The sequence below is a fragment of the Lasiodiplodia theobromae genome (assembly GCF_012971845.1).
Source record: "Lasiodiplodia theobromae strain AM2As chromosome Unknown scaffold_82, whole genome shotgun sequence".
Lineage (NCBI taxonomy): Eukaryota > Fungi > Ascomycota > Dothideomycetes > Botryosphaeriales > Botryosphaeriaceae > Lasiodiplodia > Lasiodiplodia theobromae.
Window position 1 is genome coordinate 1 of NW_023336566.1, and position 54,820 is coordinate 54,820.

The 54,820-nt window shown below is 51.8% G+C and overlaps 13 protein-coding genes across 13 annotated transcripts; 11 read left to right on the forward strand and 2 right to left on the reverse strand.

The window, feature by feature from the left end:
- Nucleotides 1–6,007: 6,007 nt before the first annotated feature.
- LTHEOB_12895 (Methyltransferase type 12) lies at nucleotides 6,008–7,220 on the forward strand (the record flags this gene model as incomplete). Its single annotated transcript, XM_035509812.1, has 3 exons — nucleotides 6,008–6,061; nucleotides 6,122–6,484; nucleotides 6,627–7,220. The coding sequence occupies 3 exons, from the start codon at nucleotides 6,008–6,010 to the stop codon at nucleotides 7,218–7,220; spliced, it is 1,011 nt and encodes a 336-aa protein (XP_035363354.1).
- Nucleotides 7,221–7,720: 500 nt separating this feature from the next.
- Nucleotides 7,721–9,377, forward strand: LTHEOB_12896 (Map kinase kinase kinase win1; the record flags this gene model as incomplete). Its single annotated transcript, XM_035509813.1, has 3 exons — nucleotides 7,721–7,936; nucleotides 7,991–8,458; nucleotides 8,508–9,377. The coding sequence occupies 3 exons, from the start codon at nucleotides 7,721–7,723 to the stop codon at nucleotides 9,375–9,377; spliced, it is 1,554 nt and encodes a 517-aa protein (XP_035363355.1).
- A 5,625-nt stretch (nucleotides 9,378–15,002) lies between these two features.
- On the forward strand, nucleotides 15,003–15,608 carry LTHEOB_12897 (uncharacterized protein; the record flags this gene model as incomplete). Its single annotated transcript, XM_035509814.1, has 2 exons — nucleotides 15,003–15,424; nucleotides 15,590–15,608. 2 exons carry the CDS (start codon nucleotides 15,003–15,005, stop codon nucleotides 15,606–15,608), a joined length of 441 nt encoding a protein of 146 aa, XP_035363356.1.
- Nucleotides 15,609–19,754: 4,146 nt separating this feature from the next.
- On the forward strand, nucleotides 19,755–20,216 carry LTHEOB_12898 (uncharacterized protein; the record flags this gene model as incomplete). The annotated part of the gene is made up of 2 exons (XM_035509815.1): nucleotides 19,755–19,758; nucleotides 19,846–20,216. The coding sequence occupies 2 exons, from the start codon at nucleotides 19,755–19,757 to the stop codon at nucleotides 20,214–20,216; spliced, it is 375 nt and encodes a 124-aa protein (XP_035363357.1).
- A 2,153-nt stretch (nucleotides 20,217–22,369) lies between these two features.
- On the forward strand, nucleotides 22,370–22,699 carry LTHEOB_12899 (Chromo domain-containing protein; the record flags this gene model as incomplete). The annotated part of the gene is made up of 1 exon (XM_035509816.1): nucleotides 22,370–22,699. One exon carries the CDS (start codon nucleotides 22,370–22,372, stop codon nucleotides 22,697–22,699), a length of 330 nt encoding a protein of 109 aa, XP_035363358.1.
- Nucleotides 22,700–25,533: 2,834 nt separating this feature from the next.
- LTHEOB_12900 (uncharacterized protein) lies at nucleotides 25,534–26,604 on the reverse strand (the record flags this gene model as incomplete). Its single annotated transcript, XM_035509819.1, has 1 exon — nucleotides 25,534–26,604. One exon carries the CDS (start codon nucleotides 26,602–26,604, stop codon nucleotides 25,534–25,536), a length of 1,071 nt encoding a protein of 356 aa, XP_035363359.1.
- Nucleotides 26,605–28,179: 1,575 nt separating this feature from the next.
- Nucleotides 28,180–28,866, forward strand: LTHEOB_12901 (E3 ubiquitin-protein ligase HRD1; the record flags this gene model as incomplete). The annotated part of the gene is made up of 1 exon (XM_035509820.1): nucleotides 28,180–28,866. The coding sequence occupies one exon, from the start codon at nucleotides 28,180–28,182 to the stop codon at nucleotides 28,864–28,866; it is 687 nt and encodes a 228-aa protein (XP_035363360.1).
- Nucleotides 28,867–31,933: 3,067 nt separating this feature from the next.
- Nucleotides 31,934–35,714, forward strand: LTHEOB_12902 (Two-component sensor protein histidine protein kinase (dhkj); the record flags this gene model as incomplete). Its single annotated transcript, XM_035509821.1, has 5 exons — nucleotides 31,934–31,968; nucleotides 32,021–32,157; nucleotides 32,217–34,708; nucleotides 35,030–35,282; nucleotides 35,389–35,714. 5 exons carry the CDS (start codon nucleotides 31,934–31,936, stop codon nucleotides 35,712–35,714), a joined length of 3,243 nt encoding a protein of 1,080 aa, XP_035363361.1.
- A 2,480-nt stretch (nucleotides 35,715–38,194) lies between these two features.
- LTHEOB_12903 (putative glucooligosaccharide oxidase) lies at nucleotides 38,195–39,766 on the forward strand (the record flags this gene model as incomplete). Its single annotated transcript, XM_035509822.1, has 2 exons — nucleotides 38,195–38,531; nucleotides 38,586–39,766. 2 exons carry the CDS (start codon nucleotides 38,195–38,197, stop codon nucleotides 39,764–39,766), a joined length of 1,518 nt encoding a protein of 505 aa, XP_035363362.1.
- Nucleotides 39,767–40,723: 957 nt separating this feature from the next.
- Nucleotides 40,724–44,546, forward strand: LTHEOB_12904 (Cytochrome p450; the record flags this gene model as incomplete). Its single annotated transcript, XM_035509823.1, has 8 exons — nucleotides 40,724–40,819; nucleotides 40,871–41,912; nucleotides 41,966–42,048; nucleotides 42,103–42,281; nucleotides 42,380–42,459; nucleotides 42,752–42,873; nucleotides 43,404–43,612; nucleotides 43,721–44,546. The coding sequence occupies 8 exons, from the start codon at nucleotides 40,724–40,726 to the stop codon at nucleotides 44,544–44,546; spliced, it is 2,637 nt and encodes an 878-aa protein (XP_035363363.1).
- Nucleotides 44,547–46,850: 2,304 nt separating this feature from the next.
- Nucleotides 46,851–48,083, forward strand: LTHEOB_12905 (MFS transporter; the record flags this gene model as incomplete). The annotated part of the gene is made up of 1 exon (XM_035509824.1): nucleotides 46,851–48,083. One exon carries the CDS (start codon nucleotides 46,851–46,853, stop codon nucleotides 48,081–48,083), a length of 1,233 nt encoding a protein of 410 aa, XP_035363364.1.
- Nucleotides 48,084–48,430: 347 nt separating this feature from the next.
- LTHEOB_12906 (Cytochrome p450 monooxygenase) lies at nucleotides 48,431–50,109 on the reverse strand (the record flags this gene model as incomplete). The annotated part of the gene is made up of 2 exons (XM_035509825.1): nucleotides 48,431–49,186; nucleotides 49,243–50,109. The coding sequence occupies 2 exons, from the start codon at nucleotides 50,107–50,109 to the stop codon at nucleotides 48,431–48,433; spliced, it is 1,623 nt and encodes a 540-aa protein (XP_035363365.1).
- An 850-nt stretch (nucleotides 50,110–50,959) lies between these two features.
- LTHEOB_12907 (F-box domain cyclin-containing protein) lies at nucleotides 50,960–52,534 on the forward strand (the record flags this gene model as incomplete). The annotated part of the gene is made up of 3 exons (XM_035509826.1): nucleotides 50,960–51,208; nucleotides 51,452–51,663; nucleotides 51,718–52,534. 3 exons carry the CDS (start codon nucleotides 50,960–50,962, stop codon nucleotides 52,532–52,534), a joined length of 1,278 nt encoding a protein of 425 aa, XP_035363366.1.
- Nucleotides 52,535–54,820: the final 2,286 nt, after the last annotated feature.

Here is a 54,820-nt window from a genome sequence, read left to right on the forward strand (position 1 = left end):
CTCCCTCGGCCAAACAGAACGCTTCAAAATCTGGTCAAAGATATGCGGGTCTTGTCCTGGGATGCGAGATTGTTATGTAGGCATCAATGCGTCTCACTACGCAAGTCTGAGACAGTATAGCGGTCTCTCAACCATTCAGAACCCTGTCCTGCCGAGCTAGCTAGGCCGATTCCTCGCTGCCAGTACAATGATGATTGGAGAGGTCCAGCAGGACGCGGCCAAAGCGAAGTTGTATATTGGCTGCCTCCCAGAATCTTGCATCGTCGTAGAAACAAATGAGATATAGGATAGGGATTGTGGGATCGGCAATGCAAATAACTCCTGGGCGCGCCGGGCGCAGATGTGCATGGGCACGCTCATATAGTCACTTTTCACACTTCTTTGGTTCACACCGCCTGGTTGGTTCAGTAGTCCTGCAATATGGGAGACACAGTGAGCCCCAGCGGGTGGAAGCCCTCGAGACTTAGCCAACCGAACAGTTACGCTGAAAAAAATATCACCGCCCCGCTTAGGCACGTTGCAATGACCCTTGATGCAGGCCATTATGTAATAATTATTTTCAGAGGAGCTTTGAGAAGCGGCAGCCACGCTTCGAAGAAAAACAAAGGTTGAGGCATTTAACAATGGTGAATCGATTTCCATATATGTGACTTTGTTTCCATTCCCTTCCATTCTCTAAATATTACCCTGCCGTAAAAAGTTTGAAGCAATCTGCCCCGGCTTCCTATAGCTGCAAACCCCTGAAAGGTGCAAAAACATGTACAACCGTAAAATCGTACCTTTAAGCTTTCTCACAATACCGACCATACCCAGTAGTTTTGATAAAACCTGGAGGCCGGAAGATGACTGAGTTCAGGAAGAAAAAGAAAGAAATGGAGTGCAAGTAATTATTGGGGAGGAAGCCTTGAGCAGGTGATCCCCCTTTGAAGCAAATAGTAAAGGTCCGTGGCTTCTGGCTAGCTGTAGGCAGCCGTTTGTGGCCGCTAGCTTATGATCCCTACTCTGCTCTAACAGGGTCGATCGTTGTCCGCTGGTAAATGTCTGTAGAATCCACCGTAAGCACCATTCATGCGAAAGGTGTCAGGGAGGGTAGTCGTACGGCCCCGTTCAGGTAGTGTCCCCAACCGAATCTCTTCCCAATTGTGAACAATGTGCCAGCCTCGGTCGCTGCTCAGATTTTCGTTTCTCAATATAGGTGGTCCTCGCAAGCTGTAGGGCTTTGATCTTGATTGACTGTATCAGGTACGCGCATGTTAGCGCCAAACAGAGATTGAAGAGCATACACTTGGACGCACATTCTCGTCTATAGCCATGATCGCGGCATGGTATCATGCTAGAGTGGGAGTATTGATCACGATATTGTTCTCCTCGGGATCAGTGGCATGTAGATCAGTTGAAGTGCCGATTATGTATTTCCCGTGGGGCCTAAGACTTGGACCTCAAAGACTACCATCTCGTTGTCGTCTGCAGAAACAGTCGTAAGCCACAACCTGCAAAGGAAAGGAGTAGAGATCCGTAAACTTACTCCCCAATACCGGAAACCCGACTCCTAGTTGGATGTGTTCTCCATTGAAAACTTGATGCCAGTGATTGTCCTCAATTCTCCTTTTTCCAATGAATGTATTCTTGAAAAACTGAGGGGTCCTGATTAGAATACTCTGCGTCAGCCGTTAGCAGGACAGCAAGGTTGATAGCATGCATGGATAGTTGTACCTCGTTATCCAGAGCCATGCATAGAACATGATCTAGCACAACAGCCTCATGTTCTACGATGAGGTTGTCTTTAGCGGGTGCACGATCGAACAGGCCTTTGCGGCGGCCGATTGGGACCGACTAGTTACATGTACGAAGAACAACCACACGGTCTGGGTTATCCAAGGCTTTGTCGGCCAGTGGTACACCGTGAATCATCAGCCAGCTGGTGAATCTCACCTCTTTCACCCTGATTAGTCCACATAACAGCTAGATATTCGGAAACACTGCTTACTATAAGCCACGGCCATGGTGTCTTTGGTGATGATTTAAGCGGTCTTGGGTCAGATATGGAGGGAAAGTATACCGTGTGTAGTCTGAGTGTTGATGTTTGCTTTGGTGGTTAAGAGAAGTTGCGGTTGTGGAGTACATGGAGTATTTATACATCTATCGTGCTGAAGGTGTATGCGTAGGCTTCACGTGAGATTGTATGCATCGAAATCCAAGCCCTTTGTGTTGTCAGGAATATTCGAACAGGATATTGGATCCTTGAACGTGCTATCCGCCGTGTGATTTTGCAGATGTTCTTTCAAGGGCGTAGAATACGCGTCAATGCTCTACTCCTGTGGTCACCGAGCCGCATGCCCTGTCTTTCAGGCCTTTGTTACACCCCTTTTCAAATTAAATCGCTCTGATTTGTTAAGTAGAACCTTCTTAAGCACTCATTCAGTCGCTGTCTCGATGAAAAACTACATGTTTGGGAATCGTGAGGCACCTTCTCTTTTGTCATATGCTTGAGGGCGAGTACAAAGACCTTTTCATTGGGAGGATGAGGATGGCCATCAAAGAGGATCACAAGTGCACGTGAAAGGACTTTGCATTTCGAGATATCAGATTCACCACTTACGGTGGGACAAGTCCTCAAAGAATAAATACAGCAGTTTGTGGGAAGCTTCGCGGCACCCTGCTGCAGGAGTTGCCTTTGTTGCGGATACAAGTCGCTTCACATCATCATCAGCCGTGCTGCCAATTTCTTTCGGCTTATCAGAAGCTTCGGACCAGTTTACCACAAAGCTGTTACATAAAAGGGAAAAGAATTGGTGAAAGGTCTCAAGACGCAACCATCATGGAAATACGGCCATGGCGTCGTGCGGGTCCACGAGCTATTGACACAGGAACGTGAAATCAGAAGCAGAAAACAACGTCAGGCGCGATGCAGGAAGACGGTTGGATTGTCAATACTAGGCCAATCAAGCGAGCCACAATGGGTGGACAACAAACAACCGTTGAGACATACCAATCTCCATGGCTTTCTTGGGAGTAGTGCGTTAAGTTGGTGAGTATCCGTGGTGAAATGAGCTTCACGAACCAATTGGCTATGCAGTCTGCTAAGACTAGAACACCGCGGCCGGACCTGACTGTTGACCTATGGTCAACGGGGAGGTAATAAATGAAGCAAAGATTCCGCCATTCCATGCAGGTGGTCAAATCCAAATGAAGCACACCATAGCCTTGTCATTCTGATACACAATGCCGGGCTTCTTACTACCGATCAGCATGGAAACAGCAAGCATTAGCGTGCATCTTCCACGCTACGTTGATCTTCCGAAACTGAAAATCCTTTTTACCATTGAGATACTGCGGCGTTTGCCGACCCAAGTTGAATTTCCCTATCAACCATATTGCACATTCCTGCTCAGTGATGACTGACTTGTGATGCGGCTTAGTGGATCGGCCAGTTGAGGTAGTATTAACCCGAAAGCTCGCTTGGCAAGCTGAGAGGCTCGACGTGGACACGGAACGTTGGTGCATAGTAGACGACTTTGTAGAGTATGTCAGTAGTAACGTGGAGAGTCGCTATAGGGAGCACGTAAACTTACCGCCTCCCAGTATGGTAGTTTGTCCCAGGCGAAGCTCCATACCGCTACCAACGGAATACCAAATGTCTGGCGTCATTTTAGCGCGGTCAAGCCAGGCGCCCTCCGAGTCTGAGCTTGCGACCGCCATCATCTCGACAGTCTGTGGGAAAAGCCAAGCGGTCAGTGTCACACAGAGATGGGACGGAAAAAGACTGGATATGCTTACGCCGGCAGTACAGGGACGGACGAGAACGTGGGCTGGCGCCACGAGCGGGTTCAAGATGACAAGGTTGGTTTCAGAAGGGCTTTTGCTACCAGTAGCAAATCCAATGAAAGCGCCATATTCCGGGAGGGTGACTCTACGCGCCCCAATATGTTGCGCGCCTTCGACTTGGCTCAGGCCATCGTTCTCCGTTTCGCAAGTCAACTTTAGCTCTTCCGCCAGGTACGGTTAGCGGATGTATTAGGTTATGGAGTCGGCTTGCTTACTACATGACTTAACGCGAGCCATGGCGCTCTTGAGCGAATGAAGAACGTAAGGTGGTGGGTGGATGTTGGGCGAGTTGCGGTGGTGTTGGTAAGAGCTATTGGCTTGGCGGCGGAGCTTGACAGCGACGAGGGTGTGCAGGTGAAGAGAATAAGTGCATGGCAAAGCGCTTCCGAAAGGATGTCCCATTTCCGGGCGCGTGATCGAGCCGGGGCCCGGAGCCGGAACCGCCGGTCTCTCTTCTGCGGCATATCTGTGTTTAAGGCTGCCTTTTTCAGTGACTGTTTTGGCATGACATCATCACCAAAGCCATCGAGAATAATTTTCTGACGCTTTCTAACCCATACTATTATCATGAGATGCTCTGGGAGGAATCGCGCTGAACTCATATCACTGGCAGCCATTGACCATATTCAAATGAGCCATAACACGCTGTGGTATCACCGGTCTGTTCTCTAATTATGATATAAAGCCGCACTAAATGATTGTAGCGAAGCGCTATGACTAGCGATGAGATGGAAATCCAGTTGGCTTTCCCGTGAGGGAGCTCCAGCGCAACAACAGTCGTGTTCAAGGTTTCGGCTCAGTATTGTCCCTCTCATCAAAGAAAGGCGTTCCAAGCTTTAGGCAGAGATTTCTAAACACAGTGAGAGATTAATAGACGTACACCTCCTGCGGTAACGCGGAGATTGTCCTCACTGGGCCCTGCCCGGCCTAAGGAAAGATCTCCAGCTGTTCAGAATGGGGAAATGTGAGAACAGCTTTACGAGTCGGGATATGTTTCTCGTTTTCATAAAGAAGACCGTCTTTCTGGGTGGCGTCTGAGATTAGCCTGAGGCATACCAACGGTTGGTCAGTGGACGGGGGAAAAGAAAAGGGAGAGAAAGAGAGTACAGGAGACTTGCTATACTGCTGCGACATGACACCGTCAAGAATAATCAGTAGAGACCGGGTATATAGAGAAAGGATAGCTAATGTGGTAGGATGGCTCGACGTTATGCACAGGATATATTCGTAAGTCCAAGAGTTACACCATCAAGATTGCTTCTTTAGCTTAACAAATTAATTATTATATACGACCACCGCTGTAGAGCAGCAGATTGCCTAACTTTGTCATGCTACCATGTGTAAAATGCGATGTGAAAGATCTGTTTGAATGCATGGACTATCTGAAGAGGGCATCATGCAATATAATCGCCAAGAGACTTCCCTGTATGTCGCTGAGAGCGTGTCAGATTGTGAGAGGGAAATATTTGAATTACGGAAAGCGCAAAGCCACTACCGACTGATCTGCTAATTGTGCTGTAGCTGACATCTTTCCCTGCGTCTTTGCTGAATAAAGGGACTGTCACCTGGAGAACAGGAACAGTGCTCTGTTTAAATCGAGAGACACCTGTTGAATATATGCAGTCGGCCGTGATAGATTGCAACAGTTGATGGACAGTTGAACAAGTGCATCAGGACAAGGCCTTCTTTGTTGCAACACTCTCGTAAGCGCTAATAATGGTAGCGCCGGGTCGGACCGCTGCGCAACGGCTGAGGCTGATCGGTTTGTGGCAGTGGGGTTTCCGGCGGTGAGGCGAACACCAAGATTCTGCCCAGCCTTGCTTGCCGGAGCCTTTTCCAAAATAAACCGACATGAATTATGCATGATCGGAGCAGAAACGCCCTCACTCACACAACAATCGGTCGCCAGGCAAGCGCATTGTTCACGAGTCCAATCATCCGACGACATGCTATCGCAGACCCTGATCCAAATGTCAAACAACACCAGCACTCGACGTTTTTGGTCGCTTTAGCGGATCACCGTTCGGCTCCACACCACTGATACGAGCAACAGCCGAGTTGGCGGACGTGCCTACTACAAACGGCCGGTCTCGCGACCTTGGCAGGCCAGGGGAGGAAGTACATCTGCAGCGATGCGCACCCCGCCGCCCTCGGTCCCCGCTCCTCCTTGCATTTCTGCAGCATGGCGAACCCCACCACAACCACCCCCGCCGTCGCCGTCGACGTAGACCCCGAGGTATGAAAGCACAACAGTCCGAAAATCACCCCGCTGACGCATTGCCTCGCCTTTCCTCAGTACAACGATGATTCGGACTCGACGCGCGGTACGATCGACGACCAGCTCTCGTCATTCACAGCCTCGGTTACCTCCAGCGTGACCAACTACCCGGTCCAGCACGGCCGCCGCTATCATGCCTACAAGGACGGCGCATACATCCTACCAAATGACGACCGCGAGCAAGACCGCCTCGACATGACGCACGCCATGGCCACCACCCTCATTGGCGATAAGCTGTTCCTCGCCCCGCTGCCGGACGACTTTGCGGGCCGCGTGTTGGACGCTGGGTGCGGGACTGGGATATGGGCCATCGCTATGGGAGACACATTTCCGGACGCCGACATCCGTGGTGTAGACCTGAGTCCGATACAGCCGTCTTGGGTACGTTGGAAATAGTCCCATCGTACTGCCTCTCAAGCCTCTTCTCCCCCCCACTTTACGGGCCTTTCCAGTCCCATTAGGCTTTCTCTCCATCGCTCTCTCCGACATCTCGATGCTAACACCCAGCGCGCGCCTACCCCAGGTCCCCCCGAACGTCCAATTCCAAGTCGACGACATCGAGCGCGACTGGGCCTACGGCGAGCACTTCGACTTCATCTTCACGCGCTACCTCATGTCCTCCATCAGCGACTGGCCGCGGCTGGTGCGCAACGCCTACGCCAACCTCAAGCCCGGCGGCTGGGCCGAGTTCCAGGACTACGACGCCGTCATCTACTCGGACGACGGCTCCTTCAAACCCGAACACGCCTTCCACACCTGGAGCACCACCTTCAACGCCGCCGCCCAGTCCTGGGGCCGCGACCCCTCGCCTGGCCCCAAGCTCGAGCAATGGGTAAAGGATGCGGGGTTCGTGAATGTGCGGCACGAGGTGTTTAAGCTGCCGATTGGCGGATGGCCGAAGGATAAGAGGAAGAAAGAGGCGGGGTTGTTCAATTTGATTCAGGTCTTGGATGGGTTGGAGGGATTTACGATGAGGTTGTTTACGGACTTTCTCGGGTGGAAGGAGGAAGAGGTGAAGGTTTTTGTGGCGAAGGCGAGGGATAATTTGAAAGATAGGAAGATCCACATGATGTATGATTATCATGTGGTTTGGGGACAGAAGCCCGAGAGCAAATGATGGGTGGTTGCGAAGACACGCGGAATGACGACGGCAAGAATCTTCGATGGCGTTTGGGTATGAGATTCGAATGATGAAAGCTCGGAAGAAGAACGAGAGTTGTCGTGGAGTTGTACAAATCCTATCAGCGTACATAATGTTGCAAACTTCTCACCGGCGGCACTTCGTGCCAGGACGTTTGCGGATCCCAGTACTGCTCCGGACATGATCTGGAGATTCTCGAGTTTTATCGTTCGGATACGAGGCGAAGCTTGACCAGGACAGTTCAACAACGAGCTATCTGGTAGACATGACGTCATGAATGGTTACGATGGTTGAACCCTAGTTCATTTTTACCAATAGTCTACTTTTACCCACGGTTCAATTCTCCCTGCAACCACTGCTGCCTTGGTCACGGGCCACATACCTGAGCATAAAACTCTTTCTTTGTCAGAGGTTCCACCTACCGCGCTCCACCATTCCAACCCTCCGCTTGCCGCGTTTAGACACAACATCCCGCAATGGCTGACTCAAATGTTGCTCCAATTCCCGCCCCAAACCTTCCCGCAACGGGAGACTCGAACCCTCCCGAATTGGATACCTCGAAGATGCGTATCGGCAACCTGCTTGCCCAAGGAAAGTCGGCGAGAGTGTATGGCGTTACAATCCCCGACAAACACAACGAAGATGGGCACACCGAAGACAACGATACCTACAAGCCCTATGTTCTGAAGATGGTAACACTCTCTGCTGGCTCACTTTGACCACTTGGCACTCACTAACCATTCCAGCTTCACAACGAGGAAGCATTCATCCGCGAGAAAGCCGCCTACGAGCGCATGGAAGAGATTCCTGCTCTTCTGGACGGCTTCGTACCGCGCTACTACGGAACCGCACAAACCCAGTATTCCAACATCATGCACTCCATCATCCTCAGCGCGCATGATAGCGCGGATGACAGCGCGCATAATGAGATGAAGCTCGAGAACATCATCTCGAATATCGCATTGGAAACGTTACATTATGTCAAGAAACTGTTGACCCAGGCTATTCAGAAACTCCATGAAGCTGGCATCTACCACGGCAAAGTGACATCGAAGAACATCTTCATCTCGGGCCAACAAGGCCATGAGCTGACGTTGATCAACTTCTGCGATGCTACCCTGAAGAAAGACGTCGAAGATTCAGATGTCGAAGAGATGGAGGACATTGATTTGAGCTGCGTGGGGGAGATATTTGATGAGGTGATATGGGCCAAGGTATGCGATGATGTGAGGAATTTGAGATATTAAAACTAACAGATTAAAGGCTCACGAAAAAGTCACCAACCTACTTCGAGATCTACGCAACGGCCACCAAGTTCAGAACCCGCAGTACTGTCTAGCTGAGCTTCTGGATATGATCGGAAGTCCAGACCTGGAGCTTGTCAGATCCATCATAGAGCTGTACACGGTGCCCGATCCTGTCTTGGCCCTCCCTGTTGGCAAATCCCTTGCCAACCGCTACAAACACCGTCAAGCCATCGAGATACTCAAGCAATCGGCCGATACTTTTGAACAGCTGTCCCCTCCTTCAGACCAACAGACTCTCGAGATGGTGACTGTGTCCGAGATGAAGATGGCTGTCGCTCGTTACACCGCCAGAATTAGCCCTGGTTCCAAGGAGGAAAACCTGAAATCCACCAAGAGCCACTACGATGAAGCCATCCGATTCTATCTCCGCTCCATACCTAATGCCAACCTTGCCGATAAGACCGCCATGACGCTGCGCCGCGAGCTCGCGAAATACTACTCCCGCTTCGACTTCTACAAAGACGCGATGGACCTCTGTATTCAGGCTATGACAGATGCTAATAACGCGGGAAGGGAAGTCTCACTGGACGCCTGGAGGGATTATGGTGAGCTGATCGAGGAAACGAAGAAAACTCTATCGCACTTGATAAATGATATTAAGGAGGACAAGCTGAAGGGAGTCGAGCGTTCGTGGAGGCCTTGGGCAGATCTGCCGACGTTCGAGGAGGCGTACCGCCGTGCGGTAGATGCGAAGGAACTCTGCAATCAACAGTGGGATAGTCACCGCATGACGAAGCTGGCTGCCACGCTTCAGGTAATTCCGTCCACCGGTCAAGGTATGATGTCGGGTCTTCGCAAAGACTCGGTCATCGAAGACTATCTTTGAAGGGTTGGACCTCTTCTTCTCAGTAGACAATAGCTCATTCATTATATAAAATCTCTAGGAGCGTTACCATGGCCAGCCTTCATGGTGGGATCCCGACGAAACCACAGCTCAGCTTCCCTCGTCTGAGCTGCCGCGATAAATACTTGAAGGCCGCTACTTTTCTTGATAATAAAATTATTATTAAATTTATATTAGAAACGACATTTTAGTGGCTGAGGAGATTAAGAACGGCGAATTGTAAAGTTCGTCCTCTTTCTAGGTGGTAGGTCTCTATAGTCTAGCTAAAATCCAACGCTATACTCGTTATATATATACTACTTTAAAGTAAGGCTTTTATATATATAAGCAGATTTCTTTTAGGTTGCTATTATAAAGAGTTAGGGAAAAAAATACTATTCGTTATTAGTTATAGAGGTAAGAGGCTTATTTCTAAGCTCTTCGCAACCTTAAAGTAGATAGAGATAAATAAACGTTAGTCTATTATTCTTAAAGAGAGACTATAAACGAGGTGTACTAATGGAGATATAAGAAAGACCATTACAGTGCGAAACTTAACGAATAAAAGAAGACTATTCTCTGAATCTGCGGAGCGTTAAGCTGTTATTAAGGACTCGTATTAAGAGATATGTGAATAGCTTCTCCGGTCCCTGGGACCTCTTATAGCCGATGGTTAGCGTAATTTTTTTTTCGCTATGTTATAGGTAGTTGAAGTTATCGTCTGGACGTATATGTATAATTATTAATTCGACATTTACGTCCGGACGATAACTTCGATTACCCAGATATGTTATTTTTGTAATGATCTGGGGCATAATTATGCCCGGGGCTTTACTATTCTTCGCGCTAGCCTTCGGCTACGATACCCCCGAGTATATGTTGTATGCTTTTCAATATTCTAACACGCTTAATCTATCCATAATCAGCAATGCGATGTGGATATCTTGACTAAAACTGAAAGCGCTACAGCCGGCGGCCATCTAAAAAATAAGCTATACCAGCTGGAGCAGGTTATCGATTGAGTAAAATCTTAAGAGATCATGCATTGATGTCTAAAGAGAACGGCTGTTTATTAAGACAATGCAGTAAAAGATTTCCATTGTTCATCTCAATTTTTTGGTTCTGAGAGCACCTGACTGGTCACCGACAGTATTCAATCCAGAGCCTCCGGTACGTTGGACGCAAGCCCCATAGATGGAATCGTGTAGGCTCAGAAACGCAATGTGATGTCTAGCGAGCGGGTAAGCGCAAACCATTCGCATCTATCACTGTGCAATGCTTTGTCGTTGGTAGTTAGGCGTCCCAATTGCTGGCGTGAACAGCTGGTCTAATCTGTCCGGTAATATCGAGTTACACTACTCCCGCCTGTGTTACGAGGCAAGCGGCCTAGACTATATTGCCTCGCGAGGCCCTAGCCCGCAGCCAGCCACTGCCAGCGGGATGAACGCGTTGGAATGGTAGTCCATCAGTTCACTCAGCCTGCATGGCCTCTCCAGCCTCTAGCGGCTTCCGGGTTAGCAGGCTCCGTCTTGGCACTCCATGTTTTCTCCCGACCCCAGCCTCCGTACCTCAGCCGACCCTCAGGCTACCAGTGAAGTTGAAAGCTAGTATGTTAGTGGCTGTACTACCACTAGCGGGAGAGACTTGCGACGTTCAACCTTCCTGCACTCGTCCTCAAATGCTCCGAGGTTCTGTAGTCCCCATTGAACCTCTTTGCTGACCTTTTAGGTAGAAGGCCAAGCATCATCACATGCCTGTGCATCTTCATTACAGATCTCGATATACACAGATAATCTCCGCTGACCCAGCGCTGATTTTCTGTTTTATTTCTCGTCTTGATCATGTCATGAGTCGCGGGGAGCGGACTGAAAGGCGACACTATCCCCGCACCCGGCCGGGCTGCATCGACGGGCAAATAGAGCGCGGCTCCGGGCTGCCCATATGCGGGTGCGTGAACGGTTCGGCTGAGACCCTAGCAGGTATGTAGCACCAATCTGCCCCCTATGTTTCAACCCGCTACAGTTGAGCCTTTCACCGGAAGACTCCGACAGACCGGCTGACGGGCGTCGACAAGCGCCCTTCCCCTCTGGCCGTGATAAGACGGACCAAGCGCCGACCCCGGCTCTCCCTCCCCTCCCCTCCCCCTGTGTGACCACGAGCCCTCCTGGTCGCTGATCCCTGGCCACGACCCCGGCCTCTACCCCAAGATGGGCTCGCTGCAGTCGGTACGAAGCAGGGCGGACTGTTGGGCGCAGAACCAACTCCGCAGCGCACCCCCGCCTCACACCCCCTCGTTCGATCGCTAATCCTTGCCATCCCTGACGTGAGAAGCGAGAGCCTGCAGCGGATGCAACCAATAGTCGCTTCCGCGCGCAAGGGGTGAACGATGGCGCCGCCAGCGGCGGGGAGCGCGGCTCGGCTTCGTCGGCTCGCGATGCCGCGCCGGCCTGCAAGTGGGCGGGAACGGTACTTTGGGGTGGATCCGCCTGTTAGCGTTGGGTGATACGTCTTTTTCGAGATCGGGGTTTGTTAGCGGTGTTCCTTGCCGCGAGCTCGGTAGTTGATGTGGGGGGGACTGCTCGTTCGGCCGTCTCTCACATCGTTGGCAGTTCTGACAGCGTGTCGAATGGATTGCTCTACAACACCAAGGGAACATCCGTCACTGGAAAGTATAACTAAGCTCTACGAGGGCAGAACCCACATGGCGCTGGGCCGGACCGTTGACCTACCCTGCATCGTTAGTTTGCTCTTTCGCCCCCAAAAGCCGGTCCGAACCTTAACCATGGACCGGAAGCTTTACGGGATTAACCTTCTTTAGACCATATATACTACATCGCATTGCAGCGGACCGGTCCGGCCCCCTTTTTCCCATTGGATTGGTCTTTGTTGAAACTTTAATTTGATGATTGTATGGAGCAGAGTCTATATCCTTCTTATGTCGACGGGAAGAAGAAAGAAGATAAACGCATACAGAAGGTGCGTCAGGAAGTCCCTCCGAAGCCTCCGGAGCACGCTCCGCTGGTTAAGAGCCGCCTGTTTCGTGACCCAGTGCCAAGAAAGCACGACTGCGGAGCACGGCAACGATAAGCACTCTTGGGCTGTTTTCCGATTATGCGCACCTGGCACACTGTTATCGAAACCAACTCCACCTAAAGTCTACGTTGAAGCTCTTTTTTTTTTTTCGATCACGGTCGTCCTGTGCTAATATCAGCTACCCTCGACGAACACAGGTAATAACATCGAAATTCATTTTATTGAGAACTTCTGAAACGCTTATGCATTCTCATGTGTGTTTATTGAACGAGTAGTAGTTTCCTTCTCACTCGGAGATTCGGTCTCATATTCTCTATGGAAGTCAACGCTCCAGCCAATGTCCGATGACTTCGTTCACGGAACTTGCCTCCACCGCAAGCGAAGACACACCTCGCAAACTCTCTGCTGCGCCAAGCCCAACGGCGGAGGTTGGACACGCACTGCAGTGTCGCCAATAACGCAGCCTCAGATGACGTGGCTTTGGCTTGGCAGTTCTTAGCGGGGTAGAAATGCAGAGCCTGTGGGATGGTGAATAGACTCACCAATAGTCTTTACATATCGGCAATTCCTTCGACTATATGCTTCTCTCGGATTGGTCACCCATGCCCTGCAACTAGCCGTCTCCACTCAACACTTTATTTCCCTTCGTTTTTGAGGTGCTGCTACTGGCTCTGCCACCGGAATCAGAAACGCAAAGAGAAATGATGAACAACTTCATTCTGTGTCACATTGACCCCGACATTGTCCAGAGGGATTTGTACACGGCGGCAAGAGTCATTTTCTGTTAATTAAATGCATAGTAGGATTGGAAATTACTGGCCACTTGTTTGGATGGACGTACGTCAGAATCGCAGTGAACATGGGGAGGCAGAGAAGGTCGTGACGGTCTGCATAATACCTAAGTCCAAGTACTGAATTTACTCATTTGAATGACTGGCTATCTGATTCAGTTACACTCTCAGCTGCATCATCTTCTTTTCGGAATTCAAGTGTTTGTTTACTTTCAACAAAGAGGTAAAATCATTCGATGCCTCTCCCAATCAACGCAAGGCACAAATTGTGAACAGCCAATAAGCTGGTCGGTTGTCTTAGCGCTACGAAAAAGTATACGCAGTGCACTTTGGCAAATTAACTTTCACGGTGCATACGGAGGGTGTAGTTCATAGTTGTGGGAAGTGGGCACGACCCACAGGACAACACGATCGCCTGCTATTTAATGGCGCCACGCTCTAGTGTTTGAACACGTCCAATGTCACAGACACATACCTCCGTCAGCATGTCTCGGACCAGTTTCCGGAATTGCGTTGGCTCATTAACATGCACTGCATGGTTTGGCTAGGCTCCTGTCTCGGACTGTTGGATGGCCTGAGATCATCTCGATGCTGTGGTAAGACAGAGATGCAGTTTCTCTGGCCCATGGACCAATACCGCAAATATTTCAATGCGTGGCACTCTCTTATCTCTATTTCACTGTGCTATGATGAATTGACCGTATTCTGACAATTTTGATAGGCCGCCTCGCAACGGCGGGCATGTCTCCTGGTTATGCTCCGCGCTGAAACAAAGGAATGATCAACAAATGAGGCAACGAGGCAACAAAAAGCGGAGAGAAAGCTGGTGCGACTCGGGAATTGTCGCGTAACAACGAGATCGGAGAAATGGGCGGTGGCCAAGTCTGCATGGATGTGCGGGGCAATGTGCTGTTCGTTACGGCTCATCAGCCGCAAGCCCATCCCCGAGACGATTTTCCGACTGCTATAGCAGAAAGCCGCTGGCAATGGCGTGCAAGTGTAGTAATTATGACGAGGTGAGTTTTCAAACCCTCATCGCACATTTCCATGTTCAAGAGATATGTTTAGTGTATTATAAGTATGGTGAGGACGTGATGTGTTGGGTGAAGTGCTAGTGCGGGAGTCGGCAGGCCGTTGCGACAAGCGATCGAGATGTCATTCACCGTTTCCACGACCATTCCCTGTTCTCTCGACCCCTGTTGCTGCACTCACTTCCTGATAACGCAGTCGATCTGAACAAGGAGTGCTGACGAATCTTGCTCTCGTCCCTGCAACTCGACCATTCAGGCATTTCCCCTTCCCCAACGCCGTTGAGCGGAGCTTGCACCATCTGAAGGCGGAGAATAAGGCGTATGCAAACTACTTTCTTACTCGCATCACACTAGCATGAAGAACTGCGACCACCGGTCCAGGGGACCGAGTCTAGGCCTGTTCTGTTCTGCAATCCTTGGACGCCCTCTGCACGCTAGGTGAGCCTCGCATTTGCCTAATATCGCAGCGCAGGTGACATTGCATCACGCAGAGCTACTTAAGTCTCGGCGGCACACTACGGTATTGAGACCTGGCATTATCCCCCGCCTCTGGGAACCGACAGCATATCTAAGCAGTTTCCGAACCTTCCACCACTTGTTCCGTGTCGCCACGTCCTGCACTTATTCATAGCTGTACCTCGATCACATCTGCAACTCTCCCACAGCTGCACTTCTGCAGCTCCCTCTCCCTCATCGTATCCTCCCTGCTTCCGACGACCCGGCCTTCCACCAGCCCAGCCCCACGAAAGCAGCGAACCACAGCAGACACAACCATGGGCGTCACCCAACACCTACCCAACTCCACAGGCCCGGTTCCAGTCCCCGTGACTATCGTCTCGCCAACCAACTCAGCGTACGCGACGGACCAGTTTCAGGACCATCATATTTGCTACGATCCAGCCTACGTCGCCGCCATCATCGAAATCTGGCGCGCCGAGACTGCTGCTAGCGAGGAGCGCCGGGAGCAGCGCAAAGCGGAACGCAAGGCAGCTAAGCGAGAGCAGCGGGCCCGGTGGGACGAGAGCGAGGAGAGGAAGCGGCTGGTGCGGGAGTCAGCAGAGCGGAAGAAAGTAAGGGCGGAGAGGAAAGAGCGGAGGAGGGAGAGACAAGGTGCAAGGAAGGAGGGGAGGTGGAATGTGCCGGGGGAGCCGGAAGGGGATGAAATGTCGGGACAGATATTAGATCTTCTCGTGGGGTGAGTGTTTCTTTTTGTTCCTTCTTTCCCACTTTATATCTTGCTTCTGGTGTTATCATTTAACGAACTTTGAGGAATGGAACGTAATGGGGGAGAAAACCGTATTCCGGCTTTGATGGTTGACATCCCGTAAAGCTATATGCTGACAATATGTGCGAGCCACAGGCTCGACGTAACGTACTGACCCTGCGATCCCACTGTTTTTGCATGAATGATGCGTTCTGGTAATGAGGAGGGAACTCATCAATCTCGGTGTATGTTTGAATGGGTAATGAATTTTAACGACTTTCAAAAATGGAAATTCTGAAGGAGGGAGTGGGTAGTAGTTACGAGTTTCCGCATGTTCGGCATATGTCATCACTTTTAGATACCAGGTCCAGCGCCTAATTCAAAAAGATCATTTGAGTAGTGAGCAGCTGCCCTTCGACACACAGCGCAGAATTAAATCGCCTCTTTCATGCACCGGAAGAATGTAGGTCGTGCTTTGGTAGAACGAGTTGCTGCGTCAATGCGCCGCATAATCTTTTGGCAATCGCATGACGTTAGTTTTCCCCAGCAGGCATCCCCGGCAAAAGGAAGGGCCAAAGAGGATGATCTGCGTGCAAGACCCTTGTGTGGGATTGCGCCCGGAGATCACCAAGGCTACTGCAAGTGCTCAGCTTTGCAGATACGATAAGTCAAAATGGCGTATAGCGGGCGCGGAAACGGGATTGTGGTCATACAAGGTACGACTAACAGGCCTCCCTTGACCTGCGAATGGACAAACTCGTCATCAAACTGCATACACCCCAGTTGAAATGTGAGATGCGCCCCCTTGCCCATGCATCTGCGCCTCTACCTAGATTGATGCGCGATGCGTGAGCCCAGTTCATGCACGTTGTGAGCAATTCCTCGGTCTAGCCAAACCGATGCGAGCAGATTTAGTGGCGAATGTTCCCCACGGTATATCAGCAGATGTACGTCATGAAGTTTAAAACAAGTACATCTCACAAACAGCAGCAAATGCCCGCTTTGGGATTCTGTTGCCAATAGAATCTGCCGACTCTTTGTTACAAGCAGCTCAGCATAATTTCCTCCGCATAAATGTTCGTCATCTGTGGATGGTGATTGGTTGTTCCTGGTGGCAGTGTACAACGTGAAGGTAATATCGATAGAGGGCGACCGGTCAGTAAGTATATCTGCCAAACAAAGTAAGAAGGCCCGAAACGTCTGCACTAATGTGTAGTACACAAGATTGCATAGTTGGACAAACTACCGTACGCCACCCGGATCTCCGTACATCGCCGCAGCGCTTAGAGCGGCTAATTCCGGACTGATGCTTCCTGTGACCTCCTGGCCTTTTTAGTTTCTTCTCTCTCGCCGGCCGAAGCTATATCTCTATATTTTTCGCGCGCTAAAGCCTCCTGCCGCAATATGCATCGGAGCTAAGTCAATATTGTGCCGTTAGTCGAACGGAACATTTCTCTTAGACCTTGAAGCCTTTGAATAGAAAAACTTGCACACCAGCAAGCTCAAACATATTCCAGCTATGAATATGCTGAGGTCATTGTGAGCATCGCCAGGGGTACTCCTGCTGGCTAAAAGGGCCCTGCTTTGGCTGTCATGGTGGGCATCGGTAGGGACACGGCAATAACCAATCAAAACCTCCGCACGCCGCAACTCCCCGACGACATCTACTAAGCATCATAAAGGCCGCACCCAACTTAGCTGATGGTCGAATTAAATATGAAAGATCTTTGTGAGTTACTTGAATTCATTGCTGTTCTGAAAAAGAACACTTGCTTCAGCTAATGATGTTCTGATAATCTACTCAATTGCTTTTCCGCTCTCTGCCTTTGTCGTTTTTCATTATGAAGCAGCTACACAAGCAGGAACTCACACCTATGCCTAACACCATTGCTCCAGTAGACTCCACAGAGCGCATTCCGTGTCAAGAATTGGATCTTATATGGTCCAAAGCTACTAAGTATTGTTAGCTGTATCAAATACGTCGGAAATGGGAAAGCTTCGGGGTCGGCGGTATTGAGTCCGAGCACAGCCCTCCCCAAGATCCCGACTCAGCACCCACTTCGGTAGGAGAAAGAAAAAATTGAGTAGCAAAGGAAAACGTTGCGGAGCTTGCAGACCATGCAACAGTGAGGAAGAGAGACATCTCAAACAGGAGAATGGTAAGAACGTGGGGCGTCCCCTTGCCCACCCACCGCACGGGCCACCGTCCGTAAAAATTTTGTCTCCTTCTTCAACACCACCCCCTGCAGCAAAACAACAGCCCCTCGGGCAGCAAAAGAAGATGCGTCGGCCGGGAATCGAACCCGGGGCTGATCGAAGCTGAGTGTTGAGCTCCCGGGAGCACTCGTGGAATGAGATGCTCCTGTGAGGACTGCAACTACATGGCAACGATCAATTTTACCACTAAACCACCAACGCTGTAAGCCATTTAACTGCTGTGATGATTGTCTTACGGTCCGGATAGCTTATAGAGTGGTTGATGGGGTCAGAGAGAGGTGGTGGAACGGGAACTCGCCGGATGGTTCCGCAATCAACAGCATTACGAACTACGTATATCAGACAGCATTTAGCTAAACTACACGCTGCTGGATGCCAAAGTACTGCTATGAAGGAATAGATCTCCTCGAATGCACAAGGGGCCAGAATGTGGGTGTGGGCGTAGGAGAGTGAAAACACGTGGGAATTCAGCCTCTCAATGATGGATGCATAGAAAAGTGCAGGACACAATTACGACATCCAGCGGTGCTTCTGATGCCCAATTATTTTGAGGTGACGTTGATTGGTTCCGACCCTGGCTCCTCCATGCTTCGTCCCGCTGCAGCCTTCCTTCTCCAACATCTGACGAACAGAAGGCAGCCACGGAAAAGACATGCAGACCCAATTACATTCTCCCAGCATCGGTAACCGTCCCAAAAAAAAGTAACCTTGGACGTAGCGGGGGAGCGGATAGCTCATGAAGCATTGACCGGGTTTCACGATACGCACTTGTATTACGAAGCATTGGGCAAACTGGACGGGGATGCATGCAGCATCTGAAGGATATGGTTTAATAAATTTCCCATAAACGGCTTCTTGGAATAGGGAAGAACCCGACACATGCAGTAGGAACAGTAGCCCGACGGACAGCACGCGTCTGTGGAACCAGTACGTAGACGTTTCTGGCATCTTTTCGCCGCATGTGATGGGCTAATAGTCTGCATCACGTATATCAATACCAGTTGGCTGCTCAAAAGGAGATTATGAGAATAAGTGACTCTATCTCGATGTTTATTCCACGGTCATGTCTGCCTGTTTGTTAAGCCAATAGGCCATATACAAGTGTTAGCTTCGCACGTGAAATTGTCTTAAAAGACGCTCAAAAAATCTTCCCCCGCTAGTAACACGGAACCTCCTCACAGCCTTGCGGAATTACCCAGTTGGTGATCCTCGCCGCAGACGGCACAAGGTTCCAAGCCTCACTGAAAGCGCATAGAAGTGTACCGAGAAGGCTGCAGTAAAAGGAAAGTGTCCCTACATCTATTCAAGGAAAGCACGTTTAAGCCGCGAGGACATTCACGTGCTTGAAAATTTACTAGCAGTGCTTTTCCTTAAGATCCAGCTTGTTCCCTGACGGTTAATCCGCTAGTGTCATGTTTTCGTTGTTCCATCTGAAAAAGGATCCACCATCATAGGCCAAGTTCTTCAAGCCACATAATGTTCATTGCTGTCTCTCATTTCCGAAAGAAATTCCCCGTTTGCAAGTTTCAGGACAATGTTTCTTGTTACCGCCACCATCGCGGTAAAAACTTTCAGTTTGATCCAGCTTGCCTCCGTCCCGGCAGAAACATACCGATACATAGGGCATATTGATTCCAATCCGTGAGCCACCCTAGTGAAACACAATCCACTACTGTATTTCCATTCCACCAGATATCTTCCAAGTTTTTTGAGTGTCGTTCGTGAACGTCATGGTACCTGAAATTAAATCTGCGGTGTCGGGCCTGTACCCAGTTTTGGCTCAAATCCAAACGCCCAAACCACAAAGACACGGGAGGCCATGGCGGAGACTATCCTACTATCGTTATAGAGCAGTCGCATGGTCAAAGACACAGCAAAGAGCGTTAGGAACTATAGCGTTCCCAGCTTCGCCGTTTCGTCAACGATGACGAGCGCTCACATTTCTACCCAGAAATCAAAGCACATCCCCCGGCCAGACTGATCGGAAGAATGGTGCTGACTCGGCGCATGAAGAGGGCCGTCCAAAACTCTTCCGGGCCGACCACGGAGCACAGCGAGGCAAAGAGGAGGCGTCTGCGGAAGCTGCAGCCACAATATAAGCCAAATGAGTACGATGCAGCAGGAAAGTGCATTCCCTCTGCCTAAAGACGCGCCCACAACCGCCCCATGCACCGCACAGACTGACAGCGTCCCAGGGAATACGGAAAGTAGTCGGAAGCAACACGGTAACGAAGACTTATCCGCCATCAATGCAACCATCGCTGTCGGCCTCGACCCGCGCATCCTCTCGCCACCTCCCGCACCATCCGGGACCACGACCCCAACCGGAGGCTTCGACCACCCCCACCCGCTGCGCTCCAACCCTGTCACGCTCGCAGATCGCGCTCGAGGGATCGCGGCCAACGTCACCCGGTCCTGCGATGAGGTGCTGGGGAGTTTGATACTCGAACTTGGGGAACTGGGGAGAACAGAACTGACGGAGCAAGGGTGGAAGGTGTGTGATGATATGAAGCGCCTGGCCGGCCTGCTGCGCCAGTTTGCGGATATGGAGGAGCGCCGTTTGTGAGGTGTGATGGAGAAGTGGTGGTAGAATGGCAGACCTAAAATTCAGATCGAAGGTCCCTGCTGCTGGGTGTTAGGGAGATTTTCTTTGGTGCTTCTGGTACCAATTTGGATCCAGGATGGATCGGTCCAACATTGAAAAGCAGGGTAATTGGTGGTGACGCGTCAATTGGGACAGTCTTAACAAATTTCGGAGATGTTCAGATGTGTAGTAGTTGGGACAGTTATACGAATAATCATGGGCTCTCACGCGCTAAGTCCTTTCTTCCTGCGAGCACGTTATCCTCTGTGTGCATGGCTCATGCTTTTCCGCTGCTTTCACTCAGAAAGGTCTATTTACTGAAAGCACGAAGTCAAAAGGGAATTTCCACCAAAGGCAAAGGCTGGAATATCCAGGAATACGCAAGTAAAATTCGGAGGCAGAAGAAGAGTTTGAGCGCTGAAAATGAGAGCTGGAAATGAACTCACCAGTGGTTGCCATGCATGAAAGCTAATCCTTCTTCCTTCTCAACTTGGCACGAAATGTATTTGCTATGAGCCATCTCAGTTGGGTAATTTTAGCTTGCAGGCTCACTACAGTCACGAGTGGCAACTCTGCCAAAAATAGCTACAGGAATTTTCTCGGAGAACCAGCTGGCAAGCGAGTACTGAGCCGAGCAGGAGGGAATTAAGGAATACTTCTTTCGTTACGCCTAGGGCTGCGTTTAGGTAAATATGCAACGGCGAGAGAGTCACAGACCGATTCAAGTCCTCATGACCAGCGTGCTTGCGGAAGCAGTGATCATCCGCAATGAAAGTTGCAAATATCCCGCCATATCCGGTGCGCGATCGGGTCCTTGCGTGAGGCTGACAGGACGACTACTACCGGAAACGAATGTATGCCTGACGCCAGGCATGCGGTTGGGCTGCCAAGCTAGCAGTCTGCAGACGCGCGTTAACTGTCACAGCGCAGGCCAACTCAGTCAGGCCATAGCCGCACGTATCTTCAGCGACGGTAGCGATCAGCGCTTCGTGTCGTGCAGGCAAGCGTCCCGGAGGGCGGGCCACCTCCAAACCTGTATTCTTGCAGATTGTCTCCTTCTGTGTGGTAGATGATGGGTTGTGCTGGCAAGGCCAGGCCGGGCGGCAGGCGCCCTTGCAGCTCATCCGTGCAACACGCAGGCATGAGCGTGCGGGCCGGTCCCAGCCGCCACCCGAGACGCTCCCCTATTCCGCATTCCCCACGACAGGGTCTGAAACAGGACAAAGATCTACTTACCTACGCTAGCCTTGGTATGATAAGGTATAGTGGACCCGTTTGCCATGTTCCACGCTCTGCATTGTTGAGAAACAAGAATGGCGGGTGAGGAAACGGGGCTTAGCCTCTGCCAGCAGATTGTGTGCAGGTGACGCCAGGGCTCTGCAGCCGTGTGCCTGGGACATGATGGGCCGATCCTCTTTGGATTGCGTGGCAGCGGGGAGCGAAGTTGAAATGGCTGGTGCGGAGGAACGTGGCACAGCAACGCTGTCCATTTCCAGACTCCTGGTTGACGAGCTTGTAGCACCCACCCTTTCCTCCCCCGCTTCAATCCGCAGGATAGCACAAAGAACATGAGGCTCTTAATCAATTATGGCTCCGCCTACTTAGGCCATGTGATTGATCGCACCCGTTGATCATCCTCTTCCGTGCATGTCAACATACACTTTATGCAGTAGTGATAGGACATATACGCTGTTGATTGGGTACATGGCAATGCGGCTCTTCTATACGGCACCAACTCTGTATCACGAGCGAGCTCGAAGGCGGTGAATGGGGATTGATAGCGGTCTCAAAATATTGCTGGCTTGGTGGCACGATGCATAGCATTTTAGCCGATGCTTTGGGAGATTGGAAATATTTGAAGCACTAGCCCATCACAGGGACAACAGTTCACCGCCCTTTGATTTTCTAAGCGAAGTGCCGTGGAGGGCCCTGCATTCTGCCGTTTTGTATGACGCATGTGAAGGAAACGATTTCGTTTTGCTTGTCATTAATTGTTTGCACAAAGACTAGAACCGCAAGTCTGCCGTGTCTTAGTAAACGCTCTCAGCTTTTTTACTCTTTAACGCATCAGCCCACAATATATTTTTCTTGCCTTCGCATTACATTTTTCAATTGGTATAATCGCCTTTGACGTCATGCCCAAGCGCAAAGCAACTACCGCCAAGGACATTGCGAAGAAGAACAAGGTGGAGACTACGAAGTCGGACACCGAAAAGGCGGAGACCGAGAAGTACTACGAGGCGCGCGGTATCCTTCAAGAGATTACCACACAGTACCTTATCGACTGGGCGCCAGATAGCGATACCGGAGAAGAGTACGATCCTTCATGGGAACCAAAGGAGAACGCCAACCAATTACTCGTCGCCGATTGGAACAAGTTCAAAGAGCAGGAATCACAAAAGAAATCCGCTCGGAAAAAGTCACCGCGAGGAGAGGCGGTCAGTCGGGAAACGAGTGCCACGTGAACAAGCTGTGAAGGCCCTGAAGGCCCAGTGATTTCTTTCAGGTAAGATTCATCATCTACGAACGCCTACTAGCAACCATCCTCTGCGCATTAGCTAAAGACTTTCAGAGCTGACTTTCAGCATTGAAACCCCGTCCATGCTATCGGCAGCTTCAAAGCCATCCGGCCTATCCCTCGCGGCAGATACCTTGGCCTCGCCTCCCTTTCACCTACCATCAAACGAAGAACGCCATGTCTCCCTCAGGACAAAGCATCATAGAACACTCGCATTGAACCCCCGAAATCTTCAAACTGGACAATTTCCGAGATACTCAGCCACTGCTGCTGCGAAAGTTGTCTTGCCAGTACGGTCCCCGCTACTCGCCACTGCAGTTAGTACTATCTCAGGCTGTTCCCTCAATGCCAGCAGTTACCAATCCTGAATCTTACCATCGGATCCTCTTGGCGGCTCCTACAAATACTTACTAATCGCGCTAGGAACAATACTCTTACCGCCTCAACTACAGCGTTCACGCCGGCTTCTCGCACCGGCACTTCTGTAGCCCCTACGCTGCTTTTCTTTTCGGCTCGAACGACACAGGTGTCAGCTTATGGGCAGGCTAGATATCAACACGGTCCTCATCTCGACTGTGCCACGTTCAATCTCTGCAGCGAGTCGTGTATACTCCTCTCGAGGTGCATTGGAGGAACGAAGCGAACGGAGGGTAAGCAGGAGGATCCCTCGTAGGTGAGACTGCTGAGAGGCGTGTCTGTGCCTACAACTGCACCTGACCAGTGCGGAAGTGCACAGGTGTACATGAGGCTGATTCAGGTTGGCTGATGATATACTTTGTTCAGTTCGTTCAGAGATTTACTTGCAGCATTCGGTGGGCCGCGTACCTGACAGCATCAAATCATTAATCACCTGAGCGCCTGGGAGATTTTTGAGGAATTCTTCATACTTCTGTCGTTTTTTATGATAGTGACTGCGCACTTGTGGGTGCCAATTGTTCTTTTTCTTATTTTTGTTCTTGTTATCATTGTGTTTATTACATTATTCGGTTTGTTGTTGTTTTCATTGCCAATCTGTGCTGGTGGATGGGGAGAAAATTAGGATTTGTTCGTCCCTGAGAAACTTTCCCTCGTTATTTTTTTTGTAATTAACAGAACGGTTTAAATTTTTATCACTCTCCTCATCACAGGCTCAGAATCCACCTCACACAGCTAAAGACGAATGTCACACGCTTTTATTTTGACCACCGAGCGGTGAATGCTATTTACGTTTGGGACAGACTGTTCATTAATTGACTGGTTTATACTCGTTCACCATTCGAAGCATATTGGATGATTATGCCGGTCTCAGAATTCCCTACTTTTAATTCCTACTATTGACCATGCAGTTTCCCCTCAAAAGAGGCCATGTACACAGTAAGACCGCGTCGTCGTTTGATACCTGGATTTTCACTTTCCATCTGCAGCGTTACCCCAAACCCCTCCACCGCCGAGCGCAACTCGCTTCATAAACCCTGTTCAAGCCTCTCCACGAGCTCAAAGCCCTAAGAATCCAATCGATCGGGTGCCTAAGTTTAACTTTTCGCTTTGCCCTGTCCCGCCCTGCCCTATCGATGTGCATACGGGAACTGTCCAGGCCATGCAGGTGCAATGCGCCATCACCTGCAGAGGAACCAACAGTAAATGCAAGGGCCAATCCCACCCGCTGGAGGCTGAGACAGGCCTACCTCAGCTTATGGAAGCATGAGTGTGGCCTCCCAAAGCACCACTTTCGGTGTCAACTTGCTCGCTAACTCCATGCGTGGCACCACATTCTGCAATCAGGCAATGAGCCCCTCAGATGCCTTACGGAGTGGAATGAGGAGGCTCCAAGCTCATAAGGCTTGAAGAAGCTGGCGAAGAACCCGTTCCATCTCATTCACTTCAAGAATTTTACAGAAAACCTTCGTAAAGATTCTCATCCACGAACTGTCCAATATGCATGGTTGCATTGGGAAAACAGCTTCCAAGTCCAATGCCAAGGGCAGCGAGCTAGACCAGCTCCGGCGCGGCCACCAGCAGTTCTGCAAATGCGTTCTTCAAGCAAACTCCCAGAACGGATCATCAAACGCTCCTCGATTGTCACCGGTCAACGTCAACAAGAGTCCTGTACTTTCACCAGACAACGAGATTACGAAAATCACGCTCGATGGATAACGAACACACGGGCTGTTCATGATAAATGTACGAGTAACATTCCGCTACTTTACCTTCATATCACTAACGAAGGTGAAGATCCATCCCGCGATGCACACCGAGAAGCCCGGGCAATTCAACAACCCAAGTACGTTATTCACACAACGAACAAACAACACGCAGTCGAGATATGTTGCGACAAAACAAATTGGGTCGGGTAGTAGATATATTGGTGAGGAAAAAGGAGTTTAAGGCTGTTGTTGGTGGCAGTCACGTAATCTGCCGGCGAGAAAGCAAGGGCGCAGTGGTTGGTGCCCCGCATGTTTGAGCACAAAGCTCCACTGCGGCTGCAGGTTTGAACAGGGTGTTTCACCTGGAAGCAAGCATATTCTCTGCCTTGCATCTTTGTACATATCTTCATTCTGGATTTACGATTTCATGAAGGTCACACCGCTACTTTATTCTTTGCTCTGCCGTGACTGGTGGTACATTAACCCGAGATCGTGATATGCCCCTCTAAGCCTTCTGTCACGCTCTCCAAGATCCAGATTTCTCACGGTTCATCCCAAAGGCTTGCTAACAGCTTGCGTTCTCCTGTCCATGGCTCTCTTGCGTGCTGCACAGCATGATTCTGCTTCCAAGTTAGCTAGTGCACCTTCGGCTGTTGTCTCAGAACAAGTAAGCACTTACGTCCAACAACAGTACATCCCCTTTAGTCCAGCTCACGACAGCTCTTGTCTCATTGATAAACTGAACTGCGGAATCAAAATACTCTCTTGGTATCAGCCCGCCATCTCCATAAAAAGCCGGAGGCTGGTACCCGCCATTCCCGTAGATAGGCAAGTGCTTGTATCCCGCATCGGTATTCACATGCGGCGGCAGCAGCGTCCCCGCCGCCAGCGCATTCAAAAACCGCGACACCGTATTATTAAAGAACGACGGCTGCCCCGTTCGCGGATGCGGCCTTACCGCCGGCAAGCGCTGCCACACGCGCAAATCGCCCAGCTCGTTGTCCGCGCTGCGATTCTCCCACGCCCACTCCGCCGTCGGCAGGCGGCGGATCTCAGCCTCGATCTTGGCGCGCGCCGTCTCCGTATCGTCCGTCTCCAGCACGTGCTTGCCGTACGCCTGCAGGACCGAGTTGCCCGGCGAGGCGGTCTGGTCGCGCGACGCGTTGCGGTAGAAGAGCTGGTACTTGACGCCCTTCTTCTCGACTTCCTCGATGAACTCTGGGTGTTTTTCTTTCAGCTGCCGGTACAGCACGACCGAGTTGTTGATGGGCGTCTCGCCGCCGGTGGCAGGGGCGGACGCGCAGAAGAAGAAGACGTAAGCCGGGTAGTGCGGCGACAGGCCGAACTCGTTGTGCGGGTAGATGGGCAGCGTTGGTGGACCCTCGTTGGCGGTTGCGACGTTCGGGGCTAGCACCGTGCGCCGCACTGGGTTGCCGATGTCCTCGTGCGGAACGTAGTTGAAGGCGTGCGCGAAGCGCGAGAAGTCTTCGGCGCTGCTGAGGTTGAGGTGCTGGAAGTAGATGGCGCCGTGCCTGTCCAGTAGCGAGCGGATCTCGCCAGAGGTGGAAAGTCGCTGGATCTCGGAGAGCAGGTCGGCTAACGGCGTGTCTGGCTTCGATGGGGAGAGGGATAGTGGGAAGGTGGTTTGCGGGGGGTACGGGTCTGGCAGATCGACTGCGGGGCCGTATGGTGCGACCTTGAATGCCGAGAGTTCTGGAACAGATACCATTGTTCCCAGAGATCTCCCGCGCAGTTTAAATCTGTGAACCTGTGACAAGAAGGTGCGTCTGTCCTGATGATTCTTCACTCTTTATTATATGTGAGCAGATGTTGTCATCATTCCATTTAAGCACGTCGCGGCGGGGCGAATCACTTGGCTCGGACATAGCTGCCGCAGCCTGACCGTAAGCTCGCTTCTGTTGCGTCTAAAATCCGTCCCGCGTCTTTCTTAACGCTCTCTCAATTATCTGGTTGGACTTTGGCAGTGGTCGTCTCAATGGCCTCATTATTTGCCTGTATCACGCAATTACCCACCCCCACGTTTGCCAACCACGCTTGCGCGAAACAGCTTTCTGGCTCAAAATAGAATATTCGTAGCAGCTTCATGTACTCAAAGGCTCAATAAACCTTCTATTACACTTCAATGTTCTGCCTTTTGGCTTTCGGGCGTATTTCCCCGGCCGCGCTGCATGTTCCAGATGCATCCAGCGCCGGATGATAGAGCTACTGATCCACTCATCAGATAAATATATATCATAGCTCGTTGTTTGTTGCGTCAGACTACTACAGTAATTCTTCACAGTAAATAAAATTTCCGCAGCATTTTAACACTTATTCTTTGTATCATCACTGGATTTATTCATAATAAAGCTATTTGTGAAGATAGTAAGTAGTTGAAATCAGGGAAAGTGACTTTATAAATAACGATCCAATAGTCAAATAGTCAAGCGGCTGGTTTTATATTCCACTGCTAGCTAGTTCGATCCGCAGAGGACCTGGTGGTACTGTTCTCGAAGAAGTATAAACCGATCGTGATAGTAAGTTTCTGTATCACTTCAGCTACAAATCCTTCTTATCCTCTTCTCCTGTGAGAAACTGCGTTACATTTCATCGAACACCTTAATGAAGGCAGGTTTCAGGATGAGGCGGCTGAACTCTGAGTAATAAGTGCGGATTCGAATGTAAACACAAGACAGCGTGTACTTATACTTAACACCAATGACATGGTTCTAAAATTTCTCTTCCTCAGCTGCTTCAGTTCAGTTAAAGCTAATCACCAATGCAGGTGCGAGGAGTCATGCTCCCTATGCTTCCGCATGGCATAAATACCACCAGCCAATCAGAACTTCCGCACGCCGCAGATACCCGGAGGCGCAGTGTTAAGAACGTCTCAACACCGACACCAGTCAACGTTCGTATGATAAGCTGTACTGCTTCATCAATACGACGGCGTGAAATAGTGAGTTCTATACGATGGTGGCATGTTTTGCCTCATTGATTAATTGATTTCGTTTTATGTGGTTCTCTAAAATCTTCCCGACAGTATAACGAGTGAACTAACACGGAGCATACTTGGTGTTGGTGGGGTTAAACTATGCAATATATCACTCACAAGGCAGAGAAGAATGTTCTACATGCTTCAAAGTTCTATAACAATGTCAGCGCGTGTACGCATTTAAACCGTGCTGTCCCTACCGTTGAAACAACAACAACAACAACAACAACAACAACAACAACAACCTTTCCAACAGGGTGCACGACAACCCCGAGACTGACCGAGACTAACCGAACACCAACGTTCACGATGAACACCGACTCGAACAACGGCCTTAACAGGAGGATCCAGTGCTACTGGGACCGCGAACACTTCGTGAACCATGTGCTGGAGCACGACTCTTGCCCTCACGGACGCGACCTGCCGCCCAACGAGCGCCTGTGCACAATCTGCCGCGAAGAGATTCACGACAACAGCACGGTAGCCCGGATCTGCCCCGTCTCGAAGCAGCACGTCTACCACTGGGTCTGCATGTTGCAGTGGCTGGCCACGTGGAACGACGAGCTGGAGGCCTTTGAGCGCAAGTGCCCAACCTGCCGCACCGAGCTCTTCACTCTCACTCCTACGTCATGGGTCGCTGAAGCGCCTGCCGACGCTGTGCTGGAACTGCGCGACAAGATCGCGCAGGGCTGGGAAGATATGATGGTTGCGCGCCGCGTGATGTACAGTAGCTCGCGCTTGGGATTCGTTCGTCGCAGCCACATCTCCGAGTACGAGCCTGACCGTGCTCTTCCGCTGAGGTACGCCTTGGAGGGCGACCACAACCTTGCTACCGTCCTGTGTTGCCTGAACGATCCGGCACAGGTCGAGATCATGCGTGTCGGAGCGTACATGACGGAGGACGAGACTGAGCTGCAGCATCTTCTCGACTTCGTTGACAACCTTCTTGATGCTCTTAGTCTTCCGACCTCAGGTGATTCTAAAATGGAGCACTGAAGCTATGATCGCGAGTTCGGCTAACGACGAGAGTAGAAACGCGGTAAGCAAGGGGGATGGACTGGACTCAAAAAGGAACCAGTGGCAGAAACAAGGGTTATTCCTTAGAGCATAAGAGGAATTGCTATTTTATTGAGAGACTAGACCGTAAAAAAATTTAGAATCTTTGTCAAAATCCAGATAAGCGACCAGACATGGTTACGCCGTGAGTTCAAAAGCAGTACTGAATTTCCAAGGAAACACACCGAGATACGTTCTCCGCTTAATGATATCAAAAGTTAAGAGATCAATATCTGATTATTGAATACTTTGAATTACTATCGTGACAAATGATCTTTTTGAAGTAGTAATCATGGAACAGACATTCCAATTATGGTAGGTATGGTTAAATATATATTGCAGTGTAGGGAGTTCCCAGCCAAGTATAAGCCATAGCGAAGGAACGGAGTAATTCCCAGCCAGAGTCGAGAATATGTTCTCGAATTGTAAGGCCAAGGCCATGGAATTAATTCCACATCCCCTTAGAATTGAGTATTTTGACTGAGTTTTTCCGTGGCCGGTCCAAGATAGCTGAAATACTTGTTCTAAAAATTTGTTGTTCTGTTCGCGAAATGACAAAGATGAGGGTTTCCAATATACATGTATGTACATTGTTTATGAATCTCGTGTTACAAAGAAAGAAAAAAGAAAATTATCGCATTGCTGTATTGCCAGACTTAGCCCCCGAAACATTGTTAATACACAATAGAACTTATCAACGTTAGTCTCTATAGCCCCCTCTTGCAGCCGATGGCTAGCGTGGATTTGTTTTTGCTTATGTCATGGGTAGTTGAAGCTATCGTCCGGACGAGAATGTAGAATGAAAAAATTGGCATTCTCGTCCGGACGATAGCTTCATCCAACTCTAGCATCTACAGTCACACCAGCGAGACTCGAGCGGGTGCGGGAAGTGACTCTGAAGTCTAAAGCTAGCCGACAATCATGGCTTGGTTTTGTCGTTGATGTGATGGGAGATTGGGCTAGGCGGTCGAGACTAATAACATGGGCAACTGCGTCTCGAGAATAATTAACTGGTCTAGGGAAAGCTGGTGCTACATGCGACGCCGGGCGGGAGGATCGCCATACTTGGACAAGTGGAGAGGAAGGTGGCGATGGTGTGGGCGGTATGTTAGTAAGCACTAGAAGATGCGAGGCCAAGGAGTGGATGTGAGGGGAAGGGAGGGGTCGTGTCAGAAGGCGGGGGAAGACTGAGGTCCAGAGGCCGAACGGGGAATTCCCTTCGGGTGGGAAGTCTCATGTTCATCGGCTGTGGCAGACGGCTTCACGCTACCCCAGTCCATCCCAGTCCAGCCGCTGAGCGTCGCCACAGGACACGTCGGACCAGCCCAACTGCACCAGCATGCCATTTTGTAATTGTTTGATGAGACGGCTGAGGCCAACGCGCGCATAGTCGCCTGGCTTGATGTAAACTTCAAACCGAGAAGCATTGGATAGCGAATGCACTGCAGCAAGTATACGCGTCGTGGTTCTATTGTCTGGGGCGATGGCCGCGGCGGTTATGTTTAGCAGCGCTGCGTAGCAGGGATTGTCAAAACGCAATGGGCGCGGAGGATAAAACCGTCGGGAGAAAGGTTGATTTCGTGGATGGCGGGTGTAGCATCTTCCTTCGAAATCTTTAGTACATTAGATGCGACGGAGGACGTGCCGGAGGGCTGGGTGTACGAGAGATTCGAATGGAAAGACTAAGACTAAGTTACGGCGGCACCCACGTGCGCAGGCGTCGATGGGAACCTAGACAGATAGTCGCATGAAGCCACGCGAGGCCTGGTGGGGATCTACAGGGAGCAGTGGCTTAGTGTCGCCCGTGTTGAAAGGGAACAGCTAGCTGAGAAGGCGCGGAAGGCCGTCCTGATTCTCTCATTGAACTAGCGCCTACTCTTTGATAAGTGCAGCCTGGTAATATCAAGTGTATTCCTTCCCAGGTTTTGTTCGCAAAGCACCTTGAACTCGGTATGAAAGCCGCAGTTTAGGGCGGTGACGAATAAGTAAATACAGGCAAGAACCGAGCCGCTCCGCCAAGTGCAGTTTGAAACCGAATCACTGGAGGCGGAGGCGTGGGACAGAGGGAGAAGCGCGAAGATCGGCGCTGGCGGCAGGGATGATATCTTAGCATTGATGGAAAGATGGGCGAGGCGATGAACGGACTCAGCGGCGCAGTTGTGGAGGTGCGGAGATGGAGCTGGCGCGACCGAAGGAATGTTGCCCGCCAGCCCGCGAGCACGCTAGTCCGTATTTGGACAGCTCCCCAGGTGTGCCATAGCTCCATTCCGCCTCCGCAACCAGCTCACAGTTCCCCGCTTAAAACACCACCACATTTGCTGCCATCGAATTGTCCACACCTGTCTCTTGCTATCTTCTCCTTCATCCGCGCTCCCCTTGCCCGTTATAGTGAAGATCACGGCCACCACAAATTGCAAGCCTGATTTCAGTCGCCCCGGTATTTTCTCTCCGGACTCCCTTCTGAATCCACTTGTGCTCTCGCGGATCAATCACAATGGCCTTGATTTTGGCTCGGCTGAGAAATTAGGCGGGCGAAACACCGGGGATGCCGGAGACACTAGGGTGGGCTGAGTGGTTAGCTCTTGCAATTGTAGGACCCAATCGCATCCTCGAATGCAGCGGGAAGTAATGGCAGATCTAGTCCTTCGGTTCCTCTTTTCTTAGGATGTGATGGCTTGGAACACATTCTCCAGACCCTTGATCCATCTTGCTTTTGCGGCGTTGGCACGTTCTTTCCCCTGGCACACGCGGTTCCACTGTGTTGGGTCCGCGTCGGGACGGCCTTCCGCTCCACCCGCCCTTCCAGCCTTCTGCCGTCCTTCAGATTCAAGTTCCCCTACCATGTCTTTCTCACCAGTCCTTCAAATCGTCGCGGCCATGTCTTGATCTTCGTAGCCTTTCGATTGTTTGGCGCTTTGATGTCATTATTGTGCCATCACAGACCGAACCCCGCTTTAAGTAGCCAAGCAGACTCCTCCAAACGCGGATCTCCCGAGTGAGGTTCGCCATGCCAACCGTTTTCACTTCCCACGAGTTCCGCAGGTCTGCCACGACTCGAGCTGACCCCCTGCCGGCACTAACATCACTGCCCCAGGTACTTAGACATCGATCAGCTGCCTCCCCCCTCGCCAGCCTATGCTACCGCCCTCGGTCTCGATCCATCTCTTTCCGACGTCTCGCCGCTATGCGCTTCGCTAGACGCACTGGCTGAAGTCGTGGCCGTCCGCCTTGGTTCGTGACATATTTGGCGTATACTGGCGCATGGCACTGACTCGAGCACGCCACAACAGGGACGTTCGGCGCCTTCATATCGCTCCATGACGGCATTACGCATCGTCTCGTCGCCGGACACTGGTCTTCGACTTCGTGCAGCGATGCACCGTGCTGGTTGGCATCGAAAGACACGGACAAAGATACATGGCTCTGGCTAGCAAACCGGTCGCGCCATTCGGACAATGGTTACTTTGCTGTGCAGCTTGATGAGGACAAGAAGACAGCAAGCCTTGGATGCGTTACTAGCCACCCGCACTTGGCCTACTATGCCGTCGTTCCCATTGTGAGTCGGCATGGCATCGCCATAGGCTCCGTTTTTATCCTTGATGTTGCACACCGGTCCAGCTCGAAACAGCAAGACGGCGATTTGTTGCGTTCAACAGCCAGGAAATGCATGGCCCAGCTAGAGTCTGCACGCGCCGCTTACCTTCGCGACCGCGTCACATCGATCCACGACAAGCTCAAGGTCTTTGTGCGGTCGCGGCAGGTCATCGCCCAGGTCAACGAGGAGCCTACAAACCGCGACCATCGCAATCCCTCCGACGAAGAGTCCGACAGCTCCGACGACGGCCACACACATCCGAACAAGGACCTCGACGACAAGGCGAAGAACTTTGTCCGGTCTGAGCTCCAGCGCGAAAAGTCGGACGAAGAGGTCAACCTTCCTCGCTCTGCTCCACCGCAGTCCGGCCACGAAAAAACTTCGAACAGGAATGAGGGCGGGACAACGTATCGACATGTGTTCTCGCGGGCGGCCGAGTCGCTACGGGCTGGGCTGGATGTCGACGGCGTTGCCTTCTTGGATGGCCTTGTCGGATTTCACGGCTGCACCGTTCCCGTAGCAGAGCCGGAGACGGAGCTGGAGACGGAACTCGCTCAGTCGACCGACAATTGCAGGAGAATGAGTGCGGCTGCGGCACAGCCGGACCCTATTCTTAAGCCCGACGGATCGGATAACGCAGAAAGGACCTTCACCAGCACCGGCTATGAAAGACAGGTGCTGCTTCGTCGTCCGGCTGAATGTCTGGGCATCTCCGTCCACGATGAACGATGGCCAGTCTGGATCAACATCTCTCCGACCACGCTCGGCTTAAAGCACTTAGACGAAAGTCTCCTGCAGAGGCTCCTGGCGAAGTTTCCCAATGGCAAAGTCTGGTATTTTGACAACGAGAGTGGAAAGCCATACACCTTCTCTGATGACGACAGGCTCGTCGTCGCCGACGATGACGATGGCGATGTCGACAAGCTGTCGGCTTCGTTTCCCGGTGTACGTCAGATCCTCTTCGCACCTTTGACTGACCCGACAAGTCTCAAGCGACTGGCGGGATGCGTCGCCTGGACATCACGCATGCGGCCAGTTTTCACCCAATCCGCCGATCTCCCGCTGTTCCGCACTTTTCTTTCCTCCGCCGAGTCTGAGATCTCCAGGGTTGATGCCATTGCCGCTGTGAAACAACAGGAGGCTTTCGTGTCGTCCGTTAGCCACGAGCTTCGGACTCCTTTGCACGGCATCCTCGGAGCAGTCGAATTCCTCAGCGACACGACGCTCGATGACTTTCAGCAGGGGCTGGCCGAATCAATACGCTGTTGTGGAGCAACACTTCACGAGACGCTCAGCAGTGTCCTCTCGTACGCCAAAATCAACCAGTTTGAGCGGAGACGTAACAAGCCGGTGCAACGTGCTATGAAAGAGTCGCCATGGGCTTTGGAAGCCAAGGACGTCGGCCGTCCTGTTGAGGAAGCAGAGGGACTGTACTGTTCAACCAATATCGCCACCTTGTGCGAGGAGGTGGTTGACGTTACATCCAGCGGCTACGCGTATAACAAGTCCGCCAACAGCCTCGCCGAAAACTTGACCATCATTCTGGATATCGATTACCGCAGGCACTGGAATTTTCTGACTGAGCCCGCCGTTCTTCGCCGCATTATGACAAACATTCTTGGAAACGCATTGAAATACACTTCCGCCGGCTTCGTGAAGGTTTCCCTGGCCGTATGCCAAATGGACGAGGAAGTAGGCGGTCCAAACCACCTTGATGGCGTTGACCAGAAGAAAGCGAAGCTGCTCGAAATTTGCGTCACCGACTCAGGCAAGGGTATGTCTGAAGAATTTCTGCAGAGGCGCCTGTTTGCCCCATTTACCCAGGAGGATGCGGTGGCGTCAGAGGGAGTTGGACTTGGTATGTCCATCGTCAAGAGCCTGGTTAGCCTGTTGGGCGGCAGAGTAAATGTCAAGAGCAAACCGGGCGAGGGCAGCACATTCATCGTCATCATTCCGATGGAAGAAGACCAAGATCATTCTCCGACCTCGACTCTCTCTGGAATCCTTGCCGATGCTGTTCCACACATTCGTCAACGGCGTCGGACCGTCGCCTTCCGAGGATTCCATGATATGCTGCAAGATTCCTTGGCCCGATACTTTCGGGAGTGGTACCAGTGGGACGTACTGGAGGACGAACACGCCAGTGATGCAGATGTAGTAATTGTCGACCATGCTGCTTCTGCTTCTGTTAGTAGTCTCCGGAGTAATGGTGCTGTCCTTCTTGGCGTTTTCAAAAATCCTGCTCGCAAGAACAAGGACGACATCTCCGCAGGCCATACAAATGTCGATGTAGCAACCACGCGCCCAATCGGGCCACTCAAACTATCCAAAGCAATCCTAACATGCATAGCTCGCCTCGAGTCAACAAATAAGGCAGAACACTTGTCTAAGATTATGGTTGGGATTGAATCACAAACAAGTATATCTGAGAACGCAGACGACACGGACAAAACAGACAGCAAGCTGCCTTCACCCTGCTCGCCACCCAGTCCATGCTCCATTCCACAGCCGGCTGCAATGCCGGAACATCCAATCGCCATATCACTCCCCATCAGACCTCCCTCGCCGAATCACACAGACCTAGACCGCCAACCCTACCTCTTGATCGTCGAAGACAACGAAGTCAACCTCAAGCTCCTCAAGACTTTCCTCGTCAAGCGCGGCCACAACGACCTGAAAACGGCAGCAAACGGCCAGCTCGCTGTCGACGAAGTGATGAGGCTGAGCGAGGAAAGTCGAGCGTTCGACATCATCTTCATGGGTAAGTTAGCCACCGCCTTCTCACATCCATATATCTCGACCGAGCACACATACTTACAATACTTCCCGCCCCGCCCTTATCTCCCCGTTACTAAGCCACTTTTTAGACATCAGCATGCCCGTCATGGACGGCTTCCAAGCCACCATCGCCATCCGCAGCCTCGAACGTGAATACCGTGGCGGCGCGCGCCCGCCTCTCGCCGCCGCTTGCCCACCAGCGTACATCATCGCCCTTACAGGTCTTGCCAGCGCCCGTGACAGGAAGCGCGCGTACCAGGCTGGGGTGGATCTGGTTCTGACGAAACCGGTCAAGTTTGCTGAGTTATCGAAGGTGCTGGAGAAGTGGAAGAAGGGGGCGTTGGATAGGGTGGAGGAGGAAGAGGGGCAGGAAGAGGAGGATGGGGTGGGGGAAGAGGAGGGTCGGGGTTTTTAGGCTCTTCTCCACAAAGCCCGCAATTATGAGGGATCGAAGACCTGGGTGCTCTCCGCGGTGGAAACCGCAGCAACACCTCGGGGTTGGGAGCCGGACTCTCTGTATATTTCTCTTATAGCAGTTTTAGCTTGCTCGCCTTGATACCCAGACAGTCGTTTGTTTAGTGATATATTTCCGTTTGAACCAATCATATCCCTCATCAATGCTTCCAGCTTCCAGTACACATTCAGCTTACATATATGGCGAAGCTTTTGGTGATACTGTCTTTGTCATGAAAAACTTCAGACCATTTCCAATCCTCTCTATTTACACAGGCCAATATCCCCAGTGGTTGCCGTCCGAAGAGGCGTGATTTCTTTTTTCAATGCGGTCTTTCGTAATCAAGAAGACGCTCGGTCTTCAGTGGCGTCAGCGTGCAGGCCTTACGAGGTCGACAAGGAAGCGTGGCGTTTTTAGAAGGTTACGAAGATTATTCTCGTTGTCCGTTATGTATGCCCCGCTGCGTTGAATCTCAACTCCCTCTGGATCCGCAAGAAATCCCATAAAAATCGTGAGTTTAACATTTCCATGCATAGCAAACTTCAGAGGGCTTAAACGGTCGACCCCAGGCTCATGAAAGCGTCTCTCAATGAAATTGAATCCAACACTGTCAGCAACGTGGATCTGGTGACGAAGAACATCCTCCCAAGCGTCTGAAATTTCCATACGGAGCCTTTCTGCCTCCTCCGAAGTTTGGGTTACCCACGATCCTGGGTATAGCTGGTACAACTCGGTACGGCACGCCGGACAGCTCCGGCAGAACTTCCCGTCGCTCCACGTCGCCAGCCATTGCAGCATGCAAAGCCAGTGGAATACATGCCCATCTGATTTGGGACATATCTTGGCGACTGCACTGGTATCACTTATGGCTCGGGCGCACATGCCGCAATGTCGCTGAGCTGAGCTCAGGTCGCGTCCCCGAGGGCATTTACTGTATTCCATACGATTGGTGATGAACTCCCAGCGGCTCATATAGCCGTCTCCTTGGTCGATGTCGTCCATGTCCAAGTGAATGTTGATTTGTCTTTCCGAGAGTTAGTCGCTTGCAATTCGATGTCAGTTATGAGCTCGTCTGTCGTGTAGTTGAGGTTGGCCCTCGTACTAAGTCATAGGTTTAAATGGATACTGAAGTTGGTTCTGTTGAAGTGCATGGAGCTGGGCGAAACATTTGGATTTGCTTGCTGTGTCTTGAACTATCGGGCTGTTTCTATTCCGCGTCAAGCATTCGTTTCGCTACTTTGATCTTGCATTAGTCTGTGAAGATTGCGCTGGTCTGCTGGGCCTCCTGGGACCATTGTTTAAGAAGTTTGATACGGCATGTTTGGAAAGCAAACGCATCCGGCTTCCATAACGCTTCCGGCTGGCAAGACAGAAGAAGGCAATGCGGGGGTTCTCCCATCTTCCTGGATACAAAGCACCTGCCAGCCACGTCTCAAAGAAGATGTTTTCCCGTCTTGGTTGGGATACTATTGCAATTATCTTCTACAACCTACACAAATACTGCATCTTCTTTCTTTTATGAAAGAAAAGGACCCGAGTTCCTATGGAATTGCTTTCTGCGTGACTTTTATTTTGACACAGATAATTTGAGCCCACGTGCCATTCAAGGTTGCTGGTAGCATCAATTGTGCTGGACTTCCGTACAGACACCATCCGCTCCACGCTGCTGATATTGTTGGAGTGTATTTCTTGCCACTGCCATCTCAGTGACCCCCAATTGGCCGGCAGTCTTCGCGCACATTGGCTCAATCTCAATCTCGACTATGCTGCTCGCAAGCTTTTCCTTCTTCACGTTGATCGGCTTTCCCGATACGGTTAGAGGGACCAAAGCAGGTACGTTTGATACGAGAATTAAGCAGAGGCAGCACCTACCTTTCTGAGTCTACTGTGTACACATCGGAACTCGGCGAAAATGTTCTGCTCCGGCCTCCGTTTGAATGCTGCTGCCTATATTGATTTTCGACTTTAACGACGTCTTGGCCGTGCTCGGCGTTTACCTTGGCCTCTAGAAAACATGCCACTTACTGGAGAAGTTCCTGGTGCCTAGTCTACCGTTATGGTTTGGTTCCTTCGCAAAAGTTCAGGGTCGCCGGAGTCCGATTAAATTTGCTCGAAAATGGTGTTCATGGTGTGTAGGAGTGACGATGTGTTGTCGTATTTATACCTGCACTAGCCCAAATGGGTAGATGCGGAGGCTTGGCCTGAGCTCGCCAACTCAATTCTGGCGTGGTTGGCGGGCGTGCACTGGGTCCGTGCTGCGGAGTCCGCGGCCTCCTCTACTTTACGGACTCCGAAATCCGAATGCAGTAATTCTTTTGCTCGAGAGTCTGAATTCATACCTGAAAGCATTTAAAAAGGCAGTTTGATCTGTTGCTGTTTTAGTCCAACAACACAAATCCAGCACTTCTTCCAATCACTTCATCGCTTCTACTTCACTCAAGATGGTTCGCTCACTGCTTGCTCAGTCCCTGGCACTCGGGGGATTGCTCACCAGCAATATTCCTTTAGCATCAGCGCTTCCTCAGAATGACGGTAGCGCTGCTCTGCAGACTTGCCTGACTGAAGCTGTTGGTGGAGACGCTTCTCGAGCCCAATTCCCATCCGAGGAGAATTTCAGCACTGCGGATGTCAAGCCGTACAATCGACAGTACCAATACACACCATCGGCTGTCATGTATCCCAAGACCGCTACCGAGGTTGGCGACATTGTCAAGTGTGCCTCCAAGTACACCCGCAAAGTCCAAGCTAGGAGCGGCGGACATGATTATGTCAACAAGGGTAAGTTCTCCTTAAATTCTACATCGTTCTCAAGAAGTTGACAAATAACCGTAGGTATCGGAGGCGCGAATGGTGCTGTTGTTGTGGACCTGAAGAATTTCAACCAGCTCTCAGTCAACCAGGACAGCGGCATCGCCACCATCGGCCCCGCCAACGGACTCAAAGCCGTCGTTGAAGGCTTGAACAACAACGGCCAGCTCATGATTCCGCACGGAACTTCGGCTACAGTTGGCATCGGCGGGCATACGCTGATCGGAGGCTTCGGCCCTGTGACGCGCCGAAGCGGTCTGGCATTGGACTCGCTCCGGGAAGTGGAAGTGGTCCTCGCCAACGGCACCGTGACTCGTGCATCTGAGGATACCAACGCCGACCTGTTCTGGGCGATGCGTGGCGCCGGGCAGTCCTTCGGCATCGCCACCTCGTTCGACTTCCAAACCTCGCCGCAACCCGCCGGCAACGTCGTCACCTACCAGTACAACGTCACCAACAGCGACTCCGCCATCCTCGCCGAGACGCTGGCCAGCTGGCAGACGCTGATCTCCGACCCCGACCTGTCCCGCGACCTGTTCACCCTGGCTGTCTACCAGGGCAACACGCTGCTCATCCGCGGCAACTACTGGGGGTCGCGCGCCGACTTCGAGGCCCTGCGCCTGGCCGAGCGCGTGCCCAACATCGACACGTCCGCCCCCGGCACGACGCTGACCGAGTCGTCGTGGATCGACATGTACGAGGACACGTTCCGCTTCACCGACACGCAGCTGCAGGACGCCTTCTTCTACGCGCGCACCGCCGCCGTGACCAAGTCCGACCTGCCGTCGAACGAGACGCTCGCGGCGGTGCTGAAGCAGCTGCACGACGGCGACGCCGGCCACGCCGGGTGGTGGGTGCTGATCGACATCAACGGCGGCGCCGTTGCGGATGTTGCGGTCGATGCGACGGCGTTCCCGCACCGCGACGCGCTGTACTACTTCCAGATTTACGTCTCGAGCACGGAGAAGGAGATTGATGACGCTGGCTTCGGGTTTGTGGATAAGGCGATGGGCTTGCTGCAGGAGGGCGATGCCGCGGCGTCGGAGAGGTATGGCGTGTATCCTGGATACCCCGATGCTCGCCTCAACAACCCGCAGCAGATGTACTGGGGCAGCAACCTCCCGAGGTTGGAGAAGATCAAGGCCGTGCTCGATCCTGAGGATGTGTTCAGCACGGCGCACGGTGTCAAGCCGGCGCGGTCGTAAATTGTTGTATGGGACTAGAGGCAGATGAAGTGAGGGTAGGCACGAAAGAGTGGTGTGGGTATCTAAGGAACAATGTATTTCTCTCGCCTCTCTTCCTTTTCGAATAGAATTTCGCCTTGCTCCATTACGTCTTTTTACACTAAAATCAAGAGAATATCTTCCCTACACATGACCTGCGAGCACAATGAATGTGTTTCTTCTGACTATTGGACATTGAATACTGGATCTGATTCTATGATATAGTACTACTAATATCCATAACTTGCTGGTTGATATTTGATCGGACCGGAATTTATGGTGTCATCATTCTGTCAAATAAGTTAAGCGTCGTGTCTTGATCTGTTTTGTACGGCTCAATATTAGCCCCGATGATGATGGAATTCTTCAGGGATTGCTCCTCAATCATCAATAAGGAAAAGAAACATGAATCTGCGTCTTACAGAAGCCTTGGGTTTTGTTGTAAGCAAAGCATTTGGCAGACGGCATTCCTGCTGGTACTCCATTACGCCTCTACCAATCTCCAGAATTTGGGCCATGAATTCTTTTGTACAGAGTCAGGGCAATCGCCAGTACCTGTTCAGCTCGTGCTTGGCATGTTCGTGTCTAAGCCTGCGAATGGCCGAAGGTGTCCGACTCGTCGGCGGGGCTCGGCAGTGGCGTGTTCCGCAGATAGCCGATAGCCGTGCAAAGACCCCTCAAAATTTCCTCTTCCGGTAATATCATCGCGAGATTACGCTGATTCGCCATCGTGAAACACTTTATTGTGCGTGTTGTTCTCTGTTCGGTAATGTTGCAGCGACACTCAGATGGCGATTCGTACAACCCTTTTGCCTTTTTGTTTAACATTCGGATGCAGGATTATACTCCTTCCGTTGCTACGTCCCAATTATTATAAAAGTCTGGCAGTGCGCCCAAAGTCCATCCACCAGATAATCATCTATTTTTCCAACCGTCATCATGACGACATACGACAAGAATTCATCGCCTGAAATCCTTCGCAGCTTTACCGAACTGCCTTCAACATCTCAAATTCTCTTATTGTCTACTCTATCTGTAAGTGACGCATGTGAGAGCGGTTGAAGCCACTACTGATTATTAATCTAGGTTCTCGTCTTCGTCGCCACCAAGCTACTATACAATATCTATTTCCATCCTCTGGCCAAATTCCCCGGCCCGAAGCATGCAGCAGCCACAGACCTCGTATATTGGTACCACTGGTGCACTGGCAGTGTGCATACATACATTGAGGATGTCCATGCACAGTACGGCGAAATCGTTCGGATAACGCCGTACCGACTCAGCTTCATCGATCCGCAAGCATGGAAGGACATCTACGGCCACAAGACAGCGGCGAAGAAGGGCCATCTCCACAAAGAGCCCAACTTCTACCAGCCCGACTACAACGGCCGCGACTCCGTCCTGACGAAGCGAGACGACCACGAGCACAGCCGCGTGCGCAAGATCTTCACCAACGCCTTCTCCGACCGCGCGCTCAAAGCCCAGGAGCCCATCCTCAAGCAATACATCGACAAGTTCATCGACATCATCCGGCACAGCGCTGTCGAGAAGCCAGGCACTCCCATTGACACGGTCAAGCTCCTCAACTGCCTCACCTTCGACGTCATCGGCGACCTGGCCTTCGGCGAGAGCCTGGGGCTGCTCGAGACGGCCGAGTACAACGAGTGGCTGTCGACCATCTTCGGCGGCATCAAGAACCTCGCCGCGACGACCTTTTTGCTCGAGTACCCGCTGCTCGGCGCCGTGGCCAGCCTCTTCGTGCCCAAGTCGCTCAAGGAGTCGCAGAAGTTTGTGTTCGATTACTGCGCCACCCGCGTCGAGAAGCGCATGGCCAAGGGCGCCGTGACGGAGAAGCCGGATTTCTGGAGCTTGGCGCTGGCGCAGCACGATAAGGGCGCGCTCGACCTCGAGGATATGAAGGCGAATGCGGGGTTGTTCATGGTCGCTGGCTCCGAGACGACGGCGACGATGCTGTCGGGCTTGTTCTATAACTTGCTGATGAATCCGGACAAGATGAAGAAGCTCGTGGCCGAGGTGCGCGGCGCGTTTGCCAGCGAGGACGAGCTTACGATCGAGAACATCCAAAGCCTGACATACCTGGCAGCTTGCTTCAATGAGTCTTTGAGGGGTATGTGACCTTCTTACTGTAATTTGCACTGAGATGGCTGACAGCTGTTTTAGTCTATCCGTCTGTCCCGCAAGGCCCGCCTCGTGTCATGGAAGCTGGCGGCGGAATTATCAGCGGTCACTTTGTGCCCGAGAATGTACGTCTGAATGACCTTGAATCTGCTCTGCTTTGCCGCTGACCTTCAACACAGACTCGCCTGTCACTGGCGCAATATTCGGCTTATCACTCGCCAACCAATTTCAAAGATCCGCTGTCCTTCATTCCTGAGCGCTGGCTCACCGACGACCCACTCGCAGCCGAGTTCGCAAATGACAGGAAAGACGTCTTGCAACCATTTTCGTACGGCCCAAGAAACTGCATTGGAAAGAAGTAAGCTTTGTCTCACATTTTGCTATAAACGCCGTATCCCAGGCGTACTGGAATGATATTGGTTCAGACCACGGACAAATCACTGACAATCCTGACAGTCTCGCACTACACGAAATGCGCCTCGTTGCTACCAAAGTTCTTTGGAATTTCGACCTCGAGCTTTGCCCCGAGAGCCGTGGTACGTGGCTTCAGCAAAAGATGTACTGGGGCTTATGGGAGAAGCCATCTCTTTGGTTGAAATTTAGCCCAGCAAGGTCTTAATCAGGATATACATAGCATTGGGGCTTGGAGTCAGGAGGGTAAGGTTGAAGATTATTGGTCTCATAGATGGGTGGATAGAGCGGATGACAACACGTCGGCATAGAGGCAGGAGTTAGCGTCCAATCTTTGAAAACTAGTACTTTGAATTGAGAATCATATCTGCGAAAGCCAAATTTGTTGTAAACGCTGTCTGGCGCAAACGGACCCAGGGTCATTTTTGAGGAACATTTTGGAAGCCAAGCCTGAATCCAGCGAGTCATTGATAGGCACAATCAAGGCGCTTTCAGCCCAGAAGATTGTTGTTACTTTGTATAGAGAGGTTAAATTTGAAGTATGGAGGAATATTCATATACGTTGGTATGAAAAGAGAGCATGGCAACACTCCCGTAAAGGCGCGGTGGACCTGCACGTTATAACACCCAGAGTGATCATCTCTGTAATCGTGGCTATGCATTATACAACAACTTTATTAAGAGTGGTTACTGCGGAGGCTTTGGTAGCGCGGACTGGGTGGGGCCGATGTTCGGGCACGCTAACCCATAACCCCCTTTCGGCGCGCACGGTCACTCCTGGATCCATCGCGACACCCCTCTCACCATTTTGACAAGTGATCGGCTGGTGTTGAAGTCCCGTCCACTCAACCCAAAGAACGATGACAGTATCCGCATTCCTCCCACGGGGAGTGTTGTTCGGGGTTTGCAGCATAGTACTACTCGTGTTCTTCCTCATCTTTGATATCACGCCATCGGCGTTGCCCCTGACGGGAACATACGGTTCAAATATTCTTGACCATGCTTCCAACCGCACTCTTGGAGTTAGTGGCTTGACTCGTGACCCTGCACTGCTGCTGACTGTAAACAGTTTCAAAAAATTTTCGTTATCAACCTCCCGTCGCGGACCGACCTCCGCGATTCTATGTCGCTGGCTGCGGCCCTGACCGATTTGGAGATCGAGTACGTGGATGGAGTGTCCGAGGTTGATGAGAAATCACTTCCTCCTGGCGCCAAAGAAACAAATCTTGCCAAGGGAAGTTTGTACGCGTGGAGAGCGCACATGAATGTTCTCAGAATGTAAGTCGTCGAGCTTATCCTACAAATCGAGGCCATACTATTACTTTACCGTGTCTCCTGCTTGAATATTATTTCCATTCCTCATCTGACACTGTTAACTCCTATCAGGATTGTCGAGCAAGGCCTCACATCGGTCCTCGTGCTCGAAAACGACGTCGACTGGGACATCCGCATCAAAAAGCAAATGCACGACTTCGCGCAGGCATCCCAACTCCTACTCCAGCCCCTCAAAGGCACGACCGACCAATTCCTCGACCCGAGCTACCCCGCCCCAGTCTTCTCCAACGAGCTCCCCGTCAACATCGACGTCGCCAAGTACGCCCGCGCCGGCATGACCACCGTCCCCACCACCTCACCCTACGGCGACGTCGACCGCTGGGACGTGCTGTGGGTGGGCCACTGCGGGACGCGCTTCCCCAAAGCGAGCGACGGCAACGCGCTGCTGGGGCGGGCCATTATCGCTGACGACGCGACGGTGCCCGAGCAGCAGCACCTCGACGTCGAGAACGGCGGCTGGAACCTGCTGACCGAGTACCCGGCGCACACGCGCGTCGTGCACCGCGCCCGCGTCAGCACATGCACGCTCGGCTACGGCGTCTCCCAGCCCGGCGCCCGGCGCCTGCTGTACGAGCTCGGACTGCGGAATATGACGGGGACGGCGGATATGATGTTTCGGAGCGTGTGCGATGGTGTGGAGGGGAGGCCGTTGTTGAATTGCTTGACCGTTCAGCCGCAGTTGTTTTCGCATCATCGGCCTGCTGGGGATGCGGCGGCGTTTAGTGATATCAATGATCGTGTGGGGTTCAATGAGCAGGCGTACACTAAGAACGTGAGATGGAGCACGAAGCTGAATTTTGACAGGCTTTTGTATGGCCGGACGGACTACTTGGATCTTTTCAATGACGGAGAACCGCGAAAGGAGTTTGCAGATTAAGGCGATAGAGAACGAAGATGCAATGATAATCTTAAGCTTATGATAAAGCAACATCTATGCAATGAATGCTCAAAACAAAAAGTGATACTACAGATGGAATTTCAACTGTGGTAGCCTGTAACTCTAATTTAGCTTAGGCCAATTTTCCCTGTATCTCTTCCATCCCAGCAAGGCTTCTTCAGTCCGAATGTCCGCCGTTGATGCTGTTGGCTTGGTTCGCTTATTTTCCGAATGGTGGCGCTGCCGACGCTGACAGTGGCATCCGTTCTCTACACAGCTTCTATAGCCTCCTGGTGCATAACAAAAGTGGCATTAATGCAGCATAAGCCGCATAGCGGTTCCAGTGTAGGGAACATGGGTCTCGTCTGACTTTTTGCTGATGGGCTGAGTCATCAGCTCTCGACTACGTTGGCGTATATTGTTGTGGACCCCGCTCGCTAGATATTGCCTCTTCCCCTACTTGCTGCGCCTTTGTGGCTTGCCCGAATGACCTCTTTGCTACACCGCAGGCTTAAACAACTCGTGGTTAAATCAGGATACCCCTTCAGCCACCCGTCCAAGAGGCTTTTCTACCCGACTGAGCCCCACTTACTTAGCACATTCAATTTTCGTTGGTGTTACGGTGGATGCACCGAAGCGCCGCATCTTTGAGGCTCTGATAGGGATACAAAATGTCTTTGAATGATTAGCTCCCTATGCAATTCTTTCCCGGGGATGGAATAAGCATAGTCCGCCATCCCGAGATGCTTCTGTGCCTGGAGACGCTGCTGATAAGTTTCCTTTTCAGCGGGCTGATGCGGGCCAGATTGTGTCGATGCATCCGGCCCGAGGCGCTCTACAGAAACACTGAGCCCATTTTCTTTCCTCTTCCCTTCTTCTTCTATATTCTGTGCGGAGAGCTGAGCTCTGACACAGATCCAGCGACTTGGAAACCTCAATACCACGTGGAATTTAAGATATGCAGGCCTATCACACCGAAGGAATATCGGCCAAGCGAGTTATGGCCGACTACGGACGGTGTATCAACGCCAATGTCAACGCAGTGGGCCACCTGGAATACGGATATTTAGTCATGTTTCAGTATTTGATTTGCAAGATCTATTTGTGCTTGACAGGGTTGGCATGTGAGTTGGGCGGGTGGCTCGAACAAATGGGAAGGGTTGTTTCTGCCATACAGTGTTACTGGATTCCAAATCTACCATCTTGCACTGTCACTTGTAAAACGCATACCTTGGAAGGCCCGTATCACGCCCTCCTCACAGGGCGACCGAACACAGAGGTGTATACCTCGGGAAAATTGTATGCGTGTCTTCCTACTTCAGTAATGCAACCAAAAGCCTCTACTGGGCCGCCGGCTGACTTTGTAGTGCAATGCAGCATTTCGGATCGCATCTGCATCTACTTTCAAGCTGTTCTGAGATCCGTGATGCCGAGAACTCCAATTTGAAACCGGTTTTCGAAAATACACGGGGTATGAAACGAGTTTGCGGACGGTAGTTTCTTCCAGGAGCCGCAAGTTTGCTATTTGATCTTTGTGGAATGGAACGGTCATAGAATGCAACGTGCTTGTCTTAGACACGCCCACAATATAGCCCGGAGGCGTGCGCTTGTTTCTCAAGAATATGTCTGGTCTGCTAATCATCCAATCGTACAAATGTTACACTTAAAGAAAAGAATATTAATCTGACACCTGGAACCATCGACTTGTTCACACAACAGCCGCCAAATTCCCTTTTCAAAATGCCATTTACCCACGATGCAGGCCGATGTGACAGTGTGGTGGATCTCGTGGACCAGGATACGCCTTCGAGACCTCCCGCAGTAGATCATGCTACAGATAGCACAAAGATAATCAGGTATGGATGGCGATTTTGGATCATCTTCGCGGGTCTGGCCCTATCAGCTCTGCTCAGTGGTCTTGAAGGCTCTATAGTGGCAACCGCTTTGCCCACGATTCTATCGGACTTGGGAGTTGGTGAAGACTACGTCTGGGTAATCAATATCTATTTTCTCACAAGGTATGGAGACCCCATCACTGCACCGTACTCGGACTGACAAATGGTTGTCTGCAGCGCGGCCTGCCAGCCACTGTATGGTCAATTGGCAGACCTGTGGGGACGACGATGGCTCATGATTTCTTCAGTAGCCATTTTCACGACTGCCGGGGCCATCTCCGGGACTGCACAAAGTACAGCAATGCTGCTCGTCGGTCGTGGGATCCAGGGCGTAGGCGCTGGCGGAATCAACATGCTTGTCGACCTCATAATCTGCGACTTGGTTCCACTTCGAGATCGAGGGAGCAAAATGGGCATACTATTCGCCCTCATGACCATCGCGTCCGCCATTGGTCCACTGATCGGCGGCGCCCTCGCGGAGCACGGTGCCTGGAGATGGATCTTCTACCTCAACCTGCCCATCGGCGCCTCCGCCCTCCTACTCCTCTTCACCTTCCTGCGCGTCTCCCACAAGCCCAGCCTCACCCCGCGCGCGCAGCTCCGCCACATCGACCTCATCGGCAACACCATCCTCATCGCCTCCACCACCCTAACCCAATACGCCCTGACCTACGCCGGCTCGCGCTACGCCTGGAACGACCCGCACACCACCATCCCCCTCGCCACCGGCCTGACCGCCCTCCTCATCCTCTTCCCCCTCTTCGAACGTAGCAGCAGCAGCAGCCCGCGCCTCTGCCCGCACCCGGTGATCCCGCCGCACGTGCTCGGCAACCGCACGTCCGCCGCCGCCTTCTTCGTCACCTTCAACCACGCCGTGCTGGCCGTCTGGATCACGTACTTCTTCCCCTTGTACTTCCAGGCCGTGCTGGGCGCCACGCCGCAGCGCTCCGGCGTGCAGCTGCTGCCGCTCGTCTTCGTCTTCCCGGCCGTCGCGGCGGCAGTCGGCGTGTTGATTGCGCGGACGGGGCGGTTTCGTCCCGCGCATTTTGGCGGGCTGGCTGTGCTGGGGGTGGGGGTGGGGTGCTGCTCGCTGCTCGGTGGTGCTGGAGATGGTGACTGGCCGTGGATCGTCCTGCAGATGCTGGTGGCGGCTGGCTTGGGCGCGGTGATGCCGGCGCTGCTGCCGGCGGTGCAGGCTGAGCTGCGCGATGCGGACGCTGCGGCAAGCACGGCGGCGTGGGCGTTTGTGCGTTCGCTCGGGACTGTTTGGGGCGTGGCTATCCCGGCAGCGGTGTTCAATAATCGTTTCCGCGAGCTGCTGGATGAGCGGGTGGATATTGAGCCTGGGGCGAGAGCGGCGCTGAGGGGCGGGAGTGCGTATGAGCATGCGACAAAGGTTTTTGTTGAGTCCTTTCAGAAAGAGGAGACTCGGGCACAGGTTGTTAGTTTGTATGCGGATAGTTTGAAGCGGATGTGGCAGATTGGCGTAGTGTTTGCTGGTCTCTCTTTCTTGGCTGTATTCTTTGAAAGGCCGGTCCTTTTGAGGAAGGAGCTGGAGACTGAATTTGGATTGGAAAGGTCAGAGAAGGGTTTACAAACTGTTGCGGTACCTTCATCACAGGACGAGGCTCGGATGGTTTGATTCGCTACCTGGAACTTGTCAAGACTGGCGCATCAGATCTACTAACGTACATGGATATCATATCTTTGTAGGGACTTGCTTTGTGAACATGCTTCATGTCTAAATCTTATGTTTCCGGGATTATAATATAACTTCATTCTCTTTGAAACCAACCAGATCATATGGTACCAAGTCCAGGTGACTTAAACTCCCTTCCGAATTCATGTGGTTCAAGACAGTTTTTGCAGTCATATTTCAATTGACGTTTGAGCTAACTACCTATTCTATTCCGGTCCAAACCAATCTGTTCCTTTGACATCTTTTCCAAAAAGAAAAAAAAAAAAAACTCAACACCATGCATATCCTGACTAAGACAGTGGGGCGTTCCTCAGCCTGACATAGCAATTTGCGGGTTTGTGGACAACCCCATCGTAAGCCTCGTAGCCAGAAACCTCGTCCGGGCATTTCAATAGTTCGAATGTCCAGAGAATTGTGATCAAAAACGTACGCATCTCCACGTATGCAAGGCGGCGGCCGAAGCAGCCTCGGATACCACCACCAAACGGCATGGACGGGCCCGCTTGTGCGTCGAAGGAAGCATTCTGCAATTTGATATCACCATTCCCAACCGCCCCATCCTTGGTCTCTGTTGCAGCGGATGCGAGCCACCGCTCCGGCTTGAACACCGCCATGTCGTCCTTGTTCCACTCGCGGAACCGCATGTGCCCCTTTTCAGAGGCTTGAGAAGATTGACTGCGCAGCCCCTCATCGATAGAGAAGCTCGGTGAAAACATGCTTGGCCCATTCGCAAGCATGAGGATGGTAGTGCCCTTTGGAACGTGGTGGCCCAGAAGGACAGTGTCCTGGATCGCCTGTCGGTCGACAGCCGGGACGGTGCCTCCGCAACGCAGAATCTCTTCGATGGTTGCGTCGAGGTACGGGATCGAGGCGCGCATGACCTCCTGGCCCTTGGGGAGGCGTTTCTCGTTGACAGCGTCTGGGAAGGACGAGCGCAGCGCGGCCCGGAGCCGGGCTTGCGTCTCGGGGTTGTCGGCGAGGAACTTCACCCCCCAGGAAAGGCTGGTGCTTGTGGTATCATGGCCGGCCACGACGAAGCCGAACACCTTTATCCAATCAGCTTCTGAAGCAGTAGTTTAACAGAAATGTGGGGAACGCTTACCTCATCCTGTAGGGTGGGCGAGAGATATTCGGCATTCCTTCCATCTTTTTGGGCATTCCGTCTCTCGCGGTCGACAATATGGTCCACCGCAGACCGTATCCGCGAGTCATTTTGACCGTCGCTGTCCTGTTCCAGGGTCTTTGCAGCCTTAACCAGCTCCTGGCGGATGACTTCATTCTTGCGTCGGATAGCACCCGCCAGATGCGGCAGTTTCGAGATGACCCACCACTTCCACAGCGGGAGAACCGAGGACTTGATCTGGGTGATGGATTCCGTAATGGCAATCATGGATTGGATGCTTGTAGGTAGCCGTGCTTCTGGGAACACTACCCGGTCCCCATTGCTGGCGAGTTCCTTCATGCCGGCGAGCATCTCCACCTGGAGGCGTGTTGCTTTGTGTTCAAACTGGCTCCCAAAGGAGAATGCAAGAACGGCATCCAAGGCAGCGTTGTGGATGTCCGCAGAAGCAGCAAATGCCTTTTCCGGAGCAAGCCGAGCCTTCTCCGTCCACAGCTTTGTGGCTTCAAGCATGCTGTCGTAGATGGCAGGAGCGGCAACCTTCTCCAGGAAAGATGGCGTCATAAGGTCCTGCAAGATCTTGCGATGTGCCTTCCATTCGGGCCCCGTGCGCATGTGGAGATGAAAGTTCGGAAAGGGTCCAGAGAAAACGGCAACCATATCGGAGGACCGGTCAAACTCTTTGATTCGGTGAAGGAGTATATCTTGAGACTCGCGCATGTCGCTCAGGAGTAGATACGGTTTGCCAAAAGGATGTATGAAGACTTGAGTGAGAGGTGCATTGTGGCGCTGGCTCTGGTGAAGCAGCCAAGTCATAAGGTCTCCTGTTTTGGAGACCTCTGCTACCATGTTTGGAATATCGCCAAGAATGCTTTTGGTGGCCTCGGCGTTGTACGGAATCCCAGGCAGTGGCTTCGGTAGAAGCCAGCAGTATGCGCAGTAAACAGCCAGTATGAAGCCACATAACGCCATAAGCGGCAGCATAGCCGTTTCCCATGATTTGGTGTGGTCTGTAAAGAAATCCATGATTCGTTTCGACACCTTGGTACGCAACAAAAGGTAAAACCAGCTTTGATGGCGGAGTTAGTAGGAATTTTGTCTGGAATAATAATTTTGGGTTTATTCCTTATATATAGTTCTGTATTAGTAGACGGCCTAGTGCTAGCAAGGGGCTAGATTCGACTTCGATCACGGTTCACTAGTTGTTTGCGGCGGCTCTCAAGGTTCCACTTATCCAAAACCTCTTAGCAAATCCCTGGAATTGAAAAAGACGTCCCGAAGATATCTTTTCTCCGTGTTGAACTTTGTTCTCTGTATCACGGCTTACTTCGGCATGCGAAGTGGCTCGAGCGTTGGCATCGCGGCTCACTTCGGCACGCCTTAGCTAGAATGACGCAGTGAAATTCGAAGCATCTGTTCATCTGACAGATGCAGAACTTAATAAAGTAGTTTCACTTCAACTGAGAATCTGAGGGATTTATTCATGTTTCAGCCGCTCCGTCAGCTCTTATTAGTCACGTGTACGGATGATTGAAGGATTCCTCCCTGGCGAGACACCTTCCCTTACTGGGAAATCCCCACGTAGTCTTGGCGCGAAGGCAGCAAAACTGGACTGGTGCCTGAACCAACGCAGCCTTGTAAACCCAAAACCCAGAAACAGATGTCAGTCCATACCTGTCCATCTCAACGTGACCACATCATGGCTTCTTTTCCTGCCCTACCCGAGGAGTTGGTCATCGGCATCTTCAGCTATCTCGCTAAAGAGGATCTGTGCGCATTGCGACTGACGTCGAAACGGTTGGCCACCTCAACATGCCGCAGTCTATTCTCAACTGTGCGGCTGTGTCCTGCTTTTGAGAGCATTGAGAAGTACAATGCCATGCTTGAGCATCCCGACATTAGCAAAGCTGTCCATCATGTGTACCTCAATACAATTGAGGAGGATGCGGTAAGGGCTCAGTCAGCTTAGCCAGTATTCAACTAAACAAATTAGGAGAGAGAAGAGCATTTTCGCGTAGCTTATTTGAGCAACGAATACCGTGAAGCTTTGCAAAGCTTCAACCGATTCCCCAATCTCAAGAGTGCCACCCTTCGTTTCTCAAACAATGCTACCACTGGCCGAACAGTACATGATGAAAGACGGAACGTGGTTCAGTGTTCAAACTGGCCAGAAACCACAGAATTCCGCCAGCGAATTCTTGACCAATTTTTCAGAACCCTTGCAGATGCAGCAGCATCCAATGTTAAGGACATTTCCATCAGGAACATTCAGAACATTAATGACCCAGCGTTGGTTAAAAGCAAACATTTCCAAACTGTGCTATCCAGAATTACTTCCCTTCGCTTATTCATCATCACGGAACATTACGACCCAGGTCTTGAAGAGGATTTTACGCTTCCAGAGTAAGCATTGCACTATTCAAATGGAAGCACCAAACTGATAACGTGCCGCAAAAGACTCTACAACTTCATGGACGAGCTTGTCGAAACCTGGCCCCTGCCCTGCTCCACCAACCTCACCAGCCTCGTCCTCTACAGCGACCAGTACTTCGGCTACATGCCCAAGCTCGACCTCCGCGGCGTGCACTTCCCGCGCCTCCAGACCCTCGCGCTGGGAAACTACATGTTCTCGCACGCATGGCAGCTGGACTGGCTCGCCAGCCACGCGGCCACCCTGCAGCACCTCTACCTCGACGACTGCAGCATCGTGCACTACGCGCTCCTCTACGCCTACCCGGACGCCGAGGGCTACGTCGCCAACCCGCTTCAGCCGCTGCCGGAGCTGCAGCAGCGGCCCGTGATCCGCAACTACTCCTTACGCTGGTCCCATACCTTCGACCGCCTGCGCAGATCGCTGCACCGCCTGAAAACCTTCCGCATGGGCTCCAGCGGGCTCATGGGGTGGCGCCGCCGCCACCGCCGCGGCCAAGAGCCCCTCACTGCGGACCCGTCCGATCCCGCTGTCTACACCAGCCTGCCGCTCGGACTGTTCCCCGACCGCTACTTGCTGTGCCATATGGGCATGGGCCCGAGCTGGTACACGGATCTCGGTACGTTGTCGTGGCCGTGCGAAGACGAGTATGGGACACGCGAAGGGGATGATGAGCTGATGGCGTTTGTGGATCAGTTGGAGGAGGGTGTGTTGGATCGGGAGGATAAGGAGGCGCTGGTGAGGTTGGTGGAGGGGATTGGGCAAGGGGGTGCGGAAGATGTGAAGGGGATGATGGAGAGGGGGTGGGGCTGGCGGAATGAGTCCGTGTACGGACACATATGAAGGTGTCTTGCAGCAAAGGGTATATGATTATAGCTTCTCGCATGAGAGTGGGAGTAGCGGAGATCTAAAGTTGAATTCACATAAAACATCTTTCCACGAGGACAAATAAGGACTCTCTACTATGGAATGGCAGCCCAACCGTGGATGAATCCATGATGCTCGCCTTCCCGCTCTTGGAACAGGTCCGGTTGAGCCATCACATCATCTCCTCCTTCCACCTGGGGCATCAGGCGCGACACCACCGTAGTTGGTAGTTTCTAAATATTGCCGCTGACGTCGGTCTTCCTGCTGGCATCCAAAGCCGCGTATTCAAGCTTCACTCACTTTATGATATGGCGATACTCTGTGGTTAGTCGACAAGCAATTCACTCACTTATGTGTCAGATCCCAGATCACTCATCATCCACCGCGTCATCGATCCTCATGAGTTCCACTCCCACCTGTGGTACTTAGCCCAAATTTCCAACACGTAGGAATTGTCCCCTGTTCAATGACCACAGCTGCTTGAAACAATCCACGGTCCAAAACGACCTGCCAAGACGACTTGTCCGGATCTTGAGTCCGGGCAAGCGTGTCACCAAGGCCATGGACGCAAGGGATGCGCTGCGTTCTTTCCGAGAGTAGCGCGACTAGCGATGGGCATTCTCAGTGGGCCAGGGTCCATCAGAAAACGGTGCAGTGGTCACGATGCATTGGCACGTGCGCTACTTGCAACCAGCTCTTGAACCATGGTGAGAGCTGAAGCCACGGCTCCCCACCTCAAATTGCCTTGCGGCTGAACGCTCAATCCGAATCTTAGATAGCTGCAAGGGGGGTACATGCCCGTGCATTCACATTATATTGGGCTTAAAATGATCTTCCATCCCTTCAATTCTTCTCTGTCGCTTCTGTCTCTTTTCTGATTGACGATTCCTCCTTGAAATACCAATTGTCGCGCAACAGACGAGCTGGCAATGAGTACTTGCTACAATATCGCAGGCCAACCTGACAATAGATATCAGAGATGCAACACCACGAATGGTGCCGCACATTCCGCATGCTGCGCCATCAATAAAACATTTCCGGACATCTGCCTGGATAGTGGGCTTTGTCTTGCGAGTGGCGCCGGGGATATTGGCGCCATCTTCGAAAACGGCTGTACCGACATTCAAGGAACAGATGCTGCATGTCCAAATGCGTGCAGGCAACGTAATATGGCCATTTTCTTCCACGCTGAGATTCATTTCTGGTGTCCGAAAGTAGACAGAAAGCAGAGGGCTAATTCATATTCCACCGCTAGTTCACAACAACTCTACGGTAAAAGCCGCCGAAGTCTTTCGCTGCTTTCACGGCACGTGGTGCTGTCGTCCAGCCAAATCAAACATCAACTGTTGCGATGACAACCCAGAGCTCGTGCATACCCCACAGGTGGGAAACATCACATCTTCGATGCTTGACGCGATCAGGGTCGCCAGCGGCGGCTCATCAACAGGCAGCAATACGACCGATCCCAACCGCGACTCTGATTCAAGAACGGCCGCAGTGGTGGGTGGCGTGCTGGGCGGGGTGCTAGTGGCCGCTCTAATCGGGTTGGCAACGGCGTTATGGCTGTGGCGGCGGGAACGGAGAGAGCGGCGAGCATTACAGCGACAAAGCGTACCTGTAGGCCCTGATTTAGCGAAAGGAGCAGAGGTGGTTTTGGGGGATCACCAAAGTGGATCAGGTCTATTGGAGGCTGATGCGATGCATGAGAGGGTAGAGTTGCCGGGAGCCCACCGGAGAAGATCATCGCACGAGCTTCCAGAGTTGCCGGTGAGCACTTACACGTAAATTACGGCATGAAAGATTGTGGGTGGAAGATGAAGGCCATAGTCAGAACAATGATAGTATCAAAAATCGGACCATCTACTCCACTCTCTCTACATAGCTCACCACTTCCTGCTCACGCTTTCCAGCTTTCACTCGAAACACTGCATCCTGCGCACCAAATGCATCTACAACGGTTCCCTGAATTTCCTTGCTGGCACCCCCTGCCTGAAGAGCATATCCAACTTTCACGTTGAGATGAGAAGGGGATTATGCCGATTTAAGTGGCCGGTATTCGCTATATTGAAGACCATCTGTTGATCATTTAGCATACCGTTGCGGAAAGGGTTGATTGGGGGCCGGGCGTAGTTGTTCTGTTGCGGCGGGCCACTCGTTAACCTACGGCTTATTTACAGAGGGTATTGCAGCCGACGGCTGGCGCGAAATAACATATGTAGGTAGTTGAAGCTATCGTCCGGACGATAGCTTCAACTACCTACA